Consider the following 72,089-nt stretch of genomic DNA (forward strand, 5'->3'; position numbering starts at 1 on the left):
CCCCCCAAAATATTGGAATTTACAGTATTTTCAGAAAATGACAACTGGTCAAAATAACAATATATCCAGTGTTTTCAGACCTCAAATAATGTAAAGAAAACAAGTTCATGTTTATGGGAATTTTTGACCATTCTTCCAGAAGTGCATTTGTGAGGTCAATTCATCCCAAAGGTGTTGAGGTCAGGACTCTGTGCAGGCCAGTCAAGTTCATCCACACCAAACTCTCTCATCCATGTCTTTATGGGCCTTGCTTTGTGCACTGGTGCACAGTCATGTTGGAACAGGAAGGGGCCATCCCCAAACTGTTCCCACAAACTTGGGAGCATGGAATTGTCCAACATCTCTTGGTATGCTGAAGCATTCAGAGTTCCTTCCGCTGGAACTAAGAGGCCAAGCCCAGCTCCTGAAAAACAACCCCACACCATAATCCCCCCTCCACCAAACTTTACACGTGGCACAATGCAGTCAGTCAAGTACTGTTCTCCTGGCAACCGCCAAACCCAGACTCGTCCATCAAATTGCCAGATGGAGAAGGTTGATTCATCACTCCAGAGACCGCGTCTCCACTGCTCTAGAGTCCAGTGGCGGCGTGCTTTATACCACTGCATCCAACGCTTTGCATTGCACTTGCACATCACTTGCTGATGTATGGCATGCATGCAGCTGCTTGGCCATGGAAACCCATTCCATGAAGCTCTCTACGTACTGTTCTTGAGCTAATCTGAAGGCCACATGAAGTTTGGAGGTCTGCGATTGACTCTACAGAATGTTGGCGACCTCTGCCCACTATACGCCTCAGCATCCTCTGACCTCGCTCCGTCATTTTTTAGGAGTGAGGAAATTTCACGACTGGACTTGTTGCACAGGTGGCATCCTATCACAGTACCACGCTGGAATTCACTGAGCTCCTGAGAGCGACCCGTTCTTTCACAAATGTTTGTAGAAACATGGAAGTGATTGGAACACCTGATTTAAATTATTTGGATGGGTGAGTAAATACGTTTTGCAATATGTGGAAATATATAGTATAGTATGTTCTATTTTATTTTTGGTCATTTTTATCCTGACATGTTTTATACTTTTCACTCATATTTATTCATTTAGATTCTTCTTCTGTGTGATGTTTCAGGTTTCCGGGTCCTCCAGTAAAGTGGCATGGTGGGAAAAAGACTTAATTCCAAGGGAGAGTGTGGCATGTCCTTCACTCAACCTTCAAATGATTGCTGAAATGGTGACATGCACACTATGTAACCCGGTGGGACAACCTATTGTTACAGTCTGACTGCTCCCGCTGCTCAAGGACACATCTTCAGCTGCTCCACTGTCAGCCACTAACAAAGAGCAACATAAATCGTTGGCACTCCCACAGTCCGGCTCCTCTTTCTCTCTGGCTGCAAGTCATCATAATGTACTTGAACTGTGTCACACAACTGCCTGCTATGTATAGAGTCTGTTCTCAGAGCTGTGAACAAACGCTGTCAGCTAGCATCTGCTCTGGGTAACTGGCACTCAGTCTCACTGCTGGTAAAACATCACTGGTGTGCAGTACTTTTGCTTTAACGTTTTTTCATTGTGAGCGTGCGTTTCAGCTGGGATGTGATGAAGATTCACAGCTAGGAAGTGATGGAGTCCAACAGGTGCCCAGGCTTCAGCCAGAAGCCCTCGGCCAGCCTGCGGGTCAGCATTGACGACAGCTCCTTCATTGTGGATAAAGCCACTCTGGCTGAGAACTGTGAGTACTTCAGAGCATTGTTTCAGTCAGGAATGAGAGAGTGTCGACAGGAAGAGATCCACCTGCAGTGTGTGGGCGTTTTGGGATTTCTGGTCATGCTGCGGGTCCTGGGCGGGGAGCGCCCCATACTGAGCAGCGACCAGATCGTGGAAGCCATCGAGTGCACAGCTTTCCTGCAAGTGCCAACTCTCACAGAGCACCTGATCAATATCCTCAATTCTGAGAACTGCTTACTTATGTATCACACGGCTGCTACATACGGTGTGTGGGAGCTCTCCCACAGTTCAGCCTTATTCATTAGAGATATGTACGCCGACCTGAGGGAGGACGTTCACGCCTTACCCAACAAGCTGGTAGAGTACATAGAGTCCCTTCTCCCGAGTACCTACATGGCGGTGTGCAGCCACTCGCCATCCACCAAGCTGCTGCAAGACCTGCAGAGGACCGTCTGCTACCTGGACGAAGACCATGGCGAGTGGAAGGTCCTGACACATCTCCCCTTGAACACGAGCACCACGATGGCGGGTGTGGCAATCCTAGACAACAAGCTCTACATCATCGGAGGAGTGTATGATGTCAGCAAGAAAGTAGTCGAGACTGGTTTCTGTTACAACCCTGCAGCAAACACATGGTCCACCATCTGCGGCTCCCAGCAGTTACGCTACAACTTCCCTCTGATAGGTCATGATGGCTCCCTCTACGCACTGGGAGGCGAGTTCGACATGAAAGCCCTGTCGTCCGTGGAGAGATACAGAGTGTCTAACGGAAGCTGGAGTTTTGTGTCCCCCCTCCCCTGCCCTGCAGCCTTGGTGGTGTCCGCTGTAGCCATGAACAGGATCTTTATCTGTCTCTGGAAAGGTAAAGGGGCCTCAGATATACATGAGTATGTGTTTGAACGGGACCAGTGGCTTCTTGTCACCACACTGATCCGTGAGCACAGTTATGGTCTTCATATGGTGGCCCACAAGGACAATCTGTATGTGATGCGTAACGGCCCCTGCGAGGACTTCTTACGGTGTGTGATGGACTGCTACAACCTGAGCTCAGGCCAGTGGACCGCTGTGTCTGGCCAATACGGAAACAGCAAAGGCTCTCTGTTCACTGCTGTGGTCAGAGGAGACTCTGTGTTCACCCTCAGCCGGCAGGTGACCACAGAGTATTCTGTAGAGGATTCCAAATGGAGAGTGAAGCGTGAGATGAAAGGTTTTGGCAGGATTGGATCCATATATACTTTTGTGATGAGACTGCCTAAATCCTCCCTTTCCCCAATGGGCAACTCTTTGGATCTTACTCCAGACCAAAACATCAGAGACTGCCCCTAGAATTTCCCCACGATACTCCAATACCCTGTAATGCTATGTTCCCGTGCAAAGCAAATTTTCATATTTCTCATCAGAGAGGAGGCGGAGCTTACCTCTATGTAGACACCAACAAGGAAGTTGTTGAAGTCCCAGATCCGCCAGGAAACCAAACACTGTCCTGTCTGGGTTCATGACATCATCCAGAGGTGCTCGTTGGATTTCACCAAGGTGGATTCACTGGATCTAGCAAGACCCACATGGGCTGGTTTACCGCAGCTGGGGGAACCCAGAATAAACTAGCTGTGATTTAATATCAATAACCAGATCAAAAGGATGCTGAAATAACTCCATAATGCTGGTGATCAGTAAAACGTGTGAAGCCATGCTTTGTTAGGTCTGTCTGCATGACAACAAGCTAACTACTACTTAAAATGTTTTCTGAATGGAGTCTGGTTGATGAGTGCTAGGCTATGCTAACATTGTAGCTGCTCCATCAGCACTCCAAAAAAGGTAATCTAGACAAAAATACGGCAGCAACCTCTGCCCTCTGAGACGGTCTCTGGTATTCTCCACATTGTTTGGTCTGGTCTCTGGACTAATGTGAGCTACTATCGTAGACCTCTGATAGCGAGTGACGTGAAGAAACATAAGTGCAGATCACCCAGCAATGATTTGGTTGCTGATAGAAACGATGGACATCACTGGAAAGTTGTGACTTGTGACCAAAGTTGTGATAAACTGAAATAATCCTATAATGACCAGCAGGTCGGTTTTGGTGATGGTAATGTGAATAAATGAGAACATGTTAGCGCTTTGTGTTTGTGGGAACCAGTCCCTGATGGACTGCTCACTGTTTTCACAGAAAACAAGTCTTGGATAAACGACAAGTTGTTTCCCAGACAAATTCATTCTAGGAAACGAGGTCAAATGAGGCCAGAACACAGAGAGTAAAGGTTGAATGAGAATATAAACCTGTAAATAGACTTCATGAATGATAGTGAAAGGGAAAAAAAGCACTGATTGTGGATTTTCACGACACTTCTTTAATAAATCTGTGAATTTGAAACAACTCAGATCACTTGAGACGGTTACAGAGACGATAAAGTTTAGCCACAATTCAAGTCATGAATGCCATGCTAATAAAAAGCCATCATCATCGTTTTCATCATTATCGTCACCATCATCGTTTTCATCACGATCATCATCGTGCCCACCAAGATTGTCATAATCATCATCATCATCATCATCATCATCATCGTAAATATTGTGCCCACCATCATCATCATCATCTTCATCATCATCTCACCATTTATCACCTTCATAACTGTCATCATCGTCTTCGTCATCACCATGATCATTATTATTATCATCTTCCTCACGTGTCCTGGGTGAAGACACATACACCCATCCTCAGCTATAATAATGTGTGTTTCGTCATTCTGTCTCTGTTTTATCAACATGGATTTCATATCTTCCTGTAGTAATAACAAGATTTCAGGTTGCAGTATCGTTAGGTAAAGTGTGTGTGTGTGTGTGTGTGTGTGTGTGTGTGTGTGTGTGTGTGTGTGTGTGTGTGTGTGTGTGTGTGTGCTGATCTGCCATCATGCCACGCGCATCATCAGCTCCTCCAGCGCCCGCTCTCGGTGGTTTTCATGGACCAGCAGCACTTCTTTGATGGCATTCTGCTGGAAGCCCATCTCATTGAACTGACTCAGCAGATGAAGGAACTCCTCCGCCTCAAGAGGAAGACATCAAAATGTTTTGTATACAAATACAATATATATATATATACAAAAAAAAATAAAAAAAGAATGACAAAGGAAGAGAGTGTACAGTCTTGCAGCTATCTGCATGTCTACCTTTGTTTCACAGTTCTGAAACATCTCCAGAGCCTCTTCCACCAGGACGACGTCATAACCCAGCTGACACAGGTGATCACACGCCACCAGGTAACTCAAGATCTGCAAAGACACACACATATACACACACACACACACACACACACACACACACACACACACACACACACACACACACAGAAACATGTACACACACACACACACACACACACATTCATTTATTCATGTGGGTCAAAGCTGATTACCTGATTTATAAAGGTTATTAATACAGTAGTAGTCGTATTAATAATAATAATAATAATTAGCAAAGCAATGCCCAAATAAATTGCAGTGTGAATGCTGGATGCTGAAAGGCTGATGCTACCCTGAATTTCTGGTTAAAATGTGTAAGTAGTAGGAATAGTTCAAAATGTGGGAATGGATTTATCTACGATATATTGTGTATTTTAAAAAGCTGAGGTCACACTGCAATGTTGCCTGTAAATATATACAGTATACACACACACACAATGAAAACATAAATGTGACAGCATCTCTATTTTATGTGTATATTGACACACTAACGTGCAAATGTGACGCTAGAGGAAAATGCGGAGCGTCACAGTTTAAAGCTTCAGGGAACTGACCAAGCTGCGTTATTCAACGTATTGGAGAGAGAGTGTGTTGCCAGGTAACCTGCCTTCACCCAATCAATGCCAGCTGGAATCGCCCCAGCAGTTACAGATAATGGACGGATCATGGATCACATTGTGGGCTCATGATAGAAGTCCAAGCCTGTGGATGTTTATCACTGTGGGATTAGAACCTTAATATCTTCATCCACTGACTTGACGTGAGTTCAGAAAACACATGGATGCCACTCAAAGGTCACGAAGCACAAAGTTCAGATCTATGATGATGACCATGAGACCTCAGACCATTGCACAGAGCCAGACAATTGATTTCTCACATCAGTGCAGTGAAATACAATCTATGTGGGAGCAGCGTGACCTGGCTAACCTGCATGAGACACTCATTAAATCCTTAGCTGATCAGCTCTTATAAGGTGATTTACCAGCTGCTAGAAGTCAGAAGAACGACACAAGGAATGACGGCTAAAAGGCAGTTGATCTGAAGCCTGACTGTAAACATTGTGAAACCATTAAACATGCCAGTGGGGGAAATAAAAGCAGGGATCTGCATATCAGTGCTGCACCATGATGCGTGAAGATTTCTGTTCATATAACTTCAAGATCATTAATTGATCTGCATGGGTGTGGTTTTGTAGCTATCAAGCTACTAAAGTGGAATTAACAAAGTGGTTAATATGTATGAGAATAATTACAAGCCAATATTGACAAGCCAGTGGGTCCATGTGTGTGTCCCCCTCTCTTCCTCCTTCCCATTAGCCCTGTGCTGTGGCCAGTGACTTACAGAGTGGATGTGAGGTGGAGTTATGGGAAAACACACAGAGCAGACTGTAGAAATGCTGAGGTCTATTTTTACAGTGGCTTAAAGTGGCTTAGTATAGTGTGTTTTGGTTTCATCCCCACCCCCAGTTTGGCTATGTATAGTCCCGGTCAAGCTCCTGTACTCTGACGTATTTCACAGTGAAAGAGAATATTATATGAGCAGTGTACAGTTACAAGAGAGATTTAAATCAAATCCTTGCCATTTGATTGTGCCCTTAAAGAGTGGCCGTGCTTAGAGTTTAGTGTGATAGGGAGCTACAGAGGACTGTTGGTTCCACACACACCTCCCTCACCTGTTACATCAACACTGGCTGCCCGAGTCCAGATCCAAATCGGGAATGGTTAACATGATACATGTTTGCTGTTTTTAAAGGACTATCAAAAGGGAATTCCAATTTTAATTAAAGCTAGACTGATAAATCTGCTAGTATATACTGTATTTTAACATTATACACATATTGTTTTGTTTATATAATATGTTTGTGTTTAAGCATCTGCCTCAAAAACTCAGTACATCTATCATTTTTGATGCATTGCTCAGCAGTGTGCTGTCACAGTCTGGGACCATAGACTGCTGTCGCGATCTTGGATTTTCGCCATCTAGACATTTTTGCAACCAGTGAATGGAAGTGACCATATTTGATCTTTGGCAGAGCAACGGGTGGATCTGAGCGATCTGTCAATCACAAGGTAGCCCTGCCCTAAAGCATACCCTGCTAAAATGGACCATATTTTACTAAATGGAGAAGCCTTGAAACTAGGAGTGACCATAAACTCAGTCGCCCCCTGTTGGCCAGTAGAGAGAATGCAAGCTTAAGACACTACAAACTTGGCTTCAATTTTCTGAGCGGAGGTTACCATATGTCCTCGTCACCTTCGTCATAGTGGGATTCAGATATCGCATCCAGGGTCAGCGAACATCTGCTGTCAGAGCGGTAATAATCATGATTATGATCACTGACCGACCTGATCCCTGGTCAGTGACACTGACTGACCTGATCCAGGGTCATTGACACTGACTTGACCTGAACCGGATCTGTGACACTGATTGACCTTTTCCAAGGACTGTAACACTGATTGATTTGATCCAGGGTCAGTGACACTGACTGACCTGATCCAGTGTCAGTGACATTGACTGATCTGGTCTGGGGTCTCTGACATTGACCGACCTGATCCTGGGTCATTGACACTGACTAACCAGATCTGGGTACTGTGACACTGACCTGATCCTAGGTCATTGACATTGACTGACCTGATCCTGGGTCACTTACACTGACCAACCTGTTGTAGGTACTGTGACACAGACTGGCCTGATCCAGGGTCTGTGACACTGACTGACCTGATCCTGGTTCATTGACACTTACCAACTTGATCTGGGTACAGTGACATTGACTGACCTTATCTGGGGTCTGCCGGCCTGTCTTCTGCAGGGCGATAATGGCGGTACGGAGGGGGTAACCCCGGGCAGTGATGGCCCCCAGTAGCTCTCTCTCCTCTGTGCTCAGAGCTGACAGGAGCTCTGCTGTCGAATCCAAACCTGAAGACTTCTAGCAAACAACAGTCTGCAGTGAGTGGGTTTATTTACAGAAGAAGAAAAAACATTCCTTTTATTTTAGAGACTAGACATGAAACACAGGCAACTCCTTCCATCCTCATTTAAGAAATAAACTCCTCCATCCAGCTACTCAAACTCAAACAGGTTGGAGTTCTTATCTTTTGATTTTAATGGCGATTAACAAATGGCTTTCAGGTGCATTACCACTACTGCTAATCTGGAGTGATGTAGGGACTTTCACACCAAACGCAAACCAAATACACACAAATGCAACTTGCATGAGGCAAATGTTTTATGTGTGTGATGCTGTGATGCATAAGCCTATCATCATTGAGATTCTCCTCCTTACTGACTACAAATGGAGACACCATATTGTAGCGGTCCGTGGTCCCCCGGCTCTATGATATAACCTCACATTAATCCAGAGACCAGACCAGACTATGTTGAACAATTTAAGACTGTCTATGGTACAAACAACAAGGTCACTGCGGTATTTAGTCTTTATATCGCTTCATTAAATATTGATGATCTCAGCTCAAGGTCATTTGACCAGCTCCAGATTTTTGGAGAATTTGAGCACTTTATATTAATTTTGTTTTAGTATTTGTCATCAGAATTTGTCTTTACAGTTCATTACTGATATTTTCCTTAATCCATTATTTAAGTCATATCTTCCAGTTTAGAACAATTTTCTGTTTAGCAGCGAGACAATCCAGTGTAACAAATATCATTTTTCTAACATAACCCCTCTGTTTTGTCTACTGGTATACACATAATAGGACATTTAGGAACATCAACCAGGAGGATCTGTGTGAGGACATGTGTTACCACCGACCAGACAGACTGTGCCTCTTTCATGGCAGCCATGCCAGAATATGTCTGAGACCGTATAATTAATTTTATCACATTTTACTGGGATGCGAGACATTTTCGGAGGACGTCCACCTGCTACTCCTGATGACACTCTGATAACCTGCCTGGAATCAGGGAGCAGACTTTACACAGTCTATTTTAAGAGTGCAGATCCCTGACAATATTTTTGGAAATGTGAACTGAAAAAAATGGTAAGGATTGATTTCCCCTTCCAGCTAAGAGTGTTGACATCCTCAAGCAGGATTTTAAGACGGACTAATCACCAACTACGTATATGTGAATAAATAACTGTATACAATCAATTCTTCTGTGAGGGGCAGCGAGCCCTGTCTGTTCCTGGCTTATCTGTGGAGATTTATAGTAGGTCTCAGGAGAAGGTAATGCCCCGAGCTTTAGGCTGTATTCATAGTCTGCTCCAACTATACTGCAGATTCCACAGCATTAGCTTTATTTAAGCCATAAACTCTCACTCATGAGACTAAATGGACGAACACAAAGCTTAGGTAACTGCATCATGGATAGACCGCAAAGGGTTGGTCTAACCCTTTACGGTGGACCATCATGGGACATTATTTTGGCAAGAAAAAAAAAGATTGCACTTGAATTGTAGGCTCCCACGATTAAAACACACATTTGTATCATTGTAGTCATTCTTCAAGTCCAGAATGTCTCAGTTAATCGTAGGCTACGATTTTTGTCGTATCATTTAGTTTAGTGTGAAACCGCTCAGTGAGTTTCTTGACATGTTAAATTATCTTTGACAAACATCATATGTGTAATTTGAGGTATAATTCTAATTCTAAAAAAGATTTGTCTCTCAACATTGACTGCCATTTTCTTCTTGTGGTACACAGTTGAGCTCTTACCATGTGTGTTGTGTTGCGGTTGTTGATGCTGTGGAGCCTGTCGACTGTGTTGGCCCTGGCGATTGGGGCCCTGTGTGAGGACTGGTCCTCTGTGTTGGGATCTTTTTGATTGGACGTGTCCAACACTGAGAGGGAGCACTGTCTGAGGTTTTTCCTGCGCTGGTATGGCAGGCTGCTGAGGCAGTCCGGCGGGTTCAGGAGGTCTGGGACGAAGGCCCTCTGTGCTGTCCTTGGACCGCGCTGAGAGGAAGCAGCAAGAAGCAGTCCACCACAACAGGCTTTCACTGCAGCGCTCTCGCCATCATCTTTAGAGTCTGAGAGCTTGGTGCGCAGGACGGCGGGGTTGAGGCTGTGGGAGCGCTGTCGAGGATTGGGCTCCCAGAAGTCGGAGCCGTGGCGGCTGGCCAGGCGGCTCTGCTGCGGGCTGCTGAACATCATCCAGTACGGCGGACAGGATGGCTGCAGTCCTGACGAGGAAGTGGAGGTCTGTAGTTGATGTGGGCTGGTAAAGCCACCCTGCAGTCCAGTGAGCACCCAGTTCTCCAGACTGAATTCATACTGTCACATGGATAAACAGCATGTTAGTGACTATTCAGACTCTGTAGCTTTCTCCTTTAGTCAAATATCAGCATTTCAACATGTCTCCTCTCCACTCCAGGAATCTCAATGGATGTCGGCCACAGCCTAAAAGCATGAAGCCACATTAGCAGCCATTCAAGCCAATAAACCAGTATTACACTACTGGATGTTCAGAACATCATACGCAATCCTATTGGTTGGTACCTGCTTTGTTTCCAGGAAGAAAAATATATACAAATACTATATGTACATGTACTGGATATATACATACTATATGTAAATATACACATACTATATGTACACGTACTGGATGTACACATACTACACGTACACATACTGGATATACACATATGTACACACATACTGCATGTACACATGCTGTCTAAACACATACTGCATGTACACATACTGAACACATTGAGACAAACAGAACTCACCTCTGTATTCTGCAGTGTGGTCAGATAATCAGCGATGATAACGTCCACGTCTTCTTTGACTTCCTGTGAGGCAAACTGTGGCATCTTCAGAGGGACACCGTCCATCCTGTTCACTACACACACACACACACACACACACACACACACACACACACACGCATCACTTAACCCGGCTTCCCATTACTTTAACCACTCACCCCAGACAACGTCTACTGTGCTCCCAAGCAGCCTCATTTAAATCGCTCATGTTACAGTTTGTATAATTTCTCATCGCTTATCAACCACAACCTGATTTCTTTCACACACTTTTTTTTTTAAATCCCCGTCCTGCTCTACTAATAAAAATCTGAACACACAAACACGTTTCACTTTTTTTCAGATTCACACCATTAAAACCCCTGATTTCTAGCATCATTGTTAATTCAACACCAAGCTTTGATCAGAAAGTAAAAACAAAAAAGACATTTTATCAACACTATTTGGGGGGGTCTTGTTTTTAAAGGTGTAATATGCAGCAACAGAGAATACAAAATGAATCCACCCCATCATCTCTACCGGCCCACTATAAGTGTGTGTATCTGCAGAGACCCTTTTCCATGTCCGGGACTCTTCCATCGGGACTAGAGAGAGCAGCCACAGCAGCAGGAAGCTGGGCTGCATTCATGCGGGACGGGACACCTTTCCTCTAAGGTGTGAATGTGTTCTTTGTTCTTCAGAAATATCCGACATGAAACAATCACAACCTGTTGTGTTCTTCTTTGTTGTCAATAACCACTGACCCACTCTCTCTCAGAGGAGAGCTGCATTTTGAACACTGTGGACAACAGAACCTAAATATGCGACTATTACACCTCTAACATTGAAATACTAACATTCAGTCAACATTGTCTCAATGTGCCTACTTTGCCACCAAAATATGGTCAATGAAATGAAGCCTGGCAAACCAGCATGTTAGGGGGTCTGGGACATGTTTATTTCAAATCATGTAACTTGTTTATGATAAAGAAAATCCTCTCAAAGCTGCTTTACTGTTTTAGCAGATTGGTCCATTGATGGTACTATCCATCTCCTTTATAGCCTACTTTCTGGGTCCCAACACCACGCAAATGTACTTATTTCCATATTGATTACACATATTTGATTTTGGTTTAAACTTGGATTCACTAAACTGATTTTGAATTGAGCTGCTTCATTTTAAATCTGGATTCTGGATCCTCATCTTAAATATATTAATCCTTGTTGGTGTAAACCACCTGAAGAAGTGATGATATCATTAAGGGGTTACTGAAGAGGAACAACTAAATTGTACATTGTTAGACAAATGTGTATACATTTTTTGGAATATGTTATAATTGTAGCCTTTTTTTGTGAAACATTGGATCATTTCTTCCCTGACACCAGGGACATTTGGCTTTCTGCACACCGAGAGCTTCACACAGATCTGAGAAAAGCTCTGATCTCCCAGAAAGCCAGTCTGCTCACACCTCTGCCTCTCTTGATTGGTCGAGTGTGTTACACAATGAAGAGTGGATGGATCGTGTGGAGGGAGAGGATCAGACATAAAACATGTCTGCGTGTGACTGAGTAGACCACAATGCCCGTGGAAGCTGATCTAGTTCCAGTAACAGGAAACACCACAGATGGCCGAGGACTTAGACCAGCAGGGAGGACAGATGCTCCGTAAGATCACCGTCTCTGACGTGAGACGTTCTAATGCTGCTGGACCAACATCATGAAACATGTGATTGCTTCCAAGTGGCCCAGTTTATTGGACTACAACAATTTATTGTGCAACCCTGTTGTACAATGACAATAAATGACCCTTGACCATTTTGCAAACATTAGTTGTAGTAGTGAACATCCTACATGACCTGAACATCAGAGTATGTAAGTGTGATGCGATGACAAACAACAGCATAGTATCAGTATTGTTTCGATCTAGGGACACCAAGAATCAATATTTTATTATATAAACTATTAATATTACAAACATAATTTAAACTTTTGGTAATAATAAATAAATGGTGTGGTCATGAGCAGATTTGGATTATGTAGACTGACTAAATATCTCAGGTTGTCAGGTGCATGATGCAACATTTATGACAGCTTTTAATGTGTTTGCTTGACTGATGAACCCATTTTGCTGCAATAAAAAAAGAAGTGTGGAAACTATCTTCACAGATAAAAAACATGTTGACAAATCATTTGCAGTAAAGGTAATAAATGTCATTGTAACGCTCAGCATATCGCAACATTGCAATAAGATGGCATTGTGATTCACACCCTGGATTTCATTAGTGTCTGGCAGTTTAGCAAACATCTCCTGTATTTTAGGAGAAGTATTTCAGAGGGTTGGAGCATCGTGTATTGTTGTTCATGAGCGCATGTCATTTGTAAAAAGCTAAATGTATCGCACAGCCTGGTCTTTCACTAATCTCTCTGCTTCAGTAAATAGAAGGAATCATAAATCTTATTTAAATGATATGAACACAAATATCAGCTTACCTGTGTTGTCTTGGAAGCGCTGTCCTCTCAGTGGGAAGCTCAGACTGATGCTGCAGGTTAAATGAGGAAGAGCGCCACCTGGAGCACTAATCCAGATGACCCCGGTGACCCCCAGCAGCTGATTTACTGCCCACACCCAGTCAGAGTACTGAGGACGTCAACAAAGTGTAAAACCTGACGTCAGACGGTGCAGAGAGCTGATTACATGAGTGGTCAGCTGGAGAGCAAACCCTTCCACCAGCATTCTTTTACTCACCAGTCTGTTATTGTGTGAAAGCAGCACACGGGGCAGACTCCCACACCAACTATATTAAAACTAGATTTTGTGCCACATAAAATAGGATGTCCATCTTGATAGATAATAAGTCATCTTTTTTCTGTGACCAATATATCAGTCGGCCAATTCAATCAACCAAGATTATCCTCTCAGATAAACATAATTTATTTCAGAAATATGAATATCGACCAATATAACGATATAGGCATTTTTCCACTCATAACATCGGAATCGGCCCCAAAAATCCCATATCAGTCGGGCTCCGCTCACAATACTTAAAAGGAGAAATCCGGTCATTTTTGACCCCGTTTTCGTTGTCCCCAGGGTCATCCCGACTTATTAGAAGCAAAAAACCTGAAATCAAAATGTCCTCAGTCCTGATACAATCTTAATTGCACTTTAATACCTTTGATGCAGTTTGTCAAAATCTGTTCCATCTAATCAGATAACGTTCACTTGCTTCATCTCAAATCAGTCATTTTTATTTCAGTAAAATGAGCCAGTCAAGCAGACAGACTGACCAACACTCCATCTTTGTTTTGACCAACAGCCTGTCAATCAGCTGACTTTACCCATAAGCACACCAGAAACACTCAGCCTTATCTAGTGGTCTGAAGAAGCAATGGTTACCAAAATTTTACTTTGTATTTGCAATATGAATACCTTAAATAATAAAATATCAATACTTGGTTTCCCTGTATCCATACAATATTGTCGACTATGACCTATTAATTGACCCCTACTCACGATCATTCTGATGCCTCCATGACCTTTCATCAAGAGTTAACCCTTTCAGCACCTTTTGCTCCTTGGACACCTTTTCCATTAAACTTATAATAAAATTATAATAAAAATAAAAAAATGGACACAAAAAAAACACCAGAAATAACAATTCATTGGAGGGTATTAAATTAATAATTACCAGTCACAAAAACACCACCGTGTAGTCTACTTTCCAAAAAGAACTAAATCAGAACTGAAGCTATGCTGTTCATTTGTGAGATTTCATAACAATATATGAACTTAGTGAGATTGTTTATCACTATGAAATAAATCTACATGTTTTTATGAAGCATTTTTTTGTCACATGAACGTTCTAAAGGGACGTTTTTTTTTCTGGCAGAGCTTCGAAAGCACCAGGTGGGTTTAAAAATCTATCGAATTGTGTTATTGATGATTCTCTTCGACTGCAGCAGGATTTTGTTGCAGTCATCGTGGGTTAGATCTGACGTAAACAAAACTCTCATCACCTTATTTTCTTAATCAAGTTAAGAGATGTTTGTGAACAAACAACTTAACTGAATCCTTTATTAAATGTTCCTCAGTCAGGTCAACACCAGCAGTCTTTCCATAAACACCCGCCACGCAGGTCTGGATCCAAGCCTTTACCGGAGGTCCGGTACTGGCTGACAGTTCATACAGTGAGTCTGAGGCTGTTTCACTCAGTGTCAGCAGTGTGCAGAGCAGAGGCCCAGGCCTGGTCTGATGGGGCATCTGGCAGGACCCAGCTCTGAGGAACCAGAGAACCGTCGGGATGATCTGCTGGGACCACATACGCATCCCACTCTCTCCTGAAGGAAGAACATAGGAAACAAAGTCTGTTACACTTGTTGAAATTCTCTTGACATGCTGACAGGAATCAATAAATCAATTATAACATTATAACCGCCATTATAACACCTTGTCGTTGAACAGACATGTCACACTTATGTGAACGGAGACCGAGAGTCCATAATATTTACTGTTGGTATATATGTATGTGGTTTTATTTCTTTGGTATATTTTTTCACATTCAGATTCCCATGCCTGACTGTCTTTCATTTCATTGGAGCATTATGTAGGATTTAGTGATATCTAGTGGTGAGGTTGAATGTTGCATCCAACTGAATACTCCTCCGCTCACTCCTCCTCCTCTCCAAGCATGCTGGAGAACTACGGTGGCCTTCAGGGAACACAACAATACCGTCCACATGAGTAGTAATTGTGATGAAAGGTAAATTGTTCAGTTATGGCTGAGAACTAATGGGGCCTGCCTGAGATACAAAGTAAAACAAAATACTTTGTTTATAATAATCACCCTCTTTTAGTTATCAATTTGACGTTTCAACTGTAGATAACATTTTCTAGTTTTATTTCATCATGAAGGGAAGATGAAGCTCGAACCTGATTTGTAGTAGAGCGTGCAGCGAGTGCTCGGCCTGGGTGTAATACTCTGTGAAGGGCTGCAGGACCGAATCAGCAGGAAGCTCAGCTGAGAAACAAACGGGGGAAAAATATTTTTTAAATCTGTGATGTCAGTAATGTTGTCCCTTTGGTGTCTGCAAAGTGAGTTACCTCCAAACAACATGGCGTTGATCTTGTGTTTCCTCTGCAGCTGTCGCTCCCTCTCCTTCTTCACCCGTTTCTCCTGCTCTTTCCTCCTCTCCTCCTCCTGCTCTCCTTCCAGCATCACCATCAGAGCTTTCTCCTCTGCCGAGTACACCGCCGTCCTCTTCTTCATCACAGACCTCAGCTGCTCCAGTCTGCTGTCGAACGCCTCGTCACACACTTGCTCCGTGGCAATTCCTGCAACACAAACACCGTCACAGACTGTAGGCTGCAGTTGAATAAGAAGGAGGGCAGGTGTTGCTGTTGCACGATAACAATCAAGTTAGCCGTCAGTCTGTACAACTACCTGTTTCCTCTGCTGGACTCTTTGTAATAAGTCAGCGTGAACAGGAGCCAGAGCAAAACTAAAATGCATCATTTTCTCCCTTGGTCTGGACTTAATAACCTGAAGTCATGCCCACTAATCACACATTGCATTATGGGACGGGGAAGAACGATGCATGGCTGAATAAGCCTCACCTTTCCTTGACGCTGCCTCTTTCCTCAGCCTGCGCAGTTTCTCCAGAGATCTCAGGATGTCCTGTATCCTCTTCATGTCCGCCTGCTTCTTCCTCACCTCACAGAGAACAGCGTCTGCAGCCAACTTCAGCTCCTGCTCCTGTACGGAAAAAAACGTCATTGTCATCTTCAGCTCCCCCTCCTATCTCATTCTCATCTAAATGTGCTACACATTAGCCACAACTTTATAAACGTGATAACATGAGTTTGGTTTATATGTCTCGTCTTCTTGAGAAATGTGCTTACCCTCTTCTTCTCCTCCACGTGTTGTATCTGCTGCATCCTCCATGTATTGATAGCAGCCTCTTTCTCGGAGATGCGGTCCTCTCTGTGTTTGTTCTCCACCTGGAGCAGGTTCCGGGCCCTCAGGCGCCTGGCCCTCCTCTTAGCAATACGAGACAGTTTAGCTTTGCAGCTATTTAAACCCTCGCTGTCACTGAGGACTCTGAGTTTATCCTGCAGCTCTGTCTTCACCTCCACGGCCGTTAAATAAGAGTCGGCCCAAACACACTCGTTCTCCACGTTGTGCCTCAGAGTTTCACAGGATTCCGCCAGCTGTGTGACGAGCCGAGCGGCCCTGCAGAGAGCCTCTCTCAGCTCCGGCACGGATCTCTGTTGTGGCGGCTGCTGGGTCTGCGTCTGGGTCTGGGTCTGCGGGGTCTTGATAGTTTCGTCTCTGCCTTGTAGGAACCGTCCGAGCCACTGTCGGTCCTGCCTCCTCTGAAGGGCTGCTTCATCCTCGGGTCGTGTTGTTGTTCCCGGACTCTTGTCGTGGTCCTGCCCGTACAGAGGGAACTGCCGGCGGCCGAACAGCGCTCCACTCTCGGACACATCCTCATATTTGTGCTGCTGTGTGTGACTGGGCTCCAAGTCGTACCGAGGAGCCTGAGGACACGGTCTAAACTGCTGGTTAAATGTGTCAAAAGCCGAGGCTCCCATACTGCTGTATGCGTTTACCGGAGCGGCGTTCACCGCGTTAGGGAAGTGTCCGGGTGGTGGGCAGCCGAAGGGAGGCGGCGGGATGGAGGGGTCAAACCCATACGGAGGAGCCAGGTGAGGCCGCCCGAAACCCCCTCCTCCGGGAGGCGGTCCGGGGAAATCGAACCCGAACCCGTATGGGTGACCGTCATATGCCCGTGCCGGTGTCCACGATGGAGCAGTGTGGTCCGGCTGTGTCGGCTCATGAGCCGCGCTGCTCGGTGGCGGTCTGCTGCTCGTCGGTGGTCTGTTAGCGGCGTACGGCGTCTCCAGATATCCGCCATTAAAGGGGAGAGGCTGCTGTGTTTCTGACAGAGCGTGGTGGTATTTGTTGTCCATGGCTTGTGTAACAGTACACTACATCTATGGGAAATGTTACAATACTAAACAGAGCAACTCAACTACCGGTATGCACAGGGGCCATGTTTTGTGTTCTTCTTCTTCTTCTGTGATGTTTTATGGCAGTTTACAAGCAAGGTGTAAACCGCTTGTACCGCCATCTACTGGACTGAGGTGCAATTCGATGGGTATTTTCCAAAGAAGAATGAATCAAATCAAATAAATAAAAAACATATAAAGAAAACCAAATAAAACAAACAAAACAAAGAATACTAAATCCTGTTTGCTAACAGTGAGTCTTTGATAAAGGTTATTATGGAACTAGTTAATATTTCCTGATCTAGGCTCACCCAACAATGTTTCCAGGGAAAACACTTTCTTCACTGCACCCACTGCCGCTTTCAGTTTTTCTCTTTGTCTAGAGAATCTTTCACAATTCAACAAAACGTGCACCACATCCTCTCTCACTCCACAAAACTTGCATGTTCCAGATGGATGTTTGTTTATTATTCATAGACTACTGTTAAGACCAGTATGACCTATTCTCATGCTAGAGAACCAGACCTCCTCCTGTCTATTTATGTAACTTGTTTTGCATCTTGAGTTATTTCGTTGTACTTTGTAAAAATGCCTGCCGTTTTTCTCCTTACCTCACTCAGTCTGCCACATTATATTAACTTTCTGTTTGATGATACCTTGGTTTCTGATTTACTGAGTGGAATGCTTAATTGAACCTCCTCTTCTTTCGTTGCCTCTTTTGCCAGCTTGTCTGCTTCCTCATTGCCTTCAACACCTTTATGCGCAGGAACCCACACAAATTGGACTGACCTTCCCTGTTGATTGACTGCAAATATGATATTAATCAGGATTCTCTATCCAGAACAGTTACTAGCTTGTAACTGTTCTGGATAGAGTTGGATACAAACAGGTTTTGTTGAGAGCAGATGTTTGTCTCTGCATATCTTACTTGTTTGGGCTTTCTGGTTTTGTCTTTCTGGTTTTTCATGATTCCAAACAACACCCTTTTCATGCTGTAACGTGAGGGTTCGGTGTGTGGTGGTTTGTGCAGTCTTTATGATAGAAAGAGCAGGATGGAGACGGATCATTTCTTCAAGTAGCACTTTACTTTTCGACTGCATTTCAGCTTCACAACAACAACTTTAATTCCTGTCCCTGACTCAAATGTGACTCAACTAACCAATCAGAAGCTAGAAGGACTGAGGTAACTGTACAGCAACCCAAAAGGTACATTCAGCACATTTATGGTAGCTGAAAAGATTTCAACATGAAAATATGCAAATAATAATAACTGCAGTCATAAATACATTATATTGACAGTAAACATTAACATGTTTTTAATAAATTGACTCAAGAATGAACGATATTAATAAAATTAACTTCTGAATATTTATTTGTTTTTTAATATTCTGGGAAATATTGATATGAGAAATGTGCACGGTTGGGGATGGGTTAAGATTTTAGTTTAAAGGCTCATGTAGACTAACTGCTCCTCATAGATGTGATGTGGATCAGTGCTCCTCAGTTTTTAGTGACATTTTGGGAATAGGGAGAACCATGTTCAGGTTTACAGCACTTCAGTTGGGGAGGTGGTTGGGGCAAAAGGCAGGGAGGATATTTGGCAAAATGTTCATAGTGTTTTTTCTCTTCTTTTCGTTCCTTTTTATGCCAACAGGGCTTTCAATAGCAGTGTCGTTGTTTTCCTATTTGTTTTCTCTGGCTGGACAGAGCTACACTTATTTAAAATACTAAAGCACAATTATGTTATGTAGACATGGATTTCCTAATAGTCGGCAAGTTCTGAACATATTGTATCAAAAACAATTGTGGAGCTACAGTTGTGTTATCTTTAGACAGGTGTCAAACCTTTGATAGGATCGAATGGGGCTTCCTTTTGAACATGCTCCCAAGGTTTCAAATTGGTTTACATTTCTTGAGGTGGGTAAAAATCTTGTCTCCAAACCCAACTGTTGACATTTTGACAAATAATAATGTCTCAGAACCAATAACTCTCAACGATCAACTAGAAAAATGTCCCTGTTATCACCTTTACGATTTGTGTTGGCGAGCACTTGGCTATGACTATAAGAACTCATGGAGGCATATCGGGTATAACCATTGCTGGTTATGAACATCATACAGTATATTTTTGTACGCTGATGACACAATCCTTTTTCTAACTTGAAAGATAGCATTCCCCAATTAGTGAATGCAATCGAAGACTTTGGAAATATATCAGGATATGAAATAATAATTCTGCCGCTATTGCTTCTGAACAAAAATGAAACACTGCAGCCTGTTATAGACACACCCTTTGCAACCACAACATGTTTTACATACTTGGTTGTTAAAATAAGTCCTGATGTGAAACAAATAGTTTCTTTAAATTATGACCCCTTGGTGGACAGGGTGAGAGAGATGCTAAGCCGATCGACCCAAATGCCTATATCTATGATTGGTTGTATAAACATAATTAAAATGCTACTAACCCAGACAGTATTAGGGGAGTATCCAGGCATTATTTGGGGAGTATCGGACTGTATTAAGGGAGTATCCAGACAGTATTTGGGGGGTATCCAGGCAGTATTTGGGGACTATCTGGGCAGTATTTGGGGAGTATCGGACTGTATTTTAAAAATTAAGCGAAGATCAGCCCTGTTTTCATTTTTGTGACGATCTCTCAGATTGTAACACTGTTTTTTACCAAGTAGGAAGTAGTTTAATTAAAATTCACTTTTTCAAAATTCTCTTTTCAATTCACTTTTATTTAAAGTGTCACAACAAAAAGTTATCTCAGGACATTTTTCACATAGAGCAGGACTAGAACACATTCAAGAATTTCAAAGTCCCAACATCACCCAAGAGCAAGCGTTATAAAGCATTGATAAATGAAAAATTACAACTGCAGTATCATCATAGTTTATAAATCCTTAGTTTGAGAGTTTTTCTTGATTTATAATATGTTACATACATTATGTTTTCTTTTTAAATATGAGTGTGCTCTGTGTTTCACCTGTTAAAAGACCAATTTCTCAAGTTGATGGTTTTCACTGGACAGCAACAATTTGCATGTTCCTCAACACAACAACGTTCAGTCTAAAGACAATGCCGATAGACTACATTGATTTCAGTACATTTATGCAAACATCAACACAGGAACAAACCAGACTGATTACAAATAAGTGAATAAACAACTTAAATAATGTACATTATACATAGTAAATGGCTTGTTGACAGTTTAAGGTAGACATCGTCTGTCACCTCAGGATTTATTTCATATGCAAGTGAAAGTGTGCTCTCGTTTATTTGCATGCATTATTATCTATCAATCTGTTAATCAATCTATCTGGGGGTTTTTTCATCCGAAATTGTTGCCCCTTAAAAAATAATTGCGACCTCACTTTATGTCAAACACATTTGTACACCGACTTGAATCTTTCATCCGTCAACTTTTTGGAACAGGTTCGATTTTCTGCTTTTTTTTTTTCTAATCTGCCAAAAAGCGTTTAGAAAGTTGTTTGACCACTCAGAGCCACTGTAGATCTACAAACATCCAAAATATTAACAGACGAGCTCATCCACCTTGTGAGTAAAAGCAAGATGCTGTATGCTCAGTCGGTGGAAACTTTACTTGGGAACTGGAGGGTCACTGGTTCAAGTTCAAGCATGGACCCAGTACCGAGTGTGGACAGTTGGCTGGAGAATTGCCAGTTTGCCTCTTGGGCAGTGCTGAGGCGCCCTTGTGCACCAAACTGCTGTTTGGTAGCTGTAGGGTGGGTTAAATGCTGAGGCAAACAATAATCTGTATGAAGAAACAATTCTTCATACAGAATGAAAAATAATTTTACAAATTGTTAAAATGTTGATTTTACTCCAAATAAAGTGTACTAGACATAAATACGACAGAACTCTGGGGGATGAGAGGCCCAAGAGACAACACCTGGTTCCTCAATTTAGGATTAAGGGAAAAATGGGGAAAATTAGCTTCTCTTTCGGTGTGAACACAGCTTCAAACCTAAAGAGGAAGCAGAGACACTGATGATCCAGACCCGACTCCAAACCCAGGATATAGAGGATCAGTGAATGTGGTGTTGAAGGTGTGGAGGTGGATCCGTTTGTCAGAGGAGACTCTGTAGAAGGTCAGAGTGCCAGCAAGCCAGTCCAAGTACACTGCTACCACACCAGAGGAGGAGGAGGAGATGTGTGTTTCTATGTTATTGTGATAGACATAGTAACGACCACGAGAGCAAAACAGACTCCAGGACTGATCATTCCTTCCAAACTCAGAGTTGTCTCCTCTCCTCTTGATTCCTCTGTAACTCACTGATATAGAAACATCTCCACTCCACTCGACCTCCCAGAAACAGCGACCAGTAAGACCGTCTCTACACAGCAGCTGAGGACGTGAGACAAATCTGAATGGATGATCTGGATATGACTGGGAGTCTGACACATGTGTCACCTTCCTGTTGTTGTCGTCCAGTTTGAGCTTTCTGTTCACTGTGTTTGTGTCCAGTTCCAGTTCGCAGACATCTGATGGAGAGAACAAACGCAATACAGCGAAAGGTTATCATCCATTTCTGTCTCCCACTTAACTACGTCCCTATACATCTAATCTACACTCTCTATTAGGTTTCCAGGAAAACAACGTCTTTTCTGGATTGAATAGTCAACGTTTGGAACCGTTTGTAAAAACGTGGTTAACGAACAAAACAAGAAAGCTACAAAACGACATAGTTGGTAGTAAAAATATCAGTTTGGCCTAAAATGACTAAAGATTCAAACCAAATCAAACTCTCCTATGGTAGATCTCTGGGGGACCACAGACAGTCTCTGGTTTCTCCACATGGTCTGGTCTGGTCTGGTCTGGTCTGGTCTCTGGACTAATGTGAACTACTATCGTAGAACTCTGGGGGACCACAGACCCAGGAGACAACATCTGGTTCCTCCATTTAAGATTCAGCGTTGCAGGATGACAGGAGGACAATGTCAATGCTGAGAGTATTTAGACACACAGATTCTCAGGAATTTATCACTTGAGTTGAAATATTTAAACTTGCACAAACGTGACGATGACGTGAATTTTGCGTATTTGCCTACGTTTCCGCCCAGCAGGAATTGGCGTTCATTTGCGTCTTTGCATTGACTTTGTATGTAATTGAGCGTGAAAATGTGGCGTTTGTCGTGAACACGACACAACATCTTTACAGCCACGCAGAAACAAAGGCTACATCCTGATTGAAACGAGACCATTCATCCTATTTCAGTCATGAACACGTTCAAATCTGGTGCAGCTGAGTTACTTAAAACATACTCACACTTCCTCAGACCAGGTCTCATATTCTGCTGTCCACCATGGTCCACCCTGCAGGAAGATATTCAAACATGTCCACCATTAAACATGAACCCCAGTTCCTCAGTCAGAGACGGAGACACAGTGTGGAGCTGTTGTCCATCTGTCCTCACCCGAGTCTCCTGTCTGATGTCTGTCCATCTGTCCTCACCCGAGTCTCCTGTCTGATGTCTGTCCATCTGTCCTCACCTGAGTGTGTCCAGTCTGATGTCTGTCCATCTGTCCTCACCTGAGTGTCCAGTCTGATGTCTGTCCATCTGTCCTCACCTGACAGTGTCCAGTCTGATGTCTGTCCATCTGTCCTCACCTGAGAGTGTCCAGTCTCCAGTGTGGATCCTCCAGTCCACCAGACAGCATCTTTACTCCTGAGTCTCCTGGATGATTGTAGCTCAGGTCCAGCTGTCTCAGATAGGAGGGGTTGGAGTCCAGAGCTGAGGCCAAAGAAGAATAGCCATCCTCTGTGATCAGACAACCTGACAGACTGAAGAAATGCAGATAACACATTCATAAAAGAAATTATACAGATATCAGTGCTCTTAGTGAAAAAATGTACAGCTTCCTAATGTGTTCCTTGCGGGAGTCATCCCAAAGGGATCAATAAAGACAAGTCTAAGTCTATGTTAAAAGGCCTAAACCATGGTGCACCTTCATTCATGAATGATAGTAAAACGTCCTCAGTAAGTAATTCTGTAGGTTATTTTTATGTTCAGATATTTTACCATTTGCAATGTTGTTCCTGTTACAAAACCAAGGTTTATGGTGAACGTTGGAAAATTGAGCATCATCAAGCAAATAAAACAATATGATGGTTTTGATGCATTTATGAACTTACGAAGTATATTCAAAGGTAAATATATAAAAATGTTGCATAGGCCTATTACAATATAACATGCAGCAGCAGATAAAAAAAACAACAGTAGATAAGACGTGGCCAGCAGAAGTTAATAAGTCGCTACATTTCTGGGAACAGGCAACCTACATGTAGAGGCATTGTCGACGCCAATGGGAACAGATTGCACAAGAAACCCACTCTTCTGTCGACTTGGGGTCATTTGACTCGCCATAAGAATGCTGGCAGATATTACAAGGATCCTGGTTGACTTGACGAACTTGACTGGTTGTGGATTGCTTGATTGTTTTCTTTGTTGTAGGCTTTTGCCTCTTCCCCTTGTTTTTCATTGCTTTTTCTTAAATGAAAGAAAAGTGGTCATCACTGGTCAGATCATATGAAGGAAGCTTTGCCCTCTGGTAGCTGGTAGTTGGCCGTTCTCTGACCGGAAGGGCGATCAGTGATTTGAAGGAGACCTCTGGCTGTGTCACCACTTCAACTTCCTGTGCCAGAGGGGGTGGGGTTACAATGGCAGACAGAAGAAGGTGCTGTGGAGATTGCGGAGGAGGAGAGATTACTGGCTGAACAGCATCATACAGAGGGTGGCAAGGGGTGTGCTCTGGAAAATCAAATATTTCTTAATGGTGGGAATCATCATCGTCATCATCATCATCTCCGTTATTGTCATCACACTTGCTTGGAGTTGCACATGCAGGAGTTGCACATGCAGGCTCAAAGGGTCTCTCGGTAGTTTCTGATGGCATGAAAATAATTTTATTAATCTTGTCTGGGTTGAATGGGAATATCCCTGACCCACGAAATCCAGCCTGGGCATTTGAGGGTGTTGCAGCTTTCCTCCAGGCCTTGGAAAACAACACTTTTCTCCCCTCCACTCTCTACGGTGACCTTTCGTCCCTCGTCCCTCCAGAAATGCTTTAAACTCTTGAATAGAGCTCTATCTGCAGTCTGCAGATAGTGTGTAGTGTGAGGGGGGAGGCTAAACACACATACATTGTTGTCTTTCATCAAATTCAGAAAGTCAATGTTGTACACATGGGAGGAGTGGCCATCAACAAGGAGCAAGTGGGGTCGTGGATCGTCTTTGGGCAGGCTTTGGAGAAAAATAATAAAGTAAAATAAGGATGGTATTTAAAAGTAAAATACAAAAGACAGCTTTAAAAATGTGCTTCTTAATAGTCTCAGACGTATGAGGCATTACGGATTTCAACTGCCAGTTCGAAGAAAAACATAGAAGGGTCTGTCCATTCTTGATTGAAAGCTCTGTTCTCAGCTGCAGTGAGTCTCATCACCATAGAAACATCATTTACAGAAACTCGAGTTTGCACAGATTTGATTCAGTTTGCAGAGTTAAGGGTGTTTTCATGGATAATGTGTCATTGCATCTGCATACCTTTGAGTCAGGTCCTCCCTGCTGTTTCAGCCACCGTGACAAGAATATTGGTTCATTGAATATAAAACGCAATATACTCAACCGTATAAAAAGTGGTTCAAACTTCCTCCACCTTGAGACACTCTGATGTTGTAGTTCACAATCACATGTTCATGGAGTGACGTTCAGAAACGTAGACTGACTTTTGCAACAGTATTTAAAGTATAAATGGCAGCTGGATTTATAAAACTATTAAAACATCGAACGGCAGGGAAAAGAGACACAAAAAGTTTGGAAATTGACAAAAGTTTTGTTTTCTTTAGTTATTTTTTTTCTTCTGCTGGCAAGTCATGACCAGCAGAAACACTGTTTCATCAGCCATTTAAACAGATTAGTAGCAAAAGTGTATTTTTAGGAATAAGAGCAAAACAATTCATATTTGGTGCATGTAAACGTATCATTGAAAGCTTAGTGGGTAAATTTGTCAAAGTAGTTGAGTCTGACCTGAGAATTTCCAGTCGACAGTGTGGACTCTTCAGTCCAGCAGACAGCAGCTTCACTCCTGAATCCTTCAGGTCGTTGTTAGTCATTATTAGTTCTCTTAGACTCGAGGACTGGGAGCTGAGAACTGAGGATAGAACTCCACAGCTTCTCTCTGAGAGGTTACAGCCACCGAGTCTGAAGAAGAATCAGAAATTTGTGACAGAACAATAAAAAAAAACTGTTTTTCACCTTGGAATTATGAGGTTCTAACTGACATTTTTGTCATAATTGAGTTATTCACATATTCTTATTCTGTGACAACTTAGAAACATTATGTGAGGTGAGGTGAAAAAGGTACTATTTCCAAAGTCTAACCACCTTGGTTACATAAGGTTCTACTTGTGAACAAATCAGCAGGTCAAATGCACACAGACCAATCGGGTTCTGTGTGTCTAAAGTCAGCGTATCTGTAGATCCACTAGCTGCGATTTAAGTTTCACTTTCAGTTGTGAATCAGTTCATTTCAGAATGTTTCTGATGTGAGATTCTGTTTGTAGCTGATCATCACGGATTCTCGAGTCATTCATGTTGAAAAGTTAGAATAAACGTCTTCGACATGACTATCGCTGCAAGCTTTGTATCGCTTGAAACCCGGTAGTTTTTTTGAATGGTCGTGCATCATTCCCTCATTTTCCCAAGAGATGGGATATCTCTGTATTTCTATTCTGAAAAGGAGCCTCGATGACGCAAATATTGTACTCAAGCTGGCCGGCTTGTACAACCATCGCTGAAATCAAACAAATGTCGCTCAACAAAGTCCCGACTATTCTCTGTTCTTGTCTTTCGACAAATGTACTTATTGTAAGTCGCTTTGGCGTCTGCTAAATGCCCTTTGTCACTGAGGTTTTTTTCCCCGGTCCCATACTGTGTTCCCCCACAGGAACACAGTCTGGGAGCTGCCTTTTTTTCTCCTCCCCTCTCCTCTTGTTCTCCCCCCTTTCACTGACTGGTCATCCCGTTATGTCTGTCTACTATATGTACTGTATGCTGTATATGTATGGACGGGGTGATTCTGTATTTCGCTGTATTCGTATAGTGACAATAAAGTCTACCTACCTACCTACCTACCTACCTACCTACCTACCTACCTAAATGTAAATGTAATCCCCTTCACTGTAATTATCTGACGACGACAAGACTTGGGAACTTAGCGTGTGTCTTGTAGCATTTATTCATTGACAAATATGCGGTACCATCAATGCACTGCTGCATTTACAACAATGTTACCTAAGACTTCATACTCTCTCTCTCTCTCTCTCTCTTTCTCTCTCTCTTTAGGTTCATGATGATTATTGAAATAGTAAATCAGAAGGTACTCAGCAGTTACTATTTTCACTAAATACTATCTTACTTAAGTAACTATTTGGATGACTACTTTTTACTTCTTTACTTTTGCAGTTTGGAAAACCAATCAAATCGTTCAGAATGCAGGTAGAACATTGTAATTCCAAGGTTGCTCGTTTTCTGAATGAAAAAAATGTATTTACAGAGCTTTGCTGGAGGCCTGGACCACCGGCAGCAGTCTCAGAAGAACCTCCTCTGAAGCGGAGTATTTCTTCAGGTCAAATACATCCAGAGGTTTTTCTGATGACAGTAAGATGAAGGCCAGAGCTGACCAATCAGCAGGACACAGTTCATAGCTGTTGAGATCTTCTGAAGTCAGGTACAGTTGGATCTCATCCAGAGAACGATGATTTAGTTCATTCAGACAGTGGAACAGATTGATGCTTCTCTCTGGAGACAGATCCTCATTAAGCTTCTTCTTGATGTACTGGACTGTTTCCTGATTCGTCTGTGAGCTACTTCCTGTCTGTGTACTCAGCAGACCACGTAGGTGTTTCTGATTGGTCTCTAGTGACAGACCCAGAAGGAAACGGAGGAACAAGTCCAGGTGTCCATTTGGACTCTGTAAGGCCTTGTCCACAGCTGTCTGGTGCAGATGTGTTAGTTCAGGTGCATCTCTGGAGCCTTTAGATGACCGGGAGGCTGTTGGTTCTTCTGCCATCAGATGGACACCAGAGTTGATGAAGGTCAAATGGAAATGAAGTGCAGCCAGAAACTCCTGAACACTCAGATGGACGAAGCAGAACACGCGGTCCTGGTACAATCCTCTCTCCTCTCGGAAGACCTGTGTGAACACTCCTGAGTAAACTGAGGCTGCTCTGATATCGATGTCACACTCTGTCAGGTCAGATTCATAGAAGATCAGGTTTCCTTTCTGTAGCTGCTCAAAAGCAAGTTTTCCCAGAGACTCAATCATCTTCCTGGTCTCTGGACTCCAGTGTGGATCTGTCTCAGCTCCTCCATCATACTTGACGTTCTTCAGTTTCGACTGAACCACCAGGAAGTGGATGTACATCTCAGTCAGGGTCTTGGGTAGCTCCCCTCTCTCTCTGGTCTTCAACACATCCTCCAGAACTGTAGCAGTGATCCAGCAGAAGATCGGGATGTGGCACATGATGTGGAGGCTTTGTGATGTCTTGATGTGGGCAATGATCCTGTTGGCCTGCTCCTCATCTCTGAACCTCTTCCTGAAGTACTCTTCCTTCTGTGGGTCAGTGAACCCTCTGACCTCGGTCACCATGTCAACACACCCAGGAGGGATATGATTGGCTGCTGCAGGTCTTGTGGTTATCCAGAGGCGAGCAGAAGGAAGCAGTTGCCCCCTGATGAGGTTTGTCAGCAGCACATCCACCGAGGTGGACTCTGTAACATCAGTCAGGATCTCGTTGTTGTGGAAGTCCAGAGGAAGTCGAAACTCATCCAGACCGTCAAAGATGAACACAACCTGTAACCCTTCAAACCTGCAGATTCCTGCTTCTTTGGTTTCAGGGAAGATGTGATGAACGAGTTCCACCAAGCTGAACTTCTTTTCTTTCAGCAGGTTCAGCTCTCTGAAAGTGAATGGAAACATGAACTGTATGTCCTGGTTGGCTTTGTCTTCAGCCCAGTCCAGAGTGAACTTCTGTGTTAACACTGTTTTCCCAATACCAGCCACTCCCTTTGTCATCACTGTTCTGATTGGTTCATCACTTCCAGGTAAGCCTTTAAAGATGTCTTCTTGTCTGATGGTTGTTTCTGGTCTGTCTGGTTTCCTGGATGCGGTTTTAATCTGTCTGACCTCATGTTGGTCATTGACCTCTGCAGTCCCTCCCTCTGTGACGTGGAGCTCCGTGTAGACCTGATTCAGGGGGGTTGGGTATCCTGCTTTAGTGATGCCCTCAAACAAACACTGGAACTTCTCCTTGAGGTTAGACTTGAGTTTACATTGGTACCCTGCCCCAATGGTTCCTGAATAAACAACAAATGAACCCAGTTAGTGGACACTACACACCCTTTTACAGTCTACAAACAAGCCATGTATTAGAGCCATGCATTCCTATAGTCCTCAGTAGTGAAATGCAGCTGCAAATCTCAGCAAATCTCTCTGGAGAGCCAGAGTAGAAAGAAAGATCCTCTTGTATCGCCTCAATTTGTGGTTTTGGTTTTGAAAGTAAAATTCACCATCATTAGGGGCAGGAAAGATGAGGAGAACTCATCAGGACTTAGGGAAAGAAGATGCAGTACTCAGAGAACCTGACTGGACTTTCACTAAACTACATCATTATAATGAGTCCTCCTGGCTGTTTTTAAGTCTAGCCTGAAGCTTAGGGAAGATTGTTGTTGTTTGACTTGTACAGCGCTTTGGTCAACTTTGTTGTTTTTAAATGTGCTCTATAAATAAAGTGGATTGGATTGGATTGATGATTGACAGCTGGTGAAACGTCATTTTGTCTGAATTCTGTAGAATTTGAGTCCGTTGGAATATCTATTCTGACGACCGAACATGTAACAAGTAGACATTACGATGCTGCTAACAGTTCAAATTCACTGTTTAAAGCTTCTAACTCGTGTGGATGGTTGAAGCAAAACGACATACAGTGGCTTTCAAACGTATTCATACCACTTGAACTTTTCCACATTTGTCACGTTACAACCACAAACGTAAATGTATTTTATTGGGATTTTATGTGATAGACCAACACAAAGTGGCACATAATTGTGGAGTGGAAGAAAAAATATATATGGTGTTCAATTGTTTTTACAAATAAAAAACTGAAAAGTGTGGCATGCCAAGCAAAAGTATTCAGCCCCCTTTACTCTGATACCCCTAATAAAATCCAGTGAAACCAATTACCTTCAGATGTCACCCAATTAGTAAATAGAGTCCACCTGTGTGTAATCTAATCTCAGTATAAATTATGTGAAGGATGTATTGTTTAGTAAAGTTTGTAACCTTAGTTCAATTGTTAGTAACCTAGAACATACAGTTTGCACGCTCGCTAATCAAACTTTCCTAACGACACTACATATATCACACTAATAATACATCTAGAAATCTGGTATCAGGGAAGAGCGACACAGCCTCGCACAGAGAACCCCCACTCCACAGGGCCAGTCAAAACCCACAGCTGCCATTTTGTAACACACACACACACACACACACACACACACACACACACACACACACACACACACACACACACACACACACACAGCATTTAGTTAGATATGCCACTTAGACTTAGTGTTTATTTATTTGTTAATTATTAATAAACCCCTCTTGAACATACTGCTGTATAAGAGTGAATTATTTCAACCTCTTCCCTGCAAATAATTCACAATTCCTACAACTGTTTGTACTCATATGCTAATAGTTATCAATTATTGCCATTTGAGTATAAAACCCTTTATATTGAGACTGTGTCAAGGTTCGGTTATCTTTTCCCTGATTTCTGTCATGCCGTGGTGAGGTTTGTCTTGTCTTGGTTTTTGTTTTGTGAAATTTCCTGTTTTATTTTGAAAAGTAACTCTCCTCTCGTTTCAGGTCACTTGGCCTTCCTCATGTGTCCCCAGTCTGCTGTCATCCCTGATTGTTTTCACCTGTTCCCCATTATCCTTCTGTGTATTTAAGTCTTGTGCCAGTGCGTTTCGTCTGTCGATCACCCAAGCCCTTCATCACAGTCTTGTCATATACGTATTCAAGTTCATTGTTGTTTTTTTCCTGTCATTTTGGTGCCTCGAGAAGAGTGAATTTTTGTTTTTTAATCTTTTATAATGTAGCTCAGCTCAGCTGAGACCCATAACACACAAACAGTTGGTCTGAACGGCGCAGCGCGCGTCCTTTCCAAATATGCTAAGAGAGCCCGGACTGGACACAGTCAGCGCTCCTCTTCTGCTGAAGCAAAAGGAGGGGGACAAAACGCCACCAGATCTACAAGCATAGATCTGAAACTAGCCCCGACATGTTTTGGCTGGTAGGCCGGGTTGGGCAACAGCGTGACGCGCCGCTTATCTGCCGAGAAAGTCATGCATGAGCGCTGCACAGACAAAGCGATGAAATCACTGACTCTCTTCGCTGTGGACAGCGCCAATAATAACGCTGTCTTCAAGGAGAGATATTTCAACTCAACCGTATTGACAGGCTAGAATGGGGTCCCCGAGAGAAATCCCAATCCTAAATCCCACCTACGGAACATACGTCTAATAGGCGGGCGTAAACGGCGGGCACCCTTCATGAAGCGAGATGCCATTGAATGGCATCCCACTGATTTCCCCTCTATATTCACATGGCAGGCAGAGATTGCGGCCAAACAGACTTTTAATGAGGAAGGGGACAAGCTCTTGTCCAGCAAGCCCTGGAGGAAACACAGAATCGTCCCTACACCACAGTATACCGGATCCTCGTTACATGTTGCATACCAGCACGTAAAAGCTTGCGAGAACGAGTAGATGAAGCCCTGTCACTCTGTATCGTCTCCACGACTGCTAAAGGCAAACCCTCGCCTAGCAGGCGCTCCTGTTCAGGAGCCAAGACACCAGCTTCACTTCCACTTCCACAAGCTGAAGGGTGGAAAACCTCTCCTCCCGCCTGGGTTAGGAGGTCTGTGCGCATCTGGAGTAACCAAGGGGCCCTTCGCCATTGCGCACACGTCCGCGAACCACATCTGTGACGGCCAATATGGCGCCACCAAGATGACTTTCTACCTTGCCTCCCTCACTCTGTCCAGGACCTGCTGGATCAGCAGGATGGGGTGAAATGCGTACAGCCCGTCTTGTGGCCAAGGGTGCACCAGCGCGTCCTGCCCTAGCGGCGGTTCGTCGTTGTGAATGGAGAACCACAGTGGGCAGTGTGTTGCGAGCCGCGATGCAAACAGATACATGCGCGCTGGGCCGAACCGAGTACAAATTTCCTCTATCACCTGCGGGTGCAGACTCCACTCTGCCGGGTGAAGATTGCCCCTTGATAGGAGGACTGCTCCTCAATTCAGCTGGCCCTGAATGTGCACTGCTGACAGGGACAGAAGTTTTTGTGCGCCCACCAGTGCACCAGAGTTGCTACTTGGTTCAGGGCTGGGGAGCGGACACCGCCCTGTCGGTTTATGTACGAGACTGTGGCGGTGTTGTCTGACCATATCAACACATGGCGGACCATCCCATGACAGCTTGAATGGGGGCTCTTGTTTGGTGGGGCCCGCCCCAGGCTAGCCAGACCTGCTGCTTAATGTCGTCGCAGCATGGCAGTTGTTTTGGCGGGGAGGTTGGCTGCATAGCTGAACCTCGGAAAAATGCTCCGCTGAGCATTGAGGAGGGGCGCACTGGGGGTTCGGGCCATGAAATGTCCAGTTTAGCCATTGCCCGGGCCATTACCTCAATGAACTCCTTGTGGAAGGGGTCCCTCGACACAGACCCTGTGGCATCTCCCTCACAGCTTCCTAGCTCTTCTTCACCATAGCCGTAACCGGCGCCATCTTCCTCCTCCTCTCCACAATACTCCTCCTTGCCCGTCATGGCCGACCACTGTTCGCCGTGAAATTCGGCGAGCTCCTCATGTTGCGGGACAAATTCACCGTCATCCAAAGGGGTGTGCAGGCCTGTGGGCGTGCCGGAGGGAGGCTGGGAAGTCTGTTTTGTCCACAGGCTAGCAGGCTCGGGGTGAGCTGTGCTGACCGCGGCAGGAACAAAGAGTTGAGCACGATGGTGGTGCGTCGGGAGAGGGAGCCGGGGGCATAATAGGCAGAAAAAGGGGTCGCTTAGCGACAATTCCGCATGCTCCTGTCCTAAGCATAGGACACAGTCCGAATGGTGGTTCTTGTCAGAAATGCGCCTCCTGCACTGGGAGCAGCACTTCTTCTTAGCCTCCGACATTTGTTAAGCTAGGTTAGCTGGTGGAATGTCTAGGTGCTAGCTGACTCTGACCAGCGTAACGAAGCTGAAGAAGACCACTTCTGCTGGAATCCTTATCTTTCGATGAATTCTCGTTGCTCAAACGAAGGCTAGGCCGCCCGTACAGGAGCAGTTTAGATGAGTTTGTAGACGCTATTGCTAGCAAATTATCCAATGGGTTAGAAGGTGTTGAAACAATACATCTGCAGTGGGCTGAATGAAGCTTGAATGATGTGGACAGGTGCTCGTGGTCTCTTATGGCCTCGGGGGCCTTGGCGCGGTAGCCTATCACCTGCAACTCAGGCCAAGACGTGACTTGGGTGGTGTTTAAGTTTTATAAATAAAATGTATTCAGCAGCGCTGCCGATGACAGCTTGGTAGAATGAGTAAGAACTCGAGTTCAAAACAAAGTAAAACTACCAAGACAGGGCCATCCACCTAAACTGACGCAGCCAAGAGGACCATGGGAACTCTGGAGGAGCTGCAGAGATCCACAGCTCAGGTGGGAGAATCTGTACATAGTGTGGTGGAAATCAGTTTATGATCACCTGATGAGAAATAAGAATACAACTCCTAACAGCGCTTTTAGTAATTTATTCTATAAAGAGTCAAAAACAGGCTAGCAGTCGCTACAGACAGACTGTAAACAGACAAAGTCAAAGCCCTCGCAAACAGGGTGTCCAAGCGGACCGCATCACCTACATACAGCTTCAGAGCAAACTATCTGGCCAGATAGGGGCAGACTCCTTAAGAGTCTGAACAATTCTTCAGTCTTAAAACTACTCAAACTACTAACTACTAATTAAACTATAATGAACTACTAAATGAAAAATTCCCATCACACATTGGACAACTATTAGTCGCTCATCCTCGCAAGTCCTGTTTGCAGTTTGCCACAAGCCAAGTGGGGGTCACAGCAAACATGTGGAGGAAGGTGCTCTGGTCAGAAGAGATGAAAAATGGAAGTTTTTGGCCTAAATGCAAAACGCTATGTGTGGCAGAAAACTAACAGTGCACATCACCCTGAACACATCATCCCCACCGTGAAACATGGTGGTGGCAGCATCATGCTGTGCTTTTCTTCAGCAGGGTCAGGGAAGCTGGTCAAAAGAATGGGAAGTTGGATGGAGTCAGGGCAATCTTGGAAGAAAACCTGTTAGTCTGCAAAAGACTTGAGACTGGGGTGGAGGCTCACCTTCCAGCAGAAAAAGGTCCCTAAACAAACAGCCAGAGCTACAATGGAATGGTTTAGATCAAAGCATATTCATGTGTTAGAATGACCCTTGTCCAGACCTAAATCAAATTGAGAATCTCTGGCAAGACTTGAAAATTGCTGTTAACAGATGTGCTCCACCCAATCTGGCTCAGCTTGAGCTATTTTGCAAAGAAGAATGTCAGTCTCTAGATGTGCAAAGCTGGTAGATACATAACCCAAAAAGACTTGCAGCTGTTATTGCAGCAAAAGGTGGTTCTATGAAGTATTGACTCGGGGTTCTGAATACTTTTGCACGCCACACTTATTTAGAAAAAATTGAAAACCATGTATCATATTCCTTTCACTTCACAGTTATGCACCACTTTGTGTTGGTCGATTACATAAAATCCCAATAAAATACATTTACGTTTGTGGTTGTAACATGACAAAATGTTGAAAAGTTCAAGGGGTATGAATACTTTTACAAGGCACTGTAGATGTGTGTGTATTTGTATATATACATATACACACATATACAGTGGCTTATAAAAGGGTTGGGGTTAACGCTTGACATAAATGTCATAAAACCTAAACATTTCAGTTGTGTGCAGCCTATCAAGAGTTTGGAAGTATGAAGTTCTTCCATGTTGAATCCTTCTCTTCTTTCCACCATGATAAATGTGTATCCTCTTACTGATCTGCAGACAGTCAGCCAACTCCTCCTGCTTCATTCTCCTCAGGAAGTATACTGTGATCTTCTGAAACGCCTCTCTGCTGCTCCTCCTCTGCTCTTCATCCTCACCGTCCAACAATTCCTCATCCTCACTCTCCAAGCATTCTGGGTTATCTGGACTCAGAACCTTCTGGATCTTCTTCAGCTCGTTCTTCACAAAAGTGATAATGTTCTCCTCCAGCAGCTGGAACAGAAGGACAAACTGAACATGAACTCTAAAGAACACAACATGGGATTCATCTGTCGGTCTGAGCAGCATGGAGACCACTAGAACCAGCATTGAATCTGTAGTTGATGTCTTTAATAGTAAAAGGTGAGCTTGTACATGTACACACCATAAATATGGAGTCCAGGTGTGTTTGATGCTGCTGGGTAAACGGAACCTCTGAGATCTGCTGAACTCTGTGGAGAAAACCAAGTTTAAAGAATAACTAAACCACAGACTGTAGATCAGAAGTGAACGTCATCATATATATATGTATGTATGTATTATCTGTTTAAAGACTTTTCAGGACTCAAATCTGCACACAGTTTACTGAAGGAGTTCTCCAATGATAATAACATGGTGCAGGTGGGCTGGGGGGTTGTGTGAATGTTGGCTTATGAAACCTGCAGTAAAACTCATTCAGGTCTTGGGCCAGATGGTGTAGCTTGTGAACAGTACTTGATATGGCTGCTGTTGGTCCTTGCGTGTGTCTTTCTAACACAACACAGATTGTCTCTCTGATTGCTGCTTACTTGCCTTAAACTGCACCTTGAGGGATGATTAAAGTTAAAAAATAAAAATAAAAATTCCAATGTTGCCAATGCCTCTGCTTCCCATGAAAACCTGAATCCTGGCCTGATCCAGTACCTGATATGTGTCTGGTTCTCCCTCCTTAGCTGTTCCTGGACTTTCACTCGTTTGCTGCTGCTGATTCCTCTGGATTTAAACATGTTTGGACAAAACCAGTCTCACTCCCAATGCATCAAGTATGCAGTTTGGTCAGAGCCCCTTAGAGTCTGATGCTGATGCATCAGGTTTTTTAAGTAGCTCCAATGTAAACCCAGCTTAGTTTAGTTTAGCTTAACGTAGCTCCTCTTCTATGGCAATAGCTGTCATGCTAGCCAAGTTAGCTTCTCTCTGACTCTTCACTTTTCTCTGGTCGGTCTAGACCTGATTTATTCCTCTAAGGAAAGTTCAATTTCAGTTCTTACCGTCCACCAGCTTGTTCAACATTAAAGCTAATAGGGTGAATCATAGACCAGTCACTCTTCATGGACACACAGCTGGCTCCAGGTCCAGGTCCAGGTCCAGTGGTGTATGGGCTCTGCTGCTGCATCCTGATACAATAAATACAATTGAATATTGCCAACAGTTAAGCTTTATTAATCAGTTTGCTCTGTTTATCATTATATTGATGAGTCTTGTTCTGAGAGTTAATGCTATATGGATCTGGGTCACACCTGTCTTAGTGCTGTAGTGAGTTTGGACTCAATCACATGACTTTGAGTCTTCATGAGTTTGATCCCTTTAGACCCGACCAGAGACTATCTATAGGAAGTGGAGCCTGTCATTGTGAAGTCTGGTTTGTGGACTATAGTTTTGAAGCCTTGAGTTCCGCATTTGTTTGGTAGTAGACTTTTAAAGTTAGACTAAAAGGTGGGTAGAGTAACCAAAAACTGTACTCAAGTAAGAGTATTGTTGTTACTTTAGAATATTACTCAAGTAGAAGTAAAACGTAGTCAATACTTGAGTAAGAGTAAGAAAGTATTAATTTATTACGAATACTCACAGACGACTAACAAACAAAGTAAAACAATTTTTTTCAACAACTCAATGTATATTTTGTTGCTTGAATGCATCACAAACATGATTTGATAACAATCTTATTCATGACTGGCTTCCTTCCATTAAAAGCAACGATATGCCGTGGGTGGCTACTGAATGACGCGTAACAAAGTGGTTTACAGAACTCGTAAACACTTACTAAACAAGCAATAATAATAAGAACAAAACGGTCAACAGAAAGTTTTGCTCCCCTGTGCGCACCCAACACCCATGATCCCAACAGGTGAAGTGAGCAGCTGAGTATGATTATTGATAACCACGGAGGCACCACCCAAAGTGACACACCCAAATACCTCAGTGCCAATGCGGTGTACACAAACAAACCAAAGACATGAATAAGCAGAAAACTCACAATTTGTTTCCTACAGCAGTAATGTACAGTACGTATAACACTCTCTCTGTGTATGTGCTGACATGTCTGTGCAAAATAATTGGTTAGTGCATTTTCTTCTATTCTACAGTTGTATAATAATGTAGGATTTGTGTAATGAAATGAATTGCATTATATTACAAAGCATTATGGACTTTTAAGATAAAATAAAACAGTCCACTAAGACATTCATTCCTTTATATTACTAAACAGTTCTGTGGGTTTCACCTCGAAAAAGGAGCTGCTGGAGACACATGGCTCATATACGCATCCTTGAGTAATTTATTATAAATACCAGCAACACCGGGCTCTATTCCCATAATGATTTATTTTATGAGGAGATGGAGGGTCTGTCCTGGCTTGATTGAAAACATCATCATTATCCCTTAGACTCACCCGGGAGGTGTCGTCCAATCAGTGATCGCTCCAGAGCGCACAAATAGGCTACAAACGCTGAAAACGGTGTGTATATTACACGCATATAAATATATATATATATATATATATATATATATATATATATATATTTAGAGTTGTGTGTGTGTGTGTGTGTGTGTGTGTGTATATACACACACACACACACACACACACACACACACACACAACTCTCTATCTTGTTTCAGTGTTATTTTATATCCACTACTGAGGCTACAGAATATAACAGCTCGTTTGCTGTTCACTTCCTGCAGCAGTCGGCTTCCTCCACTTCAGAACGACTGAGTTGAATATCTTTCCAACTTTACCGAACTGAACGACTGACGGTTTCTTACGTTTGTCGCCTAGGCTATATATCCTGCTTCGTACGAAATGAGAAACATATAAGCAGTATATAGCGCTAAACCTAGATCTGGCGGTGAGAGGTTAGTCTGAAAGTGACACAGGTGAGTGACGCCCAGGTAGACCAGCACTAACGTGAACCACATCACGGAGCAAACACACAAGCAGCAACAGTCCGACAGTCGGTCATCACAAGTTAACATAACAGTTATCAGTTTACCTCAGCCCGCGGTCGATGCGTTAACACAAACAGGAAGAACTTCAATTGGACATTAATATACGAGGCTGGTTCCAGATTAACTGCGCCACATCTGGAAAGTCCTCGGTGATATGTGGGAGTGAACAGGTTCCTTTGGGGTTTTTTTTTTTTTTTTTTTTTTTAATTCTTTATTGAAAAAGTACACAAGTATACAAGATCTCATACAAAAGTATACAGAACAGTCAAAGGATACAGACAATAACAGCACTGCCAAGGGGAATCTATAGGCTAGCCTATTATGCAAGTATATTTATTTTATTATATGATGAAAGTGCTCTACACAGCAGCTGAGGACGTGAGACAAATCTGAATGGATGATTTGGATGACTGTAGCCTGACATACTGTATGTCAACTTCCTGTTGTTGTCGTCCAGTTTGAGCTTTCTGTTGACTGTGTTTGTGTCCAGTTCCAGTTCACAGACATCTGACGGAGAGAACAAACGCAATACAGCTAAAGGTTATCATCCATCTCTGTCTCCCACTAAACTACGTCCCTATACATCTAATCTACACTCTATTGCGTTTCCAGGGAAACAACATATTTTCTGGATTGAATAGTCAACGTTTGGAACAAAACAAAAAACGCTACAAAAAGACATATCACAGTTTGGCCTAAAATGACTAAAGATTCAAACCAAAAAAACTCTCCTATGGTAGACCTCTAGGGGACCACAGACAGTCTCTGGCTGTTTAACCTTCAAGTTGAGACTTCTGAGAGTTAAGTTAAGGTTAAGGGGAGATTTTTCTTCAACAAAGTAGTAAAATAAAATGTTTTCTCTCCACTAGTCTGAAAGAAGACATGTTATGGAAGCAAGCTGTAGCATTTCGCCTAAGTTAAGTTTAGGTTAAGGTCAGGGCCAGGGTTTGGGAAAACCATAACCAAATTGTTGAGTGTGTGTGTTTTTAGGATTGATCAGCAGCACATGCCTCTGCTGATCACAACGCGATCTGTAGGCTATCTGTAGTTTGCAACCATATTCGCATTTATTTTCATTTGTTTAGAAATATCTGTGGAAATCAGAATACTTTAGTAAAACCTCGGGTATACTTATTTGACTCAGGAAAGAAAGAGTCAAATAAGTATAAAAATCTAAAGTATAAAATAATGCCAATACATTTATATATAGAAGTAATGTTTACATATAATGTATATACTGTAAAACATTATACAGTATAGTAGTGTATCTGCTGTTGAGATAGTCATATAATCTAGTGCACATAAGTGAATTTTGACAGTTTTACTAGCTATACTTGCTAGTAATGCGTTTTTTTTCCTCTTAAACTAGAGAAATGGGGCTAAACAACGGTACCCTGCTTGTCCATGTGACCGATTTATTTCTGACAACAAAACGAATGCGTAAAGTTGTAAAGATGTGACTAGATGTCTCCTCGTCTCTGTGGCGCATTTCTCCGTTGTGTTTATGTATATCGATCATTATTTTCATCCGCCATCTTGCTAGTGACGTATGGAGTTACGTTTAGGCATCGGATGCTCGTATTGGCTCCCGTAGCGGCTTTTACAGCCAATCGGAAAGCCTGATTTACGCTTGGCCGTGAGTTGTTGTGTTTGGCCAAACGGGAGACACGGAGGAGTTCACAGCAGAGCAAATGACGGTCAAAAAGTTACTGTAGTGATAGAGAAAGTTAAATACATGATTGGCACAGAGGAAGTACACTATATACACACATATTTAGAGCAGGGAGTGGAAAGGACCATTCCTGGCAACAAAACCGCCCATGGACACTACCCAAAATAATATCCATATTTCATAGACAGAAGCAGCTAGAAGCTTGATGGAATGGAACTGTCCTGTTGTAATAGATCGCCACATGCAGCCCATAAGAAAAGAATGAGACAACAGATTCAACATAGGCCCAGTTATGGACCGGCAGCTTAAAGCAGACGCTAAAATGAGTGCTAAAATGTGACTAAAAGTAATGACTAAAAGTTGACTAGAAGTTGACTAAAAGTTGACTAAAATGTTTTTACTTTTCGTCAACTAAAACTAGACTAAAACTACGAAGGTAAACAATGACTAAAATGTGACTAAAACGGATAAGCATTTTCATCTAAAGACTAAGACTAAGACTAAATCTAAAATAGCCGCCAAAATTAACACTGCTGTGCCGGCCTTTTTTTTGTTTCTCCCCTCTGGGGTACACAGCACCGGTTCAATGCTTCGTGCGCAGACCATTGCTGGGTCTGAACCTCTTGAAGAGGGATTTCTTCTTCTTGGGGAGACTATGCTCCAGGCTTTCGACCAGGAGCTCCTCTGTGACTGGGAGGAGCTACAGTGTGCTCATAGATGCCTGGAGGTGAGAGGTTGAAAATCTGAAATGCACCAAACCCTAGCAGCTGCCCTTCCCTATCCTTGCTGCTGCTCGCCGTGTGGATCGTCAGTGAGTGGATGGGAGCAGGTCGACCCAAACAGCTTCAGCTGGTCGAGTTCGGACCTGGAAAAGGATCGTTGGCCAACAACTTCCTCAGAGTACGAACTTCACTGATCCGATCTGAAAAGTCAGGGGAGTTCACAAATGCGTAAGAATTCGTTTTTGTCCGGATTAAACAACCGAGATATAACGTGTGAATATTTGAGGCTTTGTGCTAAGCTAAGCTAATCAGCTGCTGGCTGCAGCTTCATATTTACTGTACAGACGTGAGTGCCGTCCATCTTCTCATCTAACTCTGCAAATGGAAATGTGTGTATCCCATCATTTATTTAGCGGTTTAATTCCAGCTTGTGTCGCTGTGAAGGAAAGTTAAGTCTGCCACCAGCAGAGAGAGCTGTCATTCTGTGTGTCTGTACAGCTATCTTTGTGAGGACTGTTAGACTATGACACCAAGGACAAAAGTGTTTAACCTTCAAGTTGAGACTTCTGAGAGTTGAGGTTAAGGTTAAGGGGAGATTTTTCTTCAACAAAGTAGTAAAATAAAATGTTTTCTCTCCACTAGTCTGAAAGAAGACATGTTATGGAAGCAAGCTGTAGCATTTCGCCTAAGTTAAGTTTAGGTTAAGGTCAGGGGTTTGGGAAAATATTTTCTCAATTAGGGTCCTCATAGCCAAATTGTTTACTGTGTGTGTTTTTAGTATTGATCAGCAGCACATGCCTCTGCTGAAACTCAAACACACGACGCAATCTGTAGGCTATCTGTAGTTTGCAACCACATTAGCATTTATTTACATTTGTTCAGAAATATCTGTGGGAATCAGAATACTTTAGTAAAACCTCTGTAAAACGTACAGCTGCAGTTGCTTTATAAGAGTCAGGAAAGAAAGAGTCAAATAAGTTTAAAATTATAAAGTATAAAATAATGCCAATACATTTATATATAGAAGTAATGTTTACATATAATGTATGTATATACTGTAAAACATTATACAGTATAGTAGTGTATCTGCTGTTGAGATAGTCATAATATAGTGCACATAAGTGAATTTTGACAGTTTTACTAGCTATACTTATTAAATGTGTATATGGGTGATTATTATTAATATTATCAACCACATGAGATATGTTTGTTAACAGATTTGCACATCATGAGACTAACAGCCAACGATCTAGCGTTAACTATTAGACTCACACAGGAAATTTGCGTTTTCTACATAACGTGCTGTTTGTTGTCTCAAGAGCCAATCAGCTCTTAGATGAGGCGAGAGCCAGGCGTTTCCCATCATGCCCCGTGGCTTGCAGTCAGTTGAGAGCAACTGTGGTGCCTGGCTCTAAAAAATGCGGCCGCCTTGATCTCGTGAGACTATCGTTGCCGACGTGTGCATGACGTCAGAGCAAGTCGGGATCAAGTCGGACACAAAACTAACCGCATGCATTGTGCAGCCATCGATTCCACGCAGGCCTTGGAAGAACTTTCAGGTTTCCATGGTAACCACTGCTCTTAAACATGTTTACATTTTTCATTGACTTCAGGGCCACACAAGTTCGCCATACTTTAACTTCCAAATGTTTAAAACGTTCACAAGACTGTGGACTTTATTGGGTCAAACATTCATGTCGATGGTGCGTACAGTTTTCCCGATATCCCAGTTTGAGTTTGGTCAAGTGTCAGATGTTATAATGGGTGTGAATGGCATGGAATGCATGCTAGTGTCGGTATAATATAATATTTCCAACACTCACAATGCCAAAATTGTGTCTCCACAGACATCAGTTTTGGGTGAAAACGTAGCTAAACTTGTGCCGGTCGCACACATGTAACTATGAAGTCCAACACACATACATATTTCGGTCATAGATGCCTGTAGGTGAGAGGCTGAAAATCTGAAATTCACCAAACCCTACCAGCTGCCCTACCCGATCCGTGCAGCTGCTCGCCGTGTGGATCGTCAGTGAGTGGATTGGAGCAGGTCGACCCAAACAGCTTCAGCTGGTCGAGTTCGGACCTGGAAAAGGATCGTTGGACAGCGACGTCCTCAGAGTATGAACTTAAAGGGATAGTTTGGAATTTTGGACATAAGACCTATTTTCCAAGTGAGCCGGTGTGTTCGAGATGTCTGGAGATGTTTTCAAGAAATTTCATTCAGTTCTTCTAGTTGCCGAGTTCGCTTATGCTATGGCTAGGGCAAGTCAATGGTTCTTTGCTAGACAGGCATTAAAAACAGTCTTGCCCACTCCACAGTGCACCCGAGGCAAATCAATTAAAACACTAGACTGTTGATGTACATATCTGTGTTGATAGAATAATATTTGAAATAAATCTAACCTTGCATTGCATGAATCATCCATTTTCTGAGGAACTAGTTTCTCAGCAGCAGCGGAACTTTACTTTGCTCCGTCGGACTCAAAACTCTAAGACGCGCCGCCCGAAATACTGCCCATAAATAGGCAATCGAACCGGGCCAAACTGTCGGCACTTATACCCCAAGGCTGTCTGAAAAGCTCACTCAAACACCGGGCAGCCCACGGACACGCGAAACCACAATTACGCACCGCGAACCCGGACCAATGCTCCGTCCGGAGAACCATAAACCCTCGGACGCGTTGCGGGGATTCCCTCCGGTAAACAGACACATGAACACCGACGAATAGTCGGGCCTCGTGCCCTCAGAGCTGGGTGAAAAGCCCTTGGACCGCAGAGCAACACCGGGCAGCGGGCGGCTCCGCGAATCCACACATGCGGACTCTCCGTCGGACTCAAAACTCTAAGACGCGCCGCCTGAAATACTTCCCGTAAATAGGCAATCGAACCGGGACGAATTGTCGGGACTCATGCCCTCAGACCTGGGTGAAAAGCGCTTGGACCTCACGCAAACACCGGGCAGCCCACGGCCACGCGAACCCACAATTACGCACCGCGAACCCGGACCACTGGTCCGTCCGGAGAACCGTAAACCCTCAGACGCGTTGCGGGGGATTCCCTCCTGGCACCACCAGTCTCCGTTTGTTCGGTCCCGGTTCTCAGCTCCAGCGGGGGCTATCTCGGTCTCCACAGACGTTCTGCCCTTTGAGCATCCCTCTCGCGCAATTCTTCCTCTGTATATTCAGGCTCGTACAGGTACGGTTGGGTTTGGGTGGAAAAAAACTCCTCATCAGAGTCTTCAAAAGTTTCAGTATATTCTCCAAAAGTGGCCATTTCTGTGAGATTGAAGAAACTAGCACTGCAGACTACTGTGTGTCTGTAGCAATGACAGCAGGTAAACAAACTATTATAGAACCGGTAACTTTTAAGTGCTAGGTGATATCACTCCGCCGCTGCCATAGCCTACTAGGATGTATGACATGCTGCTGCTGCTGCTGAGACATAAATCCTTAAAAATGCAAGGTTGGTTTTATTTCAAACATTCTATCAACACATATGTACATCGATAGTCTGCCGTTACAATGGATTTGCCTCGGGTGCACTGGGGAGTGGGCAAGACTGTTTTTAATGCCTGTCTAACTAGAACCATTGACTTGGGCTAGCCATAGCATAAGCGAACTCGGCAACTAGAAGAACTGAATAAAATTTCTTGAAAACATCTCCAGACGTCTCGAACACACCGGCTCACTTGGAAAATAGGTCTTATGTCCAAAATTCTGAACTATCCCTTTAACTGATCCGATCTGAAAAGTCAGGGAAGTTCACAAATGCGTTAGAATCCGTCTTTGTCCGGATCACATGGTCTGGTCTGGTCTCTGGACTAATGTGAGCTACTATCGTAGACCTCTGGGGGACCACAGACAGTCTCTGGTTTCTCCACATGGTCTAGTCTGGTCTCTGGACTAATGCAAACTACTATCGTAGAACTCTGGGGGACCACAGACCCAGGAGACAACATCTGGTTCCTCCATTTAAGATTCAGCGTTGCAGGACGACAAGAGGACAATGTCAATGCTGAGAGGATTTAGACACACAGATTCTTGAGAGGATGTCACAGGGCATATCAGGTGCACCTGCAACATTTCAACGGGTAGTGGAGGAGACAGTTAGGGACATGAAAAGTGCTGTTCTTTATCAGGACCTTTCATGTCCTTTCATGAGAGAGCCTGAGACCTGTTGCCAGTAATACTGCAAATGTCTTGGTTATTTCTGAAATGTGACGCAAAGATGCTTAAAGTACAAACCAAAACAAAGAGCACACAGGTTAATTCTGTCATTCTGTTTTGTTTTCTATTTCAGTTTCAAAATAGTGTTTCTTGTATTTTGAGGTGTGAAATTTCTGCATCGAGTGAATACAAGGCTAAAAAAAGTGAGATGTTATGTTGTTCTCTCATTGCATCCTATATCATTCAGTGGGTTATTTCATATTCCAGCCATCCAACATGTAGAGACAGACAGGTAACCAGTCTATCACAGGGCGGACATGTAGAGACAGATAGGTAACCAGTCTATCACAGGGCCGACATGTAGTGACAGACAGGTAAACCAGTCTATCACAGGGCCGACATGACAGGTAACCAGTATATCACAGGGCCGACACGTAGAGACAGACAGGTAAACAGGAGAGAACCCAAGCTAACATGTAATGGGGAGAACATGCAAACTCCACAGAAGGAACCCGAACCAGAAATCAAACCTGTGACCCACTCGCTGTGAGGCGACAGTGCTACCCGCTACACCACCATACAGCCCTATTTCATATGTGGTAACATTATACATTGTACATTGTGTTATTGGAAAAACAAGGTTATTCCCTTAGCCTCTTTAGTTATCAAAGTGAGAATCATAATTTACCATGAACAAGATATTATCAGGATGTCTCTTTGACAATTTGTCTACATATCTGAATTGAAGAAGGGGTTAATATTCTATTGAATCCTGTAGAGAAGGTCTGTCTAAAGAGTGTATGGTGAAAGGGTTACATACTATATATGTAACCCTGTGAAATATCCAAGACCTCCTCCTCCTGTTCCTACATGTATGACGCAAATGGAGGTGGAATATTGACCAGTTTGGCAATCCTGGTTGAGTACAACATTGTTGTGTGTATTTAGAGTTGAGCAATATTGATGTTATCACTTCCTGTGAGAGGTGGAGCCTGTCTAGAATAGAGATTAATAAATTAACTAAAACTATTGGACCACTCCCTTGCTCTCAGTTTTTTTTCCCCACTAGATAGCAGCAGTGTCAAGAAAAAAGTTAAAAAAAAGTTTGCAGTGTTTCATACCACAGCAACTTCTTACTTTAGGCACATGGAAAGTGTAATGAAATCTGAATGTTTCTTCCATTCATTCTATCACATAGCCAGCATACAAAATGGAAAAACAAAAGATAGTGATAAATGTAACTCTGAAGCCGTGGTGTTGAATCCAGCCACAGTATTTGTCCAAATTGGTCCAACAGTCCTTAAACCTCCAGTCTGTTTGTAGAGATATGTGATTCATTGGTCAGTGACCTGCCAGCACAGCAGGACCTCAGCCAGGACAAGGACCTGCTGAATAGTGTGTCTGTCTTCCTCTGTCAGCACAGTTACTATTATAATACTGGCAAATTTTCAAGCCTCCCGTATCTACTGTGGCGAATATGATTGTATGAGTGAGCATTATATCACAGCCACCTAAGAAAAAATACATTAGAGAACTGTGTGTCTAAACTGAATGATTTCGCCCTCCCTTACAACCAAGCTCTCACAATGTACGTGCTTCCAGTAACATAGTCATATGTAACGGTTACCACAGGTAAGTATGTTGATGATATTTTACTATTAGACCAGTATCAGTAAGATCCAGGAAAGACTGCAGAGCCTGAAAGCCTGTGTCAGCAGAGATACCACACACACACAAAACTGGATGGTTTGAATTCAAATGTATTGTACACAAAACAATAAACATAAAGTTACAGACCCTGCCTACCTAAGCCGGCTTCCTAGTGTGCACATAGGCACAATAAATGGGCCCAAAATAAATAAAATTAAATAAATAAACTTTAAATAAAGTGTCCTCTTTGGAGGTTTCCTCAAAGAAACAACAAGCCCTCCAACTCATACGATCAAATAGGTCGTGTGTCACGTCCTCAAATACGACCTCTGGGAGCGTACGTTAGATGAGCACTCCTACTGGTGACATAAGAGCATTGCATATTGTTTACACTTTATATATAACGACGATAGTAGTGGCTGGAACTTCATTGGACTAATGAAGGTAAGTACAGTAAATTGTGTTTAATTAATATTTGAGAACAATAGAACAGTGTCAGCAAGTTTTTAAATGTTGTATCGCCGTCTGCTGTATCGCCGTAGTAATGCGTTTTAATGTTGTTTCGCCGTCTAGTATATTATCTAGAATTACTGCAGGGGATAATATTTAAGCTAGCGCGTTTTCATGTTAGCTAGCTAGCTAACTGACCTTTCACGATAATATTATCCCCTGTAGAAATTCTAGATAATATACTAGACGGCGAAACAACATTAAAACGCATTACTACAGGGGGTAATATTAACGTGAAAAGTCAGCTAGGTAGCTAGCTAGGCTTTTCGCCGTCTAGTCCGTACTCCAGATGCAAAAAACAAAACAAAAAAACATAATTTGTTCTGATAACGGCGCAGAAGGTGGGAGACCATCTCTGTAGCCTTTTGATTATTGTTAAAGCATAAAGGTAATAATTATAGTCCTAAAACAGCATGCATGTTATGGATGTTAGGTGTCAGATACTCCTTCATCACTATGTAAATTAAACCCCTAAGAACCCCTTCATAAAAACTATTAATCATAAATCATAATTTTATTGCAGTTCAAATAGTAATCTTGTATGTTAATATCCCTAATGTTATTTTTTTTATACAGGGCATTCAGTATAAATTGAAAGGGATGAAAAGGGGGGATGGCCTTTTGAGAAAGGGGGATGATTTTAACAGTTTTTATTTCAGGGGGGATGCCAGCCCCCCTCATCCCCCTTCAACTTGAGTACTGTGTCTAGTATATTATCTACAATTACTACAGGGGATAATATTAACGTTATAAGATCTAACGTAAAGTTAAAACAACTAGCCAAAACTTATTTTTGGAAAACTCATCTAGCTAGCATTATAACAGCTATGTAAATATGACTTTTAGAAGACGTCAGGACATGCACAGGTAAAAACCAGGAATAAAAAAGGGCAGACAGATAAGACAGGTGTCCATCAGTGTCTGTAAGATGATTGTTAAATGTTATTATCATATTTTACATACTTATTTTAGAGATGCTTGCTGTTAATCTACCAATTACAATTCCTATTTTTTTTAAATAAAGCGTGTATCATTAGATCATTTAAAAGTGTGAATATGTGTCTATATGTAAAATAATAGTTTTTTATATGATTATATATATATGATCTCAATATCTGTCAATTTCTATCATCCTGTCTAAAACCTGTATATGTATATGAAATTTCAAAACTTAAGTAGGGATGAAAAACCTTTACAAAAGCAATAAAGCCAAAATCTGATGGATCACAGAAGTTTGTGCAACATCAGACACTAGACAGGTACTAGATACTATTAGGATACCACCTCACATATGTCATGTAGTTGTTAATTCTATAACAAGTATTTATTCTTGATTTCAGACCACTTCTATTGCCCTCTTCCTCTACAAGATTATCAGGGCTATAGTTTTCATGTATTCACTTGATAAAACTAATTTGATCCTGATTAATATTATACTATTGCACTTTGAAAACCAATATGTTGGGTACTGTGACAAGATTTTATAAGGTAAGGTACGCTGACCTCTGTCAACAAAGTATGAGTAAGAAAATTAAATCCTTATCCCCTGCTATTCTTATCCCTATTCATGTTTCTTTCCCCAGATGCCTACACAGAAAGATTGTGTGTCTTGTAAAAGGCAGATTGGGGTGGCAAGCAAGACCTGTAAGCACTGTGGTGGAAAGCAGCCATACAAAGATAGGCTGGAGAGGCAAATGGAGAAATTAGGTCAGGATTGGAAAGATCAACAAAAGAAAAACTGCAGCATTAATAAAATCTACGATTCCACAAATCTATTGGTAAGTATTTTTTCCTTTCAGATTGTTGTCATAGAATACAAAGTAAACGATATCTGATCTTGACATAAACATTGCTATATTGCCATTACTTCACTGACCTTTTCAGCATTCTAACCTTTATCCTTGTTTGTCCTGTATTGTGCATGAAATCCTGAGTTCTCAATGAACTAAATATGTCATAAGCTACATTATATTTCTTTAATCAGGGGTGCAAACTCATCAGGGATGAAAAAGGTGACAAGGACCCAAACCCCCTCGCGGAATATATATATATATATATATATATATATATATATATATATACACACACAATATATATATATATACACACACAATATATATATATATACACATATATATTGCATATGCTTCAATGTTATTCCAGTAAAACACAAATAAGTTGCGGCTATTTAGCTTGGATGGTTATCAATTTTCACAACCCCTTTAACTCGTCCTTGATTCTTTTCCGAACAAGGGAATGAGAAATGAAGCCAGTTCTTTGTTTTTTACTTCCGTTTATTAGAATTTGACATGGGTAACTCACAGAATAAACATTTGAAATACTTCCTACTTAACTCCCTTCCCATTTGGCTCCCCCCACCCCAACCCAGCATCCCTTGACAGAAACACAACCAAATATTTAAATAAACCTTTGTATACAATATTGAACTACATACAAAACTAAATAAAATAAACATGTCAGGTACACAAAAATCTCAAATCTTTTTTGCCTTTTTTGCCTGTACCAGTACTTCCAGTGCCTTTTTCCGCTTTTGAGCGGTTATGTGCCTCAATTTGGCTTGCCTGTCCTCCTCCACTGCAGTCTTCCTGCTTTGCTCGCCACTGGTTGATGGCTGGCACTAAAACTCTTCCTGCCTCTCTTTTTTTTTCAACATGGCCTGTTGTCTGCGAGCCTTGTCCAATGTTCCTGCAGTGTGGATGTTCCTGCAGAGGACCTTATCGACCCTGGAGAGCTTCACATCATCTCTCTTAAACATCTGGATGGCTGTCTGACTCCTGGACCTGAGGGCATATTTGGTTGTCTGGATAGCATTGTAGGTTGCCATGCTCATTTTGGTGCTTTTGTTGGTTATTATGTCTCCCATGGCACTGAATGATGATTCTACCATGGGTCCGTGGAAAATGGAGAGAGCCCCTCGAACCACATGGTTTAGGCCTGGGTACCTGCCAGTGTCCATCACTTTTGCCCACCAGTTCACCATGTTGTCACCATCGCTGTACAGGGGAAGGGTAGAATCCACATTGAATTTCACCACTTCCAGTGGCACGTCACACTGGGGTGGCACCAAGTGGCCCACCATCCCTGGCCCTGACAGCCGCTTCAGCAGTATTCCAGTCTCTGAGTGGCCTCTTACCAATGGGTCCAGAGCAGACAGTGCCTGTAGGGTCCTGCTTTTCAGTGGCAGCTTTTTCTGCATGTAGGCTGCTGTTGACATGTATGCAGTCTTCACTGTGTCGAGAAACTGCAGCACAATCGGATGACTTGGATTTTCTGCCTTGAGTTTCTCAGCCACCGGTCCGACATAAAACTCCCTGAGAGGCAGCATTTTGTCCCTGAACTCCATCTCCATGAGCTTCTTCGGTGTGGTGTGAAGATGCTCAGCCTTGACAAAGCATGCCATGAAGTTGGTGACCACTCCAAGCTGCTTGTCATGCAGTTTGTGGACAAGGGTTTGGCTACCCTGGAACACCATCACATACTCCTTGAGGATTGGAAGGACACCAAGGTAAGCGCTCAGCTGGAGGTTAGTGTTGAGACTCTCGAACCAGAGTTTCTTCACCACCCTCTCTTTTCTGTCCTTACCAACCTGTGTCATTCCTTTTTTGGAGAGATCCTGGTGGAAATAGTTGATCCTGGCCTTTGCCCGCTCACCAACACTATGGTCCTTGTAGATCTCCTGTAGGACTTCTTCGTAGAGGGTCTGGTCTGCCTTGCTAAGGAATCCATAGTAGAGCACCTTGTATGCCGGCAACATTCGGCGAGTGCTGATCCCCACATCATAAGCCGACAGCCACCGATGTGCCACAAACCGTTGTGGGTTCGTTCCCTGAATGCCCATAAACTCACAGATCTCAATCAGGTATTTCGACTGGTCTGAAGCCCACTGGTGGTCTGTGTGTAGGTCAAAAAAGAGCTGCTCTAGGTGGTGGCCGAAGGGGGCAGCAAACTGTTTGGCGGCATTATGGATGTGGTGGCAAGAATCTCCATCAACATCCAAGAGGTTTTGGCAGTGCGTCCCTCTGATTCTGGTCTCCAGCCCAGACTTGCTCCAACGCATGACATTACAGGAGTCCATCATCATACTGATGAGGTTGGCAAAGGGAATGTTATGGTCATTGAAAAAGGTCACTAAGGCCGTTTCCAAATATTGAGCCGTTCCCTTTAGGACTTCAATGGAGCCAAGGTGTTCAACAACCACATGCTTAAGCTCCTGATTAAAGTAGCACACAAGAATGGACAACACCTTCTTATTTGAGTTTGATGTGCTCTCATCTAAATTAATTGAGAATGGTGTTGATCTGATGCGCTCATACGTCCTCTCGGAGAAGGTGTGCCCCAGGCCCTGGACCATCTTGTATGAGGCAGCAGTCCGGGACAGCTTCATGCCCGTCAAAGCTGGTTTATCGCGAGCCAGTGTCTGGGCAAGCTCAACAATGACAGGAGCTACAGATAGGGGGAGGGAATGTTCTGCAATGGTTCCAAGAACCAGTGCCTGAAAAAAAAAAATTGTTAGTATTTTATATGATACCACTTGCAAAGCACATTCTTTATTAAAAAAATGATTTCCTTGTCTCCTTATCTAGGCTTAATGTAATGATCTATGACAACAACTAGCACATACTGGCTAACCAACACTCACTTCTGCATTTGCTACCCTTTCAAAGAGTGGTACTGGCACCTTCACTCTTTTCCTCATCTGCTCAGGGCCTGGCATTGAGGAGCTCTGCTGTGATGGGCCGGGCATTGATGAGCTCTGTTGTGATGGGCCAGGCATTGATGGTCCCTGCTGTGACTGGCCCTGAGTTGTTGACACTAATATGCTACGTGTGGTCATAATACCCACCACCTTTTGGGTATGTTTTTCTGTTTTACAGTGTGCCAAAAGGGCATGGGAGCCCTTGGTAGAATAATTTATCTCGTTGCAGCAGAGGCTGCATCGGGCATGGCCTGGTTTGTCAATTTTTTTGAAAAATTGAGAAAGTGGAAACACATATTCTACTCCCTTCACATTGCTCTTAGAGTCTAGCTTCAGCCAGGACCAGGACCATTTGCACCTTACTCCTGCCTCTAGTTGAGCCACAGTAATGGCATCCTCCTCCTCAAAATCTCTCATTCTGAAAACAAACTGAAGTGGGAGAGTGGTGAATTTGCTAGCTAGGCTTTCATACTTAGAACTAAAACGTGCTTTACATTGCAATAAACAGGCATATTATAAAACAGTTAAGGTATAAAAAGGCATTTTAAATATTGGCTAGCTAACTACGATGGCAAGCCAAAAGAAAAAAAAATAACTTGACAAGGTAACCTGCATAATTACTTATTGTATTGTATATAATATACAGATTGCTTACCGTAAAACGAGAGCAGCTTCCTTAAGTGTTGTAACGTTGTCTCGCTGGACAGCCGGCATGAAGGACCGTTGTGAACAATTTTTTCTATATTTTTGCTAACGGGACGTAACGGTGCGTTTCAACGCGTAATTCCGCCTCGTCATCATTAAACAAAAGTCATTATGAAACGCAAAAAACAAATAATGATCAAATAAAATACATATTAATATGTATCTACTGATCTGTGCTTTAAATGTCATTTTTATATGATTACAATGATCCCAAACATTTTAATAATCAAAATCGCTGAATTTGACCATGTCCTGTTCATACAGAGAGGAGACTCGTGAGATGAGGCAGCGACAATCCCTCACACACTGGGTTGGGCGCATGCCTTTTGCTTTCTCATTGTTTGTCATCCCTGAAATATTCGTATTTTATTTTACAATTTATATTTGTATTTTATTATGTCGTTTGTATCCATAGAATAGGTAGTGTATTTCACGTATGTGTAGAAGCTATTTAGACATAAAACCACAGTGAAAAAGCATGGAAGGCATACCTAACCTCTGCCTCACTGAAGGGGGCTGGCGAGAGCCTGGAAAATGGACTTCCCTTCCAGTGAAGGTATAAATAATGGGAGACCAATGCCAGGGCTAAAAGGTTTGCTTCAAACGACGGAACATAAAATAACTCGATCGACTCCTCACATTGAAAGACAAACTGCTTTGAAAATATTTGGAACCTCAAGAATAGATTTGACTCTGGACGAACGGAATAAATATTAGCAAGGGGAGGTAGGGGGCTTCTCACCCCTCATTCGCTAACATTACATCGATATCAGAGTAAGCCTTTGCTCCGTTGATTTTCCATTATTTATTTTAGTTTTTTTTTTTTAATGTGAAGGTATGGTAGGTACATTTAACGTTGTTTTCTCGCTTAGATTTTTCAAAGGTTCCTGAGAAATAGACACTGTACTATCCGATAACACCGTTATTGTAACCAGCAAAAATGGTTGTGATTTGCGATGCGTATGTCAGCGAACTGTCTGACATTAGCACGTTAGCCTACGTTAGAAAGCCTGACGTTTTTGAAGCGTACCAACGTCACTCCTGTCTAGTACGGCATCAAGGCAGCTACAGACCCGAAGATGACATGATTACACGGGTTGGCCAAACGAACAAGCTTGGAATAAATATTTATGACAGCTTGCGTTCGCCGATTACTTGGACGCCCCCCCCCCCGAAATATTTTTATTGCAGATCTCCATGAATCACACAAATGACCCTTTTCGGAACAAAAACGGCGAATTTCGCCGAAAGGTGACAAGTTTGCATCCCTGTTAATACTACATTTAATTACATTGAAGGAAGAGCACTAAAAGAACAAAACATAAAAAGCACAAGCGCCTTTTTCATAGCTTGTTCAAAGCGGGACTATTGCTGCGTTATTCTGTATAAACTGTACATTTGCTGAATTTGGGGTGGGGGAGGTTCAATGTTGTTCCTCCTCTGTGCCAGCACCAGAACCAACTGAACCAGTACACGCTGTGGGTGTCACCCCTGTGTAAAAGTTGGAGCTTGCATGCTGCTTCTCCCCAAGAAGAGATGTCTCGCTTATCCAGGAACACAAAGAAAAGATATTTGTTATAAATCATGAGTTACCCTTTCATTAGAAAAGAGCAGAGAAGCAGAATAATTTTTAAATGGTACAGAGAAATGCACCTGCTAGTAGTTAGGGTGCTGCTCACACCATGCCTCATGTCTCTGATCCCAGCATTAACTGTTTTGATTCCACCACCATCTAAAATCATGTACTAAGGTGGCATTCTGCTGATCTTACCTAGTTCAGTGTAAATTAATAAAGGTGGTTTAAAGAGGTGGCTTAGTTGCACTCTTTTCCCCTTAAAAAATGTGTACTGGAAACAGTGAGAGACAGCAGAGAGGGGACAGGTTAATCAGATAGTTTTTAGAGAAAGAAAATCAGAAATAGTCTTTGTATGCAAAGTAACACACGGCACAGATTTGACCACAGTTGACTATGCAAACAAAACAAAAATCAAAACAGTCAAGACTTGGGGAGAAAATTAAAAATACTGTTGTATCCACAATAATAGGAAAGCAATCTAGTTGACCAAAAATATAGATCATAAGAAACGATTCTCATTTTAGAAATGTAACTGTGAGGTTGCTCCATGTCTAAGCCGACAGTTTCTGCTTCTGATATAGTTTGTATCAGAAGCAGTGCTTTCACATGTATGGATACTGTGGAAGAAAACTCTTCAGGTCCAATTCTGTAGCTGGTTCAAATGAGGTTTAATCACTGACAGTGGAGAAAAGAAATTCACAGTGTGTCTATGAAGATCCAGTCTCTCGAATGGCTTGGCCGAGTTGGATTTATACAGAACATGCCAGAGAACAAAAGGGAAGGCGTCATGAGTGGATTTGCATTGAATCAACACATGTCTCTCTGCAGAGGAAGAGACATCTGTTGATATCTACAAGGTGTGACTGTTCTCGAAAGAGCTAGACGATGTCACTACAGGGGTCACTCATCGGGCCTTGATCAATGTATTTGAGACAGAGACCATTCAGGAAGAGGGAAAGATCAAAGAGTCTTTTCATCAAGACGGCAAGGGTTAACACAATGGAAAACAGCTCAGCAGGACATTTGATGTTTAGAGAGAAAGGAACATTATACCAAAACCAAATAACAAATGTAAGGTAACACAATTTCCTATACAATTCCCCCTTGTGTCCTATAGGACAACAGTAAATACACAAGAAAATGTAATCAAGTGAAGTAAGAAAATTACAATACATCAATTCTACACAATTCATCGAAAACATCAGGAAATAATTATTTAGGTACGTCGTGAGTAGTTCGTTGAATCATCATTTTAGTAGTCACCTTAGCTGTAATAATTTTACACATTGCTCTGATACAAGAAAAAATAACAACAAAAAATATAAAACAGATTAAACCAACAAAAACATATTGAACTATATTTGTACCCCAACGACCAATGAGTGTTTCCAACCATTCAAAAGGGCTACTAATATCGCTGGTGTACACTTCATCAGCAATGTGTTTAATATGTGCAATGACATCAGAAAGGCTAGCATTATAATCTGGCACATAAGTACAACATTCAACACCAATCACTGCACAAGTACCACCCTGGGATGCTAAAAGATAGTCTAAAGCTGCTCTATTCTGTAAGGCAACTAGACGGGTTGCAGCCAGCTCTTTTGATGAGAGAGACAAACCTAGGGAAGTGGTATTAGCTAAATCCTCTATACGTTTGGAAAGATCTCTTATCTGATTCAGGGAAGACAATACACCATAACTGTGAATAAGCATGCCGAATAGACGGCTCCAATATGTCTGTGAGTGGGTGATTAACACATCTCGTTTAGATCTTGTTGACTTTAATCCTGAGGGAATTGTAGGCAATTTATCCACAACTCGCATTGCTGGGACTACGTAGCCCAGGCCACACACTCCGCTCCAACCCTTAGGAAGATATTCATATGATTTTTTTTTTCACATATCCAGTACATCCCTTTTCCAGCTGGGACAGAACAAAAAGAAGCCGCTGTGGCTTACCTAGAAAAGTTAATGTCAAGTGTCGAACAAGCTGTAGGTGAAGGGCTGTAGTCTGAAGTCCATATTCTGGGAGAACTTCTTGGTATTGGATAAAACAGCGAGTCACAGTTCGAATGTCCCATGTCATGACCAACTCCGGTACCTTTAATGCACCACTTTAATGGTCGTGGAACTACTCTAAGAGGGATGGCAGCAGGGACATCAGTGCATGCCTGACACTTGCTTGTGGATGTTTTGCAAGGTAAAGGTCTCAGTTCAGGTGTAACTGGGCACAGTTCATGGGTGTAAGATGTGTGTGTATTTAGGTGAAGTAAATGGCACGTGTCGCAGTCAGAAATGGGCAGAGCCATCAGGGGGAGGCCTCCATTTGTGCTATGTGGGATGAATCCACATACGTAACAATTGGTAGAATTTGAGCTGTGATAAGCTACCATTCTAGTCAGGTTGATATAGGTGTTTGTGGAAATCATTTGGTCGTGTGTGGAGATTGTATTTGGTCCAGTTTCCCGTTTCTGACGAAGGCTGGAGACTGCAGTCGAGGAGGGATGAGCTATCCCTGATATGCTTCTCTCTGGTGGCTCCATAGCTGCAGTATTAAGAAGGAGATCTTCCAAAGCAACTTTCTGTCCCCATTGCTTAATACTGGTACTGCAAAGGAGCCACAGAAGTGATAATCCGGTCACAAGCAGCAGCCATGTTGGTGTCGTTCATCAGCATCTGGTCAGAACAGCACCGTTCCGGGTTGTTCTCCTGCTGGGCTGTTGATCTTCACTGGTCCATGTTGGCATCCTGCTGGGCTGTTGATCTTCACTGGTGTGAAGAGTGGATCCATGTGGGGTGTCACACACTTCATGACAGTGTTGTTGGTCAGCAGTATTTGAGATGGACCGGTCCACCTGGGCTGGAGAGCGTTCCTTCGCTTGAACTGCTTCAGGGTTGAAATCACCAGGCTGGAGGTTGTGACAGTTCCCGTCAGTGGGAGGCGTGTGAGCTGCGATCACCTGTTAGTGCAGAGCTTAGACAGAAGAACACAGTTCCTTGCAGAGTTCTCGTGTGATAGAGGAGTTGAAATGGGTGCCGTTGTCGCTGTTAATGCAGCGTGGGATCCCAAACAGGCAGACAATGTCTCTGAGGAGCAGAATAGTCACTGTTGTGGTGTCTGCTTTTCTGTTTGCAAAAACTTCAGTCTATGTTGAAAACATATGATTAAAAAAACAATAACAATAACATGTGAACATATGACTTTGTACAAAGTCAATCAGCATATTTACAAAAGAGTCCTCACGGGAGAAAGGCTCTTCTTGGTTTGTGTCGACAAAATTGTTTGAATTTAGGGACGTAACAGGAGCAACGTAAATCTGCTTATTGCAGCAACCATTCCCCATTTGCTCCTGTGAGTCACACCATGTGTCGCACAAACAAGTAGAGGAAGCAAGAAATGTGAGGCTAATGCGCGGCCGTCGCAGGAGCTCCACGATTCATAAAACAACACAACCAGGGAGAGCGCTCAGAGGTGTCGGGGGCAGCTTGTAACGTAGCCACGTTAAAGCAAAGAACTCAGCTTGTGGGGCTGAGCATGGGGGGTGGGTGAGATTCTAGGATCTCAAATAGGGGACCAATTGCATAACCTGAGTCAAGTGTAGGGCTCTCTGATTCCCACAATGCACATAGACTTAAACGCAGAATCTGACAAGAATACCTGTAAAATGTGGAATTTCGTGGAATTTGTCCAAATCTGAAAATCAATGTTTTTCTCGAGCATTATAAGAGTTTGTTACCATTTCTAAGCTGAAAGAAAAGGGAAAAGGGGGGGGGTTAAACGTTGTGTAATCAATGGGAACACCGCCTCATCCAGCATGTCTGAAAAGTGAAACATAAATAGCAGCAAGTGGATTGACAGATACGCTGATTTTAGACACAGCGAAAGTCAGGGGCAGGGGGCTGCTAGAAATTTCTTTATTTTGATCTATCACCTACACGATTAGACACTATTTGATGAAAAAATGCTATAAAATTGTAAAATACTGAATTTCTATAAATGAAAACGGAAAACAGAATTTAGAAACCGAAAAATGGAAAACAGAAAGCATGGAATTTAGGAAAATAAAAATGGAAATCAGAATTTAGAAAATTAAAACGGAGAGCACGAAATTCTGGAAAAATAAATGGAATCTTAAAAAAATTAAAACGGATTTCATAGGGTTCTAGCCAAGTGCTCCAGTGGGAGAGCGGTATGAGCTACCATCTACAGACAAAAATAACTCAGGTTTTGCAAGTGGTTTGTCTAGTGGATCGGGACGGGGTGAGCAAAATGATCAACTAAGATCAGCTTTCACAACTATATGGCTTGCCATCAATTAGGGAAGGAAGGAGGGAAATAGAGTTAAGAGGTGATCAGCGCTCAATAGTAAGGTTAGGAAAGAAGGGTGAACTCATAACAAGTCTGTCTAGAGGAGGAAAAATTTTGCTTTTCAGAGCGGAAGACAACATGGGAGACAGAGTGGGTGGCAAATAGTGTTTAGTGGAGATCCCAGTACCATGGAGGAGGTAGTTTCTACAGCGAGACTGAAATAAAAAAAACTGGGATCTGGGATGAATAAATCACGACCCAGTAAGTTCAGAGGGGTATCAGTAGCCATTAGAAAGGCATGTTCTCTTGATAAGGGTCCTAATTCCACTGTAATTGGAGTACTTACTGGGTTTTGTTTAGTGATGCCGGAGACGCCTACTGTGTTTAAAACCTCAGAGGACAATTCAACGGAGGACAAGTCTTCAGGATTGATGGCAATCAATTTTTTTTTTTTTTTAAAGAGAGAAAAAATAAAAATAAAAATGTACAAGCGAAAATAATAATGAAACACTAATAAAAATAAGATAACATTTAAATTAAAAGCAACATAATTATTAACGAGAAATTTAAAAATGAAAATAATGCATTTAAAAAAAAACAACAACAAATATTTACAAAAGGTAAAAATTAATTAATATAGACAAAAAAACAAACTAGTTAAGATAATAACACATAACACTTAAAAGGACAAAGTACTGATAGTATGTGAAACCTGAAGTAATAAAATAGAAAAATAAACAAATGATTAACGAGAAAATAATAATAGTACTAAAAAAATTGAGAACAATATTTTTTCATAAAAAATAAAATGGGGCAAATTAATTGATACAGAAACAACCGGCTCAAAAGAAATGATAATACTAGAAGGATCAGGTACAGTATTAGTTATGAGAAACAAGAAATCATAAAATTGAAAAAATGAAATATTAACAATTCAACAGGCTAAAGAGAAGCCAGAATACTAAAAAAAAACAACAATTTAACTACAGTAAGGAACAAAAGAGTAAATAACAAAGGGCAGGGTGGGGGAAACTAATTAAAACAGAGGGACAAACCAAGTAGTTAGAGAAGGGATAAAGGGCAAGTTACTAACAGTCTTGAGTGAAAAGAAATAAAAAAAATAGAATATAACGTATTTAAAAAGAAAACTAAAGTAGGTTGGGGAAAATTAATTAAAACAGACACACAACCCAACTAGCTAAAGAAGTGATTCTACACAGTGAAGAAAAATTTGTATTTACATGAAAATAAAGTGCTCTTAGCCACGTGGTTTATCGCAAAACAGCAGTCGTGAATCACAGTGATCAAAAGGTTATTAACTAACGGATAAGGAATTAGAGCTGGAATGTTGTGATCAATTGTAACCTCCCGAACAGCTACTCAATTCTAGCAATAATTTCTCACAGTAAGAAAACAGCATATTTATGGCCACAGCGGGCCTTAAATCACAGCAAACACAAATACACAACATTGACAAATAAGACGTTACAATGAGCTCATACAACTGTCAAACCGGTTATACACACCTCATTCATTCAATATAACAATCTTTTACAAAGAAAACCACTGAAATCCATAAGATTACAGAGAGTTTCACCATGCAAATCGTCATTATATTTCCAAGTAGGAATTACGATGACATGAGCGGCGGTCTGGCTACCCCTACTTCAATGTCATCCACCTCGCATAACAATCCCTCACACAGAAAAATCCTCATTTACAGAGAATTTCACTATATAAACCGTCATTATACTACATAGTAGGGATTACGATGACATGAGCGGCGGTCTGGCTACCCCTACTTCAATGTCATCGACCTCATATAATAATCTCTCACATAGAAAAATCCTCATTTACAGAGAATTTCACTATATAAACCGTCATTATACTACCAAGTACACTCTCTGAAGGGATGTGTTAAAAAATAACACAAAAAATGTGTTGTCACATACTTACCACATTTTGTGTTGATTTCAACACAAAATGTGTTAAGAAGCCGAAAAAGCTTAACACTCTTCCTGTGCTGGACAATTTAACACAATCTGTGTTATTTTACCCTGACTCTGGTAGGCCCTTGCACTTCTGCCCAGGTAAGCCCGTGCATTCAGGCAGGCTACGGCGGGAAGGCAGCGACCGTTATTCTTTGATTAAGAGACCAAGATGGAGGCTGCATCACCTGGCATAGACCGTAACCCTTTGGTAAGTACCGATTAATATATTATGTTAATGTATCTCATCAAACAGTAAAGTGTCATGGTAAATTCGGAATGTAAATAATCCACCAATTAAATCGTATTTTTAAGGGAATTAATGATACATTTTATGCTCTGTTCAGCAGGGCTGCTTGTGAGCTAGCTAGCACGAGGCAGACTTGTATTGTGGTTTTGCAGTTTATTTCTTTATACCATATTACTGAAATGACAAGACGTAAAATTCAATTGGTAACTTTAAACAGTCGCGTTTAAACTCGAAACCTGGTGAATGTTGCGGTTAATATTACTAGGGACATCTTCAATTTGCAAATGTTCATTGACATTAACCGCCATTTTGGGGCAGGTGCACCTCTGAGTTTAGTTTGGGAAAGGAGACACAGTTTAAAGCCGTTTACAAGCACAGGTCGGTCTGTTAATTAGGTTTTTAATTGCTTGCTTTGAGTTGGCTGACGGTGGTTTGTTTTAACGGAACCTGTATGTAGTTCTCACGGTGCGTTAACTGCCTTTTCTCCGCTGTTTTGAATTGCTGCTGGTTATCTCCCTGGCGTTAGCGTTAGCATTAGCGCTAACACAGTTTAAAGCCGTTAAGCTTACAAGCACCGGTCGGTCTGTTAATTAGGTTTTGAATTGCTTGCTTTGCGTTGGCTGACGGTGGTTTGTTTTAACGGAACCTGTGTGTAGTTCTAACGGTTGGTTAACTGCCTTTTCTCAGCTGTTTTGAATTGCTGCTGGTTATCTCCCTGGCGTTAGCGTTAGTGTAGTGGGTCCCAGCTAGGCCGCCGCTGACAGATATATAGATAATCTTGACTGGAGTGCTGTAAACTGGAAACACAGGACAGCAATAAGAGAAACAGGACAGCTACTGCTCATTCTCCAAGTCCATCGGATTATATTTATTCTCACATTCATGTTAAACTTTAAACTGCAATCATGAATCATTTCTGTTATTTTGTTTGCATTAAAGCACTGGTATATAAACCATATGTAGACAACATTCACATAAATGTCTATTTTCCACATGTTCCTTATGAAATAAACTTGTATTAAACCAAAGATACACATTACATTTTCCCTTGATCAGGTTGTCTATTTATCATTAATCATGTCCTCTATTATCAATCATCTATCATCAATCATGTAATCACTTCTCATTCCAACACACATTTTCTATTCTCTCACCAAAAGAGTAATAACTGTACATTAAGTACATAAGTAAGTTTTCACTTAATATAACAGAATGAATCTCTCTTGCAGGTTAACTATCTCACATGTACACTATATGGACACCAACCTAAATAATAACCATGGCTGGCCCATAACTTACTGTTTTAACCCGTAAACTCTCGAACCATATCATTGTTTACATTTTACGTGCGCACCTTTAACCAGGGCTGCAGCCGTAGCTGGTCTTAACCTGCACATTTAGCATTAGCTTCAACACATTTTGAATACACACTCCACAATAATAATAATACTTTTCACACATAACAGCCCATAAATGTCCGTTTCAGAATGATGTACCACACACACACTTATTTCCACACGTACAGTATTACCCCACAAATGCCGAGGAGCCAAAAGAAAGTAAACACAGAAGTAACCATTTGACTACGGCGACGGACGACATTTTAGCCACTACAACAGCCTCGTACCGGAGAGGGGTCTGTCGGCGGCCTGCAAGAGGGAGGCGTTTCGCGTAGAGGCGTGTCGCGTAGTGACGTCACTACGCGACACGCCCCCTCCACACGGGAAAGTCACGTTGAACCACGCAAGATGTAAAATGAGACCGCCAAAACGGATAACAAAACAGGAAGTAAACCAGTTCCGCCGTAAAACTTGACTAGTCTGAATGGCCGAACATATGCAGACTGTAAGTGTCAGTGTAATTTAATTAATTCATCGATTAATGTATATAATAATTGTGTTTAGCGATGGACTAAGGAAGTAAGGCTATATTTATCCATATTATTAAATATAAGTGTATAAACAGAACGAAGCCAGCCCGTTGCCGACTCAGCAAAATGTAACGTTAGCAAAGTTTCAGAGGGTTATTTGCCTGTTTGATAAGTGACATGCAGCGTATACATACGTTTTATTGCAAATGATCCTAAAAGGTTGAGCCAAATAGAATTGGGTGTTGTAACTTAGCCAGCAATCTGGTGTAACTAATAAATTGTAACTCTGCTATAATATTGACCAGCTCATTCAAAAACATTATTCTCACCGTGGTCTAGTGCAGCAATAGTTTGTTTGAAATTATTGTTCACATTTACATTTAAACACGTACTTCCTACAGTCACAAAAGTGACCATTTCTTAAAGGTTAGGGGAAGGGAACAATAACACAATACCAGACCGTTGCTAGGTAAAACGAGCCGTTGCTAGGGACTCAATAAATGCGCATCACCCTGCTCAGACGAACAGGCGATTAACAGCCACTCTACTCAAGACTAGCTCACTAAATATTATGTATCAAGAAGTGATTCAATACAGTGCAGAGGAAGCCATTTGTACGTATGGGTTTCTCCTGAGGGTTTAGCTATGTGCCATCAGGTTATGCCAGTAACAGAAATATTTGGCCGAACTTGATCGTGAGGTTACATCCTTGTGTTTTTGATAGTGTTGTGTGCACACATTTAAAAAAAACTTTTATGTTTGCTTTCAGCTCCATCCAACCATCATCATAGATGGTAATAAACCTCAGGTGGTTTCAACAGATCAAACACATACATGTGTTATCTGTTTGAAAAAGGGAGAATATGCGAAAATTGCTGCACACGTTCAATGCCATGAAAGGGCAGTTGTTCGTCATGGAGGTACTGTATGTTTTAATTTTAAATCCAGAGACATCCATGCAGATGTTTTTCAATGTTGTAAATTTGGTCTTTATTTAAGTGAATAGTTTATATCAAAGTGTGCATGAATGTTGTTGGTGAACATATATAAGAATTTAATGCACAAATTGTTTGTAAATACAATTTCCATTTGTTTGCAGGTTATAAAATGTATAAGTGCCTGCGAGGCTGTGTCAAAACACCACATCACCATTGCTGTTACTGTGGCCGCACAGTCACTAGGCAGGATGTATTCATATGTCATGTCAAAACCTGCAGCAATACTTTCGGTATTCCTAGCTACCGAGCTGGTTCCAGTGCTGGTTCGGAGCCAGAGCCTGATTAGCACCGGAGCAACAGGACCAGCGTGAGGATATACAGAGATGCTACTGCTATGTAATCAATATAAACACAATTGGAGCTAAGTAGCTGAGCTACGTGGCTAAAAACAGCTAACGCTAATATCAAAACACATTGCTGTCAAAACGTAGTTGCCGCCGCGGCGATTTTTATTTTATTTTTTCAGTCGGGTTTAGGCTGACAATTATCTCCAATGAGACGGACCACGTCAGGTCCGGGTTTTAATGTTTCATGTCCATTTACAACTGTAGTAGCAGCAGATAGATGGGGCAGCTCCTGTATGGAGAGCATGGCTCTGACTGAGCTCCTGTCCGGCTGAACAGCGGAATGATCATGTCCCAGTGCTGTTATACTGTATATCAGCACTATGGAATGTCTCGTTGTCCAATCAAATTACTGGATCGGAACCGGTCGGAACTAACTGTTGTATAACACAGTTTAAAGCCGTTAAGCTTACACAGGTCGGTCTGTTAATTAGGTTTTGACTTGCTTGCTTTGCGTTGGGTGGTTTGTTTTTACTGCCTTTTCTCCGGATAGTTTTGTGCGCGGTTTTGGGGAGAGGGACGTGGGGCTGGCAGTTTTGTGCTTTTCATGCTTGTAGGCTGTGTTGATGGTTCAAATGATCTTATTGTAGCTATGTATTCCTCTTTTTCCAGAACACACGGGACAACCGAACCAACAAAGTCCTTTTAACCACTTCTATGGATAACTGTGACGGAGGGAGGAGATTCCTCCCAGTCCTGGTGCTCCCTGCTCATCAGGCTGAATGGCTGGCACCTGGCAAGGTGTGGGTGTGGCCACTAGGCCTGAGCAGAAGTACTCTGCTCAGGCTACGCAGTCGGATATCTGGTGGACTGACACATTATTGTTAGCAAATAAGAGCAACCAGATTTGGACCGAGGAAGAGGTCCTACACAGTCCACTATCAAATGATCAAAAGGTTGACTCACTGCAGGAATTGGACACAAAGGCGCTGGTTTCCAAGACTGATTTGGTTTACTGGTAACCTGACAAGTATGACATGTCTTGATATATTTGGAGACATCACGTTTCACATGGGGCCAGAAAAAATGCCGTAGCACCCGATGGTAAGTCTTTTTGACCCCCATATGACCTGCGATATTATCATGTGCTGTCTGAATCACTGATGTTCGAAATTTTACAGGTATTACCACTTGCACAATGGGATCCCCACCAACCCCATCACCATGAGGAGCCCAAACCCTCAACAGCAGGTCATCCTGGAGCACATAACCCTGTCTAATGTTTCCCACCTGACAGGAAGGCACCACCAAGTCATACAGGTCTTTCAGAGATGGATCCCCTCTCTGCTCCTAAACCAGGTCTGCACGAGAAACACAGAGATCACCCGGCACAGCAAAGGACAAAACTTTTGCTAGGTCCCTAGTTACCCCATTGTCAGGCAATGCTGCAGCCATGGCGCGAGTAACAGCACACACACCCGAGGGCGTTTCATCACCTTTCTCTGCTCGCTGCCGCACACCCATCAGTGCCACAGTGGGATCTGGTGGAGTTATCTCTAGAGGATTTAGAAAGGAACAACATGAAAAATCTATCTGTTCTGGATGAACTGATACCAGAGATGTAACAGCACCCCCTAGATGAGCTGAAACAGGAGGACATGGCAGGTGTTGCTGCTCAACCTCTACTGAATCTTGAACTCTAGGTGTCAAAACAGGTCTTACATCATCTGGCCACATACGACCATCAGGTACCAGATCATTACCCAAGATGATGTCAACTCCCCTCACTGGAAGTTCGGCCCGCACAGCAACTTCCACCTCCTTCTGAAAGAAACCACAAGATAAAAACATCTTATGCACGGGAACAAAAAGGGTTTGAAGCGCCAAACCTCTACAGGGCACACAACCCCCTGTGTCTGACTGTGGAGAAAAAGGCAAGATGGCCTCCCTCACAAAAGTGTGCATGGCTCCTGAATCTCTCAACACTTTAACTGAGACTTCCTTGTCCCCACCCTTTAGCTTTACAGAACCATCAGAAATGAATATCTGATAGCACGAATCAGCCTCAGGGATGTCCCTTGTTTGAATTTTCATGTCAAAAGGTGCCATTAACTCCGAAGCTGAGGTCACAGGTTTATGTACTGATGCTACCAACCCAGCTGATTTAACTTGTGCAGATTTATTTTTCCCACCCAGCACAGGACACTCTTTATTCCAGTGACCCTTTTGACGACAGTAATGACACACATCCGTTCCTCCTTTACCATGAAGTTGTGGCTCCATCCATGGAAGCCCATTCATCCTCTGCGATTTGTCACCATTAAAGTGGGGTTTTTCCCTACACAATCTCTCCCCAAAAATACGTTTATGAGTCAAGACATATTCATCAGCTAAAACGGCTGCTTCACTGGGAGTGGTAACTTTACGCTCAGTGATATAAGTGGCAATGTGGTCTGGTACGGCCTGTTTAAACTGTTCTACTAGTATCAGGTCACATAAAGTTGGAAATGTCTCTACCTCAGCTGCTTTACACCAACGATTAAAATGTAGTCCCAAATCCCTTGCAAATTCCACATATGTTGTTTTCCCGTTTTTCTCCAGCTTCTGAACTTTTGGCGATACGCTTCAGCCACAAGCTCATAAGCTTTTAGCACACCACCTACCTTTGTGTAGACCTTGCACTCTTTCGCTGACATAGAAGAATACACCTCTTGTGCCTTTCCTGTGAAAACACACTGCAACATTAGTGTTTGCTCCTCATCAGGCCAACCTCTGACCTCAGCGACACGTTCAAACAGTGAAAACAATTTCTCTACATCCCTTTCATCGAACTTGGGCACTAACCTTAAATTTTTAATTACATCAAAATGATTAACAGTTGCACCCTCTTTACCAGCAACAGCAGGTAGCGCCCCTGCTTGAATCAACCCCAATTTCTGCTGCTCCACTTCCAGTTTCATTTGTTCCATCTTGTACTTCATTTTTTCCAGTTCTTGTTCATGTCCAAATTTCATCATTAATAATTCCTTTTGCTGTTCAAAGGTTAACCCAGGCACAGAAGTAGAAATACCACTCTTACCATCCTCTGTCTTCAAAACTCCTTCCTCCTGGAGATTTGTCTTCACAATACTCATGATGGTTTCCTTTGTGCGCCTGGCATCCACGACGAGTGCATAATGTTGTGCTAGTTTGAGCAGCTGTTCCTTTGTACATTGTTCTAAAACTTCACATGAAGGAGACTCAATAAACTCATCTACAATAGTAGCCATATCTAAACCCAAATCTAGTAACCTAGACACAGAGAAACAACAAGTGACTCAAACACTGGGTCCCCCCCTTTACTGACTGCCTAACCAGAAACTAGATAAACTCAACCCTAGTCTTCAGTGGCATTGCTGGGTTCGCCAAAAGCCCTCCCAGGGTACCACCCAAAACAGTAAAGGCAAAAAAACTGCAGCAGCCCCTCTATTAGTGACTGCTGCTACACCTAACAGAGGGGAACACCAGTGAAAACTTTGCCACAATTAACACTTACCAGTTTACCAAACTAGATGAACCAGCACCAACTAAAGCTCTGCACTCTCACTGTGTAACTCTCCACCAAAACCACACTTAGTACACAAACCAGTGCTACCACAACCTTGGCTTTGGACGAGCCCCCACCTGTCAGGTGGGAAACATTAGACAGGGTTATGTGCTCCAGGATGACCTGCTGTTGAGGGTTTGGGCTCCTCATGGTGATGGGGTTGGTGGGGATCCCATTGTGCAAGTGGTAATACCTGTAAAATTTCGAACATCAGTGATTCAGCCACCTCACTTACAGACACGCATCCATAAAACACTATCGATTACTGATTCCTTTTCTTTTTGAGTTGTTTAATAAACTTCTTTGTTTAAAAGTATATGTCTGGTGTGGTCTCCACCTTTTTTGTCTGGTTAAGTCCTGGTGCTGCCTGCTCATCAGGCTGAATGGCTGGCACCTGGCAAGGTGTGGGTGTGGCCACTAGGCCTGATGAGCAGGCAGCACCAGGACTGGGAGGAATCTCCTCCCTCCGTCACAATAACAAAGACATTTCTAAAAAAATTGTCCATGTTAAAAAAACCAAGGATGTCATCGATCAAAGCCTGGCCGAGCAAACTGGCTGCGTGCTTGACAGGCTTTTAAAATTTTAATCTGATTTCATGGAATATGTGGACTTTGACATAAATGAGGATGAACCGAAGGATCTGGACAAATATCACATCTTCCTGTCAGCGCGAGGGACCCAGGTTGAATGTGTGGAGAAAAATCAGGAGCAGGTACACTTTCTTACTGTATTTCCAAAGACAACATTGCGCTTTAACAGTTGATTAGTAATCAGAATTAGAGCTTACATCCGGCCCGAACCAATCTGAGCCCGTGCAACCAGCCTGAGTTTGAGTCGGAAATTGGGCCGGGCTCAGGCAGAGAATTTAAATTCTAATCAAAATCAGATTTACTTGCCTAGTAGAAAGTACAAGGATATCAATTTCATTCAGTTTCTGAATTGTAATCATGTTGTTAAGATTTTGCGCCAGGTCAATTGGTAATATTATTTTCTTTTTAAGGCTCAACCCTACACCGAAGATGCAGGTGGTCCAAGTGGTCAGTGGGAGGTATGTGTTTGAGAGATGCATGCATGCATATATATATATATATATATATATATATATAGAGAGAGAGAGAGAGAGAGAGAGAGAGAGACAGAGAGAGAGAGAGCCTTTTAATTGTTGTTGTTATTTTTCCCCAATTGCAATGACATTATTTTCTTTTAAAGACTGAACCATTGAGTGTTGGTGAAGATTGTCAAAGTGGTCTACTGGAGGTATTTACAATATGTATTGGTTACAGATATTGGGCTGATATCATGGTAAAATGTAGGGCTGGGCGATATGAGGAAAAAGTCCTATCATGATAAGTGTTTTTCATGTCAGTCGATATTGATGTATTCCACAAGATTGGTTTGGCACAGCACACCTCTCATTATCATTGGCTCATTGTATTGTCTGTCAAAACATGGATAACCACATCTCACATTTTTATTAAGGAAAAGTTATTCATACACATCTTTATCGTTTTATCGCCCAACCCTAGTAAAATGTGTAGTGACCTAATGTTATGTGTTTTTTTTGGGGGGGGGGTGCATGTATATAATGGAATATGTGCTTTGTAATCTGCTTTCACAGAAGTGTCAAGGACAAATTGATAGTGTCCACAGATTTGATGCAGCCAGTCTGGTGGCGCTAATTAAGAACAAAGCTCCAAGTGTACTCTCCGAATATGAAAAATGTGGAACGCTCTCTCTGACATCCAGAAAACTCCTTGTGAGAACAGGTGTCAGCGATCTGGTTGAGCGACGGGGATTGTGAGTTGATTCTGAGTCATTTATCTAGACTACCATTTTCTCCAAGTACTGCGCTCCAAAATGAATTTTTTTGCATAATAAAAGCTCTGTCCAGTAACATGGAACTTTTCTTTAGATTGAGTCAGAGGTCCCGTAACCTTGTGCAGTTATGGGGAAAAAATGTAAAAGTTACTTAATAGTTATTACAAAGTAATTATATAATATGAAAACACAGTTGAGTTTTCCATTTAGTAAGTAACCAAATTAATTACATTTGTATGCTGTCAATTATACTTTAATGCTGCCAGCTCATATATGATGTATTCTCTGTTAAAAGCCTTGCTGTTTCAAAATCCTCCATTTTGCTTTCAGTTACCCCTCAAATGCTGACAAACTGATGTTGGCTAAAAGCATAACAACAGTCTTCCCATCACTCAAGATCAAGATACAAGAAGAGAACGAAGGATTTGTGAGTGTGAACAGAGGTCTTTCAGTAGATTTTGCTTGTAATAAAGCCATTGTTAGAGTTTAGTTAAGATTAGATATCTTGGTTTTAGTGGTAATGGAGATTAACTCCATTGTTTTCGCCATGTTATTTCTCCCTTGATATTTGATTCTAATTGTTTATCTTTCTGTTGAATTTTAAAATGAAATGTGACTCTGGGATTAGATTCAGAGTTACTAATGTAACTGTACATGCATGTTTTTCCACAATTTTAATCAAATTTTGCATAGAAATGGTGGAAATATCCTTTATTAAACCATTTCCTCTGTTTTAAATGTGTTCCAGGAGCACTTTTATGATCCAGTGTCCCACTGTGGATTCATCGAGTTGAAACAGGAACCTGCGGAGAAACCTACATGATGATCAGAGACGCTATCGCAAGCGAGGGAGGTCCAGTGAGCCTTCTGGAGTAGCTGTAACATTACAAGTGATTGCAGAAGGGGAAGACGAGTGCGTCAGGGATTGGATAACGGCCACCAAAAGGATGAGACCATCTCCTGAGAACCTTGCATCTATCAAAATGGGCATGGAGAAAACCTTCAACAACCGAAGGTTCTGGATCACAAGCCAGTCACCAACGGTAGAAGAGATTTTCCAGCAGTACCCTCGCTTTGTAGACCTGCCATATTTGGTAAGTATTCAGCATATTGTTATGTAGAATGCACATCAAGAGTCTAGAAAATGGGCATAAATATACTGTTGTATGCTTTAATGATGCATTTAGCTGTACCTCATTTCAATATGAAAGGGGAACACCACATTAGATGAAGAATTCCAATATTTATTACCATGGCCTTGAAAAGTTTAATCAATATTTGTGATCATGAGCTACCATGATTTGCTCCTCTTCAGTTTGATGCTGAGTTTGCAAGAATGTTTCCGGGCAAGGAAGACCTCTTCCTTCGGAAATGGGAAGGACATATTGTTCCAAAACTCCTGAAAGTGGCTACACTTGAAAATGAAAATGACCCTTGTGTCCTGTCAGCTGGTGAGGAGAGTGATGGTAAGTTCAGCTAACCTCCATGTATACTAGATACAATCAGAGTGTGAATCATACAATGACAATTGGGGGGGTCAACACAGTCTTCGTTTCCTCCCTCCATCCCTCCCTCCCGGGTTCTTTTTTTGCACGTGCCAACTTGGATTTGAGCTAGGCATGAGCTGTATTTTTTTTTTTTTTTTAGACATGGTGTCTGAGGGGAATCCAATGGCCTGCTTTTTCTGTTATGGTGGTTTGGTGGACGACTTATGTCAGAGGTGAAAGTACTTACTCTGCCAATTTGTTTTTGTGCTCTTTGCAGAGTCACTTTGCTTCAGAGCCCTTACATTACTCACCCGTTACCTACCTCCAAATGCATCAGGGAGGAACAAAGGGTGGACAAAATGCAGTGTCAAAACAGCCCTGTCCTACATCTTGGAAGTGAAACCGGTAAGAAAACTGACGAACGACTGTCAGCAGTACCTAAGAACATTCTTTTTTTTCCCTATGGTTCTGCACTTTCAGCTTAGTTATTATCTTAGTTCACACATAATAAATGTTAAACATCACAATTAAATCATGTTAAACTTAACCTTTTAACTGTAAAGGTTAACTTGAAACTATTTGAATATAAATCATGAAATATAATGGTAATGGTAATTTAATAGTCATAATGAACAAAGGATACACCAGTATTTGCTTTGGTGTGGAAAACCACATTTTGATATTGATTTAATTCATATGAGTGCATGTGGTGGAGTAATGTGTGACATGCAGTGTTTGATGTATGGATTTATTTATTAATAAATGAATACATAAATATCAAAATAAATTACTTTTTGCATCTTAGATTTCATGACATACTAAATAACTATTTACATACTAAAATACTTTTAAAAATAACATTTGATATTTGTGTTTTCTCAGTCTGGAACGAGCATCCCAAGCCTTCTACAAGGATCGTTAGAAGCAGAAGTGGGACTCAACCAGCCCAAGCTTGTGTGTTTAGGACATCCCAGTACAACAGCTCAATACATCATTGTGGCAAAGAATGACAAAGTTGCTGTTCCGCTTCCAAATGAAGGGTTGACATGCGCCCTGGACAAACTGTTCAAAATGTTGTGGGTTTGCAACGTAGCCTATCCAGTGCCACTTGAGTCGGTGTATTCTTTTTTCGAGCATGTTTATGACATGCCAAGCTCGGCTGCAAAGAGATCAAAAGTTCTTGAGTTAATTGCTAAGCTTCAGGCAGTGGTTTAAGTTGGCATGTACACATGTCCCAAGTGCAAGAAGGCCATTTCAAACAGAGTTAGGACGCTAATAGGACATCTTAGGCAAGTTCATGGAATTTCAGATGGACAGGACTATACAATTGTATGTAGTCAAAACTACTGTCAAAGAACGTACCATAACTTCAATTCTTATGCCAGACACAGGGCTGGACTGGCAATCTGGCATACCGGGCATTTTCCCGGTGGGCCGAGTTCCCTCGAGGGCCGATGGCCTCCCCCGTTTTTTGTTGTTGTTTTTTTAAAAAAAAAAAAAAAAAAAAAAAAAAAAACTGACCGGCGGCCCACGATGTCATGTTGACGGCCCTCGGCCCATGCATGTGGAATTTTGTGTCTCAGATGTCACTTTGGCACTATTCGGTGGGTAACCTAACCAATACGCCGCCATACGCACTGAAACGGTGCCTGCTGAAGTCAAGTGCACAAGTGCGCCATCTGAGGCAGCCGCAGAACTAATTATTACGGCCCACC

The 72,089-nt window shown here is 42.4% G+C and overlaps 4 protein-coding genes and 1 long non-coding RNA gene across 6 annotated transcripts; 2 read left to right on the forward strand and 3 right to left on the reverse strand.

Moving 5' to 3' along the window:
* Positions 1–1,480: 1,480 nt before the first annotated feature.
* kbtbd13a (kelch repeat and BTB domain containing 13a) lies at positions 1,481–3,064 on the forward strand. Its single transcript, XM_084019279.1, has one exon. It carries the CDS (start codon positions 1,624–1,626, stop codon positions 3,052–3,054), a length of 1,431 nt encoding a protein of 476 aa, XP_083875405.1. The 5' UTR covers positions 1,481–1,623; the 3' UTR covers positions 3,055–3,064.
* A 26-nt stretch (positions 3,065–3,090) lies between these two features.
* Positions 3,091–11,415, reverse strand: ubap1lb (ubiquitin associated protein 1-like b). Its single transcript, XM_084019293.1, has 6 exons — positions 11,081–11,415; positions 10,654–10,948; positions 9,638–10,195; positions 7,741–7,890; positions 4,893–4,994; positions 3,091–4,769 (listed from the first exon to the last, which is right to left on the reverse strand). Exons 2-6 carry the CDS (start codon positions 10,756–10,758, stop codon positions 4,635–4,637), a joined length of 1,050 nt encoding a protein of 349 aa, XP_083875419.1. The 5' UTR covers positions 10,759–10,948; positions 11,081–11,415; the 3' UTR covers positions 3,091–4,634.
* Positions 4,666–9,537, forward strand: LOC311019799. Its single transcript, XR_014597836.1, has 3 exons — positions 4,666–4,796; positions 4,906–4,982; positions 8,678–9,537. It is a non-coding gene; the product is annotated as an uncharacterized lncRNA (long non-coding RNA).
* Positions 11,416–14,745: 3,330 nt separating the features above from the next.
* On the reverse strand, positions 14,746–17,731 carry pdcd7 (programmed cell death 7). The gene is made up of 5 exons (XM_084019222.1): positions 16,568–17,731; positions 16,283–16,421; positions 15,770–16,000; positions 15,599–15,686; positions 14,746–15,006 (listed from the first exon to the last, which is right to left on the reverse strand). The coding sequence occupies exons 1-5, from the start codon at positions 17,636–17,638 to the stop codon at positions 14,874–14,876; spliced, it is 1,662 nt and encodes a 553-aa protein (XP_083875348.1). The 5' UTR covers positions 17,639–17,731; the 3' UTR covers positions 14,746–14,873.
* Positions 17,732–21,466: 3,735 nt separating this feature from the next.
* On the reverse strand, positions 21,467–38,275 carry LOC311019597 (NLR family CARD domain-containing protein 3-like). 2 transcript variants are annotated; one of them, XM_084019144.1, is made up of 9 exons: positions 38,104–38,275; positions 36,103–36,228; positions 35,241–35,307; positions 34,867–35,089; positions 27,259–29,062; positions 25,733–25,906; positions 23,317–23,490; positions 22,975–23,021; positions 21,467–22,189 (listed from the first exon to the last, which is right to left on the reverse strand). In XM_084019144.1, exons 2-9 carry the CDS (start codon positions 36,225–36,227, stop codon positions 21,672–21,674), a joined length of 3,132 nt encoding a protein of 1,043 aa, XP_083875270.1. In that variant the 5' UTR covers position 36,228; positions 38,104–38,275; the 3' UTR covers positions 21,467–21,671. The 2 variants fall into 2 exon arrangements, with proteins under 2 accessions (XP_083875270.1, XP_083875271.1); XM_084019145.1 differs by lacking the exon at positions 38,104–38,275 and having other exon boundaries at positions 36,103–36,238.
* Positions 38,276–72,089: the final 33,814 nt, after the last annotated feature.

The sequence above is a fragment of the Eutrigla gurnardus genome (assembly GCF_963514095.1).
Source record: "Eutrigla gurnardus genome assembly, chromosome: 1".
Lineage (NCBI taxonomy): Eukaryota > Metazoa > Chordata > Actinopteri > Perciformes > Triglidae > Eutrigla > Eutrigla gurnardus.

Bases quoted from the DNA above. Each gene is read 5' to 3' on its own strand.
- kbtbd13a (XM_084019279.1), top strand. From the start codon at position 1,624: ATGGAGTCCAACAGGTGCCCAGGCTTCAGCCAGAAGCCCTCGGCCAGC.
- ubap1lb (XM_084019293.1), bottom strand. From the start codon at position 10,758: ATGGACGGTGTCCCTCTGAAGATGCCACAGTTTGCCTCACAGGAAGTC. The intron at 10,196-10,653 runs GTGAGTTCTGTT...TCCATGTGACAG, and splicing joins CCACACTGCAGAATACAGAG to TATGAATTCAGTCTGGAGAA. The intron at 4,770-4,892 runs GTAGACATGCAG...CTTCCTCTTGAG, and splicing joins TTCAGAACTGTGAAACAAAG to GCGGAGGAGTTCCTTCATCT.
- pdcd7 (XM_084019222.1), bottom strand. From the start codon at position 17,638: ATGGACAACAAATACCACCACGCTCTGTCAGAAACACAGCAGCCTCTC. The intron at 16,422-16,567 runs GTAAGCACATTT...TTTTCCGTACAG, and splicing joins ACGTGGAGGAGAAGAAGAGG to GAGCAGGAGCTGAAGTTGGC. The intron at 16,001-16,282 runs GTGAGGCTTATT...TTTGTGTTGCAG, and splicing joins AGAGGCAGCGTCAAGGAAAG to GAATTGCCACGGAGCAAGTG.
- LOC311019597 (XM_084019144.1), bottom strand. From the start codon at position 36,227: ATGCAGCAGCAGAGCCCATACACCACTGGACCTGGACCTGGACCTGGA. The intron at 23,022-23,316 runs GTGAGGACAGAT...ATCTTCCTGCAG, and splicing joins TGGAGACTGGACACTCTCAG to GGTGGACCATGGTGGACAGC. The intron at 22,190-22,974 runs GTGAGTATGTTT...TCTCTCCATCAG, and splicing joins GAGACCTGGTCTGAGGAAGT to ATGTCTGCGAACTGGAACTG.